The sequence below is a fragment of the Muntiacus reevesi genome, chromosome 22, assembly GCF_963930625.1.
Source record: "Muntiacus reevesi chromosome 22, mMunRee1.1, whole genome shotgun sequence".
Classification (NCBI taxonomy): Eukaryota; Metazoa; Chordata; class Mammalia; order Artiodactyla; family Cervidae; genus Muntiacus; species Muntiacus reevesi.
In genome coordinates, this window is record NC_089270.1 from 30,357,335 (window position 1) to 30,422,846 (window position 65,512).

Genomic DNA, 65,512 nt, shown 5'->3' on the forward strand with positions numbered 1-65,512 from the left:
GAATCATCAAGCAAAAAAGAAGAATCAAATCAGCATAATTATAAATGTAAAAGACTAAGTTACAACAGACAACGTGGAAATAAGAAGGATCATAAGAGACTGTTTTGAGCAACTATATGCCAATAAAATGGACAACCTGGAAGAAATGGAGGCAAAAATATGCAATGGGGAAAAGATAGTCTCTTTAATAAGCATCCTGGAAAAAATGGACAGCTACTTATGAAAAAATGAAATTAGAACACTTCTTAACATCATACACAAAGATAAATTCAAAATAGATTGAAGTCATAAATATTAGACCAGAAACTATAAAACTCTTAGAGGAAAACATAGGCAGAACACTCTATAACATAAATTACAGTAATGTCCTCTATGACCCACCTCCCAGAGTAATGGAAATAAAAACAAAAATAAACAAGAGGGACTTAATTAAGCTGAAAGCTTTTCATGGCAAAGGAAAGTATAAACAAGGAGAAAACAATACCTTGGGAGAATGGGAGAAAATAATAGCAAATGAAACAACTGAAAAAGGATTAATTTCCAACATATACAAGCAGCTCATGCAATCAAGGCCAGAAAAATAAACGACCCAATCAAAAAGTGGGCAAAAGACCTAAACAGACATTTCTCCAAAGAAGACATATAGATGGCTAATAAACAAATAAAAATAAGCTCAACATCGCTTGTTACTATATAAATGCAAATCAAAACTAAAATGAAATATCACCTCACACTGGTCAGAATGGACATCATCAAAAAAAATCTACAAACAGTAAATGCTAGTGAGGTTGTCGAGAAAAGAGAACCCTCTTGAACTATTGGTGGGAATGCAAATTGATACAGCCACTATGAAAGAACAATATGGAGATTCCTTAGAAAACTAAGACTAAAATTACCATATGACCCAAAAATCCAACTACTGGACATGTATTCTGAGAAAACTTTAATTGAAAAAAACATATATACCCCAGTGTTCACTGCAGCACTATTTACAGTAACTAGGACATGGAAGTAATCTATGTATCCATCGATGGATGAATAGAAAAACAAACTGTGGCACATATATACAATGGAATATTACTCAGCCGCAAAGAGGAACACATTTGAGTCAGCGCTAAAGATGTGGATGGACCTGGAGCCTATTATATAGCATGAAGTAAGTCAGAAAGAGAGAAACAAATACTGCATATTCACGAATGCATATATGGAATCTAGAAAGATGGTACTGCATCTCAGGGCTGCAGTGGAGATGCAGACATAGAGAACAGATTTATGAACACTGTGGGGAGGGAAGGGAAGGAGAGGGTGGGAAAGAGTAGCATAGAAACATATACACTCCATATGTGAAGTAGATAGCCAGTGGGACTTTCCTGTATGATTCAGGGAACTCAGACTGGGGCTCTATGACAACCTAGAAGGGTGGGGTGTAGTGGGAGTTGGAAGGGAGGCCCAAGAGGGAAGGGACTTAAGTATACCTATGGCTGATTCATGTTGATATGTGGCAGAAACCAACACAATATTGTAAAGCAATTATCCTTCAATTAAAAATAAATAAATTTAAAAAATGAGATTCAACAGAAGTATGATGATGAATGATAGGTCCAGATATTTTTAGTGCATTTCTGGAAAATGGGATTTTTAAATGTTCAGTTCTATTTCTTTCCCAGGCTTCCATTCCACTAAAGACCTTTGATCTGCTTGTCACTAAGCCAGCTGCTGCTCTTGCAGTCTACTGCTGAACACCCATAAAAACGCCCTTTGTATTTAGATCTCTCATTCTCTGTGTGTTAAAGGCCAGTTTTACTCTGTCAAATTTCTGTGTCGTAATAACTCAAGTTACTCAACTTCTTAGTTTCATTCTCTCTTTTCTCCATGATTTGATTGTGCATTAGGTATTTGTATAATCTGGGACAAAGATGACTTCCTCAAAAGATGTCCTGAGAAAAAATCTGAAGCTAATCCATGGCTGTCCCATCACCTATGCGTTCGCTAACAACTGGGAAAAAATTGAACAGTTCCAAAGCAGACCAGATGACATCGTGATAGACACTTATCCCAAATCAGGTGAGTTCTGTGACCTGACAAATGTAGGTCTAACATCAATTTCTGTTTCCTGAAAATCAGCTTCTGTACAAAATTGTTAATATCCTAAATAAAATTAGTACTCCTAACAGTCAGCCTAGCCACCTACCCTGATTATATGAAAATAGACATTTGGGGCATAGAAGGGGAAATTCTACAGAATTAATTTTCTAAGAGACTATATTAAGATGGCAGGCTTCCAACAGGGACCTTCCCCCACATTCAGGTGAAGGTTAAAAAAATGTTCTTTTGCCACAGGTACAACTTGGATCAGTGAAATTGTGGACATGGTTCTACATGATGGGGATATTGAAAAATGTAAGCGTGATGTTATAACTGCTAAAGTTCCAATGTTGGAACTGGCTCTTCCTGGACTAAGGACTTCAGGTAATTTTAAATGTCCTAGGAATTATAATTTTATAGTCACATATTAGTAACATATTAGTTACTGTATCTGTGATTTCCATTCAAGATAAATGGAGTGTATTTGGTAACATGAAATAGAAGCATGCAAGTAGAACAGTAACCAAGGCATACAGAGAAACTGTAGTTTAGTCCATCACATGCACGTCAAGGTATAATAACCAAAGATAAAAGAATTTTGTTATGGAAAATGACTAGAAATCTCACTGATGAAAAAGTTTCTTATCTTTTACTGAGTTCTGCTTTATAAAATTTATCAGATTAAATTTTCAATTTAGAATATTGCTATAATTAAATAAATGTGTGTGTATGCTCTGTCTCTTCAGGCATGTCTGACTCTTTGCGACCCCATGGACTGTAGCCCACCAGGCTCCTCTGTCCAGGGGATTCTCTAGGCAAGAATACTGGAGTGGGTTGCCATGACCTCCTCCAGGGGATCTTCCTGACCTAGGGGTCGAACCCACATTTCTTGGATCTCCTGCATTGCAGGTGGATTCTTTTACTGCTGATCCACTGAGGAAGCTCCAAATAAATAAGTACCAATGCTTTTTAAAATACAAAATTCATTATTAATAAATTTGGCAGTATATGAGTATCCTATATTTTATTGGTAGCCCTATAAGGCTGTTTATAATTTCTCCTATTTAGCCTGGCATTGTATTCCTAAAGCAGCTTAATTCTTTTTTCCTAATCACTGGATGTCTTGGTGGCCAACTGTAGTGTAAAACCTAACAGTTTGGATTTGTATTTTTCTTTTTCATAATCCAAGTGCCTGACATATGCTTTGATTGCCAATGAAGCATCAATTTCAAACAGGCATCTATTTTTAAAAAGGTGATCTCTAATAAATCTTGTTTTTTTTCTTTCTGTGGTTTAAATTTCTGCTTTTATGTTTAAAATTCACCATTAAAACCCTAGGCCTCCCATCCCAGAATAAAATAAAAGCAGAACCCAGGGCCCACTCACTCTCTCTCCACCAACGACCTTGCCGTGTTGCACCAGGTGTGCTATATAATTTCCAGGTCCTGTAAGTAACAACACTTTATTTTTTAAATAAATAAATTTGGTAGATTAATTTCTTAATTTAGGTCCTTGGTGTAATCAAATAAAGAAGTACAATTTCTTAAAATACAAAATTTATTTTTAATCTGATTCATTTTTTCATTGCACAAACATTTATTGAGTGTTTCTAAAGAATTATGCACTGATCTATGGGCTAGATATAAAACAATAAGTAAACTGGATTTTCTGTCCCCAATAAGCTTGCAATAATATTGTGACTTTCAATAAGTAAATAAACTAACAATATATGAATACTACTAGTTTAACACATCCAGAGTAGGGCTCTATGAAAGGGAACATGAGATTTTACTTTAGACTGGATATTTAGTGATCTTAGCTCTGAATGGAGACCTTAAACTTTGTACACAGCTAGAGAAGACATATTTCTGGGAGATGAAGGAGTAGATATGGTGGCCTAGATGCAGAAAAGAGCTGGGTGGCAGTCTGGGGACTAAAAAAACATCACCACCACCAAAAATCAGCAACAATGAAAGATTGAAAAAGTGAGATTTAAGACAATTGAAAACTAGACAGGGACAGATCATGCAGGGCTCATGATTCTTAGGAATATTCAGTGAACTAAGAATCAGCAGACAAGGTGTCCTGTAGGCAAGTGAGAAGGGTTCAAAAGCAAGGACTGGCTCTCGAATGCTGCTAGAAACATGGGATAAGAAGACACTATTATGGTGGTGAATGTATCTATCAGTGTAAAGAGAAGAATTCAGATTCTCTCCCCTACTAGAACTCATTACTTCTACAGTTAGACAAGGATCAACCGAAAAGGTGTGTTCCTCTGTGTGGTTGTCTGAAGTCAGCAAGGAAATGATAAAGCTTGCAACTCAAGGATCATTCTGGGACAAGTAACCCAAATGAGTGCAGAATGAGTTGAGATTCCAGAACCATAGAAAAATATTAAATGAAAAAGTGATAGAATCAAAGTAATAAGGGACAGGGGAATCGGGTAGGGTGGGGAGCCGGTCTGTGAAGCATCACCAGAGAGGGAGTAGGTGAGATCTAGCAGGTGAAGAAGAGTCAACTCACACTCAGATCTATTCTGGAGTCTGAATGTGCATACTTGAGATGTCATTACATATTCCCAACATTCATATTTATGTGTGTAGGAGGATCTTTTAAAGGTCCTTGCATGGCAAAATAATCACAAGACAGAAAAGGCAGAGAAATCTTTCAGTGAAGTTAGGAGACAGAATGAAGCAAGATTTCATTTAGTATATACACAGTGTGTGTGTGTATATATATATACACACATATACATATATATATATATGACTCATAAAGGAGATAATGAAAATGCAGATATAGCAGCTGATGTTCTACAAAGATATCATCTATACTATCAATACAATAGCTGTTGCAAAGCAAAAGTCAATATGAGGTATGATGAAACTCCAAATTGCTAAGGTTGGTATTATTACTCCTCATTTTGGAGGTGAAGAAAGTGAAGCCTTGAAACTCTGGGATACTTTCAGATGCTTTATGATGAATAAGTGAGAAAGTTAGGATTTGAACCCAAAGAGGCTAACAGAGAACCCAAGTTCTTATTCATTAGAAAATACTGGCTCTTAGAATCCACGTTAATGAGGCATGTGATTTGTTCAAAATTTAACAACATTATATACTGCTCAAAAGTATTTCAAAAGGTTGGTTGAGAAATTCAGAAAATGCAGGCTCGTTGGAGACTGTAGTACCTATGTAACCAAACTAAATTTCCTCAGGTTTAGAACAACTGGAGAAGAATCCATCACCCCGGGTTGTGAAAACACATCTGCCAATTGATCTCATTCCTAAATCTTTCTGGGAAAACAACTGCAAGGTATACTCTAAACAGCAAGTCCGTTTTTAACATGACTTTTAACTCTTTCTCACTCACATAGTAAAGTAATTGCTCAAATGCTTTGTTCACCTGTTACCATAAGAAGTGAGCTATATAAGAAAGTGTTTAAATTTTTAAAAACACAGTATGTTTTAGCTTAACATGCATACTCAAAATTTCCAAAATTATGTAGGAACAGAATCCTTATCTCAGCAGAATATTGCTACTACTATTTCCCAGCTGTCCTCAATAGTCTGACCTTCTCTGAAAACTCAACATAAAGTTGTCAATTCTCATTTGTTTGGTAAAATTCTTCAGTGAGACACCTGAGCCTGGGTGTTTGCTTTTGGAAAACTTTTAAATTGGAAACTTTTTTTTTTTTTTTTTCAATATTGTGAAGCTATTCAGATTATCTATCTGGCATTTACTAGCTTGTCACATGTTGGAATCTAAGTTGTTAAATTCTAAGTTGTTGAATTTTGTAATGAAAAGTTGTTTGGAGCAGGAGCTGCATGCCTGGCTGCCCAGGCGCCTGCAGGAGCTCACAGTGCACCGGGGCTGGAATTGGCTGGGCAGAGCGCACAGGCGCGGAGACCACAGACAAAACACCTGCTTGCTCCTGGGCTGCCGCACTCTCAGGCTCTGTCTTGGAGGAGCAAAGAGGCTCAGAAAGATCAAGTGGATTGCTCAAGGTGACACACCAGTGTCACAACGCAGTGCTTGGCTCAGAGCTCAAGTATTTCTGACAGTTGACCCCCTCCTGGCCATGCATTCTTGATTTCATGGAGATTTTCGACTTTGTTGTTAAACTTGGGAGAAATGGTTTGACTCCAGGGCCACAGGACTCAGAATGAGCACCTCGTGAAAGGCTGAGGTGGAGTCTCCTCTACGAAGAAGGACAAGCCTGGTCTCTGATGTCACAGTGGAGAGAAGTTAATTAAAGTAGCTCATTTTCAAATGAAGCCAACTGGACAGAAAAGACCAAGCCCTGAGCCTTTAGAGTGGGAGCACTGACTCCAAGACCATAGACTACCAGAATACTTACTTTAGGGAGTATCAAATAGTGAGAACTCACACAAAGGAAAGCACTTGAATACAAGACCCAGCATCACTCATCCACCAGTAGCACCCTGTGCAGGACACCTCATTTAAACAACAAAGAAAACAAAATTACAAACCCAGTCATCAGCAGACAGGATTACCACCTCATTCAGCCTTGCCCATCAGAGGAAAAACAAACAAAGAAAAACTCAGCAAAAATCTCTCCCTATAATAAGCTTACACAAACCACTGAACCAACCTTAAGAGGGCAGAAACCAAAAGGAAGAAAGAATTCAACCTTGAAGCCTGGGAAAAGGAGACCTCAAACACAATAAGTTAAAACAAAATATGAAAAGGCAGAGAAATACTACACAAATGAAGGAACAAACTAGAAACCAGAAGCCAAAAAGAAAAAAAGAAGAAGAAGAGGAAAAAGAGGAAATAGGCAATAGGAAAGAGAATTCAGAATAATGATAGTAAACATGATCCAAAACCTTGTAAACAAAATGGAGGAAATGCGAGAATCAATTAACAGAGACCTAGAAGAATTAAAGAATAAACATACAAACAACACAATTACTGAAATTAAAAATACTCTAGAAGGATTCAATAGAGGAATATCTGAAGCAGAAGAAGGAATCAGTGAGCTGGAGATAAAATGGTGGAAATAACTTCTGAAGAGCAGAATAAAGTAGAAGGAATAAAAAGAACTGAGGATAGTCTCAGAAACCTCTGGGACAATATCAAACACACCAACTTTCGAAATATAGGCGTCCCAGAAGAAGAAGAGAAAAAGAAAGGATATGAGAAAATGTTTGAAGAGATTATAGTTGAAAATGTCCCCAACATGGAAAAGGAAATAGTCAATCAAGTTCAACAGGTACAAAGAGCCTCATACAGGATAAACCCAAGGAGAAACATGCCAAGACACATACTAATCAAACTAACAAAGACTAAGCACAAAGAAAGAAAAAGATAGTGCTAAGTAATGTCTGACTCTTGTGATCCCACGAACAGTAGCCTGCCAGGCTCCTCTGTCCATGTAATTCTTCAGGCAAGAATACTAGAGTGGGTTGCCATTTCCTTCCCCAGGGGGACTTCCTGACCCAGGAATTGAACTCAAGTCTCCCACATTGCAGGCAGATGCTTTACCAACTAAGCTATGACACAAACACACACACACAAAGAATATTAAAAGCAGCAAGGGAAAAAGAACAAGTAACATACAAAGGAAACCCCAAACACTTAACAGCTGATCTTTTATCAGAAACTCTTCAGACCAGAAGGGAATGGCAGGATATATTCAAAGAACTGAAAGGGAAAAGTCTACAACCAAGATTACTGTACCCAGCGAGGATCTCATTCAAAACTGATGGATAAATAAAAAGCTTTTCAGGCAAGCAAAAGTTAAGAGAAGTCATTACCACCAAACCAGCTTTATAACAAATGTTAAAGGGACATATGTAGTCAAGAAATACAAAAGAAGAAAAACGATCTACAAAATCGACCCTAAACAATTAAGAAAATGGCAATAGGAACATATATATCAATAATTACTTTAAATGTAAATGGATTAAATGCTCCAACCAAAAGACATAGACTGATTGAATGGATACAAAAATAAGACCCATATATATGCTGTCTATAAGAAACCCACTTCAGACTTTGAGACACATATAGACTGAAAGTAAGAGGATGGAAAAATATATTCCATGCAAATGGGAAGCAAAAAGCAGCTGGAGTAGCAATCCTCATGTATGATGAAATAGACCTTAAAATAAAGAAGATTGCAAGAGGTAAGGAAGGACACTGCATAATGATCAAGGGATCAATCCAAGAGGAAGACATAATGATCATAAATATCTATGCACCCAAGAAAGGAGCACCTCAATACATAAGACAAACACTAGCAGACAAAAAAGGATAAATTGACAGTAGCACAGTAATAGTAGGATACTTTAACACTGTACTCACACCAGTGGACAGATCATCAAAACAGAAAATTAATAAGGAAACACAAGTGTTAAATAACACATTAGATGAGATGGATCTCATTTATACCTTCAGGACATTCCATCCAAATGCAGAAGAATACAACTTCTTCTCTAGTGCACATGGAACATTCTCCAGGATAGACCACATCTTGGGTCACAAATCAAACCTCAGTAAATTTAAGAAAATTGAAATTGTATCAAGTATCTTCTCTGACCACAATGCTATCAGGCTAGATATCAATTACAAGAAAAAAAAAACTGCAAAAAGCACAAACACATGGAGATTAAACAACATGTTTCTAAATAATCAATAGGTTACTAAAGAAATCAAAAGGGAAATAAAAAAATTTCTAGAAACAAATGACAATGAAAATACAATAACTCAAAACCTATGGGATGCAACAAAAGCAATTCTAAGAGGGATGTTTATAGCAATACAATTGTACCTCAAGAAACAAAAGAAACACCGAATAAAAATCTAACTTTGCACCTAAAACAACTGGAAAAAGAAGATGAAGAACAACAACAAAAATTAGTAGAAGGAAAGAAATCATGAGGATCAGAGTAGAAATAAGTGAAAAAGACAAAAAACAGTAGTAAAGATTAATAAAACCAAAAGCTAAAAAAGTAAAACCCTAAAAGCTGGTTCTTTGAGAAGATAAACAAAATTGACAAACCTTTAGCCAGACTCATCAAGACAAAAAGAGAGAAGAATCAAACCAACAAAATTAGAAATTAAAAAGGAGGTTTCAACAGACAATGCAGAAATACAAAGGATTATAAAAGACTTTTATGAACAACTATATGGCAATAAAATAGATAACCTGGAAGAAATGGACAGTTTCTTAGAAAAGTTCAATCTTCCAAGACTGAACCAGGAAGAAACAGAAGTATGAACAACCCAATTACAAGCACTGAATTTGAAGCTGTGATTAAAAAAAAAAAAAAATTCAAAAAACAAAAGCTCAGGACCAGATGGCATCACAAGAGAATTCTATCAAACATTTAGAGCAGAGCTAATGCCTATCCTTTTAAAATTCTTTCAGAAAATTGCAGAGAAATGAACACTTCCAAACTCTTCCTACAAGGCCACTATCACCCTGATACCAAAACCAGACAAAGACAACACAAAAAAGAAAATTACAGGCCAATATCACTGATGAACATAGATGTAAAACTTCTCAACAAAATTTTAGCAAACAGAATTCCACAGCATATCAAAAAGCTCATACACCATGATCAAACTGTGTTTATTCCAGGGATGCAAGGATTCTTCTATATATGCAATTCAATCAATGTGATATACCATATTAACAACTTCAAAGATAAAAATCATAATACAATCTCAATAGATGCAGAAAAAGCCTTTGACAAAATTCAGCACCCATTTATGATTAAAACTCTTCAAGAAATGGGCATAGAAAGAACCAATCTCAACAAATAAAGGCCATATATGATAAGCCTACAGCAAACATTATTCTAAATGGTGAAAAACTGAAAGCCTTCCCCCTAAGATCAGAAATAAGACAAGGGTGTTCACTTTTGCCACTATTATTCAACATAGTTCTGGAAGTCCTAGCTACAGCAATCAGAGAAGAAAAATAAATAAAAGGAATCCAGATCAGAAAAGAAGTAAAGCTCTCACTGTTTGCAGATGACATGATACTGTACATAGACAACACTAAAGACAGTATCAGAAAATTGCTAGAGCTAATCAGTGAATTTAACAGTGTTGCAGGATACAAAATCAATGCACAGAAATCACTTGCATTTCCATATACTAACAATGAAAAATCAGAAAGAGAAATTAAGGAATCAATCCCATTCACCATTGCAACAAAAAGAATTAAATATCTTGGAATAAACTTACCTAAGGAGACAAAAGAACTGTACACAGAAAATTATAAGACACTAATGAAAGAAATCAAAGATGACATAAACAGATGGAAGGATATTCCCTGTTCCTGGGTAGGAAGAATCAATATTGTGAAAATGACTATACTACCAAATACAACCTACAGATTCAATGTAATTCCTATCAAATTACCAATGGAATTTTTCACAGAACAAGAACAAAAAATTTCACAATTCATATGCAAACACAAAAGACCCTGAATAGCCAAAGCAGTCTTGAGAAAGAAAAATGGAGCTGGAGGACTCAACCTTCCTGACTTCAGTTTATACTGCAAAGCTACAGTCATCAAGACAGTATGGTACTGTCACAAAAACAGAAGTATAGACCAATGGAATAAGATAGAAAGCCCAGAAATAAACCCATGCACCTACGGGTACCTTATTTTTGACAAAGGAGGCAAGAATATACAATGGGGCAAAGACAGGCTCTCCAGTAAATGGTGCTGGGAAAACTAGACAGCTACATGTAAAAGAATGCAATTAGAATACTTCCTAACACCATACACAAAGCTAAACTCAAAATGGATTAAAGACCTAAAAATGTAAGACCAGAAACTATAAAACTCTTAGAGGAAAACATAGGCAGAACACTCGATGATGTAAATCAAAGCAGATCCTCTATGACCCACCTCCTAGAGTATTGGAAATAAAAATAAAAGTAAACAAATGGGGCCTGATTAAACTTAAAAGCTTTTGCACAGCAAAGGAAACTATAAGCGAGGTGAAAGATAACCCTCAGAGCTGGAGAAAATAACAGCAAATGAAAAAACTAACAAAGGATTAATTTCCAAAATATATAAGCAGTTCATACAACTCAATACCAGAAAAGCACACAACCCAATCAAAAAGTGGGAAAAAGACCTAAACAGAAATTTCTCCAAAGAAGACATACAGATGGCTAACAAACTCATGAAAAGATGCTCAACAACACTCATTATTAGATAATTACAAATCAAAACTATAATGAGATATCACTTCACACTGGTCAGAAAGGTCATCATCAAGAAGTCTACAAACAATAAATGGTGGAGAAAGTGTGGAGAGAAGGGAATGCTCTTGCACTGTTGGTGAGAATGTAAATTGATACAGTCACTATGGAAGACAGTATGGAGATTCCTTAAAAAACTAGGAATAGAACCACCATATGACTCAGCCGTCCCACTCCTAGGCATATACCCTGGGAAAACCAAAATTGAAAGAGACCCATGTATCCCATTGGTCATTGCAGCACTATTCACAATAGCTAAAACATGGAAATAACCTAGATGTCCATCGACAGATGAATGGGTAAAGAAATTGTGGTACATATACACAATGAAATATTATTACTCAGCCATAAAAAGTCAGTTCTAATGAGTTGGATGAACCTAGAACCTATTATACAGAGTGAAGTAAGTCAGAAAGAGAAAGATAAATATCATATTCTATTATACAGAGTGAAGTAAGTCAGAAAGAGAAAGATAAATATCATATTCTAACACATATATACCGAATCTAGAAAAATGGTACTGAAGAGTTTATTTACAGGACAACAATGGAGAAACAGACATAGAGAACAGACTTATGGACAATGGGGAGAGAGGAGGAGAGGGTGAGATATATGGAAAGAGTAACATGGAAACTTACATTACCATATGTAAAATAGATAGCCAACGGGAATTTGCCGTATGGCTCAGGAAACTCAAACAGGGGCTCTGTATCAACCTGGAGGCATGGGATGGGTAAGGAGGGAGGTTCAAACGGGAGGGGATGTATGTATACCTATGGCTGATTCTGGAGAAGGAAATGGCAACCCACTCCAGTATCCTTACCTGGAAAATCTCATGAATAGAGGAGCCTAGTGGGCTGCAGTACTTGGGGTTGCAAAGAGTCGGGCACGACTGAGCGACTAACACTTACTTATGGCTGACTCATGTTGAGGTTTGACAGAAAACAACAAAATTATGTAAAGAAATTATCCTTCAATAAAAAGTAAATTAAAAAAAAGAAAAGTAAAAATACTCCCTCATTCCTTAACAGACTTTATTTTCTACAGTAATTTTATTTTTAAAGAATTTTAGATTGATAGCAAAATTGAAAGGAAGTTAGAGATTTTCCACATATCTCTTGTACCTGCATATCCAAAGACTTCTTATTATCAGTAACTTATGTCCTCTCTATTTTGTCAGTCTTGGTAGATATTTATCAATTTTGTTGATTTTTTTTAAGAAAGATCCAACTTTTTCTTTTCTATTAATTTTCTTAATAGTTCGCTGTTTTTAATTTCATGGATTTAAAATATGTTTTTTTACATGCATACTGTATGTTACTTTTTTTCTTAAATAAAATATCATGCATTTGATTTTCTTCATCCTCCCCCTACAGATCATTTATCTGGCTCGAAATGCCAAGGATGTTGCTGTCTCATTTTACCACTTTGACTTAATGAATAATTTGCAGCCTCTTCCTGGAACCTGGGGAGAATATCTAGAGAAATTCTTGACTGGAAATGGTAGGATGGCCTTAGCTAAAAATTAATGTCATTAAAAAATATTTTTAATAATACTAACCATTATAAGTATGAATTTCCCTTTCAAAACACTTCTTTTTCCAAATCAGTAACAAGTATATTAAAAAATCATTTCAAATTAAAGCAAGTGCATTTAATATTTTGCTATGACATTCAATATATAACCTGGTATTAAACATCAGCTTAATGAAAATATTCTCAAACCTCTTTTCAGTCACTAAAACCCATTCTAAGTTCCTACTCACAACAGAAATTTATTTGCCCAAATCATTAGTTAGATCTTTTATACATATATTTACAGTAGTTAGATAAATAAGTGATATGAGTACTTCATAAAAGAATAGTTTTCTTCTGCATGTGGCCAAGTGTAACCTATTGGAGGTCAATGTGTTTCCTTTTGAAATGTTTCTTTTGTAATTAATATATTTAAAAATCTGAAATTTGTGCATCCATAAGTAGCTGATTATATATACTTGTTCACATAGACTTTATAGTTTTAGTTCCTTTATTACTAAATTCCACAAAATATTTGTATAATTTGACTTATTTTTCACAAACAAATCTTTAATTTGATAAATGTTTATGGAAATAAGCTGTTTTTCTTGTTTTAGTGGCCTATGGTTCCTGGTTTAATCATGTTAAAAGTTGGTGGAAGAAAAAGGAAGAACACCCAATACTTTTCTTATTCTATGAAGATATGAAAGAGGTAAAATAGTAGAAATACATTGTAGATAATTCCTCAACTACATCCTGGAGCAAAAGGATTAATAGTTTTATCAATTAATCTATGGAGTTCAAATGATATAACTGCTTTGCCTATTTTCCATGTCTGTTTACCCAGATCTTGCTAAGATTTTCAATAAATCTGTGAAATCAGTGACATTTTTATCCTCTTATCCTTTTTAATCATTGTGTTTCTCTTGAGCACCTTTCTTTTCAAATTTGTCTCCTTCATTAAATGGGTTATCATTCTGTTTGTCATGGTTTTCCTGTGAATCTCTATCATTTAGTCATCTTTTTTTTTGAACTCTTTGTTATGGATTGATGATCATATCTATGCCCACTGTTGCCAAAACTATGTGCTAATTACCCACCAAAAACTCCATTTTAACTTCTAACCTGAATTCAGATCCTTGTTTTTCTTAAGATGACCCTCAAATTTAACAAGCTGAAAATTAACTCATCTTGCTTCTCTCTCTCTCCAATAGGTAATCCTTTTCTTTTATTCTGTCTTTTGGTTAATGATGTTTGGTTGTTCATTCAGTGTTGAAAGTTTGAAAGTAAATTGTCCTCATTGACTTTCATGCAGTGAATATGGTTCCATTTTCTCCTGAACATCCCATTGGTTCACATGCCCTACCTATTATATCTTAAGTGTGCCCCTCTCTTTTACATTCTTCTTGTTAGTTCAGGGATTCATAAAGATTTTTCTAGTCTCCCACATGAACTAGTATTAGCCTAGAGACTATTGCAAAGTTCCAGGCCTATCCTCAGGCTATTTTATTTCATTAGGAAATACACACATGCACACACACACACACACACATACGCACACACACAAACATGGAAACCAAGCTTATCTAGTTGTAAAAGCCTGAACATGCAAATAAGGATATCTTGTAGAATTTCAGATTCTTGGTGGAAGGCATATCTATCTTTCTTGTAACTGCATCCACAGTACTTACAACACCTACCACTAGGTCACTTATTGTATGCATAAGTGATTACTTGAATGAATGAATGAGCAGTGGTTATAAACATTTGTGTGTGTGTGTGTGTGTTAGTTGCTTAGTCGTGCCCAACTCTCTGCAACCCCATAGCCTGCAGGCCACCAGGTCCCTCTCTCCACGGGATTCTCCAGGCAAGAACAATGGAGTGGGTTGCCATTTCCTTCTCCAAAAAGAACTATAGAAAGAAAGTGAAGTCGCTTAGTCGTGTCTGACACTTTGTGACCCCATAGACTGTAGCCTACCATCCATGGAATTTTTCAGGCAAGAGTACTGGAGTGGCTTACCATTTCCTTCTCCTTACAAATATCTGAGTAACATCAATAAAGAACCTGCCTGCAATGCGGAGACTCTATTTTAATCCTTGGATTGGGAAGATCCTCTGGAGAAGGGAATGGCAACCCACCCTGGTATTCTTGCCTAGAAAATTGCACAGACAGAGGAGACTGGTGGGCTACAGTCCACGGGGTCGCAAAGAGTTGGACAGGACTGAGTGAGGAACACTTTCACTTTTTTTGTTTTGATCCTACTCAGCACAGAAACCTTACCTTATGTAAAATCTCTCTTGTTGCATGTATTTCTGAGAAACTCTCAGGGCATTTCTCATGTCTTATCAGTAAGAGTCCTTTTCTACTCTGCCCAGGCTCTCACTCTCTATCACACTTACTTGTAGCTCATAGAGAATCTGTGATCTAAACATTACCATTGCCACTTTATGACAATTTGCTGGCAACACAATAGACAGCTGTAAAATTAGAGTGGTTTTAGGAAACCGCTTTTAAAAAGTGGTGCTCTCCGTTGAGTGTTTGGTTAATCAGAATTAAGTTATAAGTTCTTCATAAGACAGAAAACTCTCCTTCTGTGCCAACTATTTCTTTTTATTTTCTGGAGACCAAAGTAGAACTTATTTACTTTATGAAGAAAGCAAATTTAACTTCTGGATGTAGTTCTTTTTCTCCATAGGATAAACAAAATAATACATTTCCTAGGCTGAGCTGGTATCCAAATTCTGAGTCAGACATCATGCTGCTCCCCACATGACACACTTGTGTCAAATATTTCTCTCCTTATTCATTGAAAATGCCTTTTTCAGATCAGTTTATGCATATTGATTTGCAGTCTGGCCTAATCAGTTCTATAAGAATATCCTGGTATTTTGCATCTCACTCAAACTTACTATACATTAAACTTATTAGACAATATTTTTTCCTATCATAGTTATATTTTAGGCAATGTTATAGAAATGGTTTTCATATAAAAACACTAATAGGACAAAATTATAAGTATAGATCAAGAATAAAATTCAGAGAGAAGCCTAGTAATTTACATCAGGTTTATGAATGCATAAATTCTCAAACTCTCAATCAATGAGGTGAAAAAGAAGTAGAAGCCAGCACTCTCTGCTTTAACTTCTGCTTGTCTATAAATTAGCATCGTCACTGATACTTTGGCAGTTTCCAAATTATTCTTCAAACACTGTAAATATGTAACAGAAATTGCTCTATATTTGTTTGCCTGTCCATATGTTTTTTTCTGTTTTCACTAACTTTTCTCTTACTCTTTTCTCCACTATCATCATTTCTGACATTTAAGTCACATTAACCCCTGGCACCCCATTAATAGCCATCTCAGGGTTCTCTCATCAAGGTCTGATACATAAAATATTGTCAGAACTTCCATTATAGGAAACTCTTTACCAAAACATACACATGCAAACACATTCAACACACACACACACACACACACACACACACACACTCAACATACACAGAGTTAATAAGACACATTATTAAAGAGTTGTGCCCCTACTACATAACAGATACAATCCAAATCCTTCAGCAGGACATCCAACGATGTTCTAAATTTTATCCCAATTCATCTTTCCTGCCTCATAGCTTCTCTCAATCCTATGAACTCAACCCTAACTCCATTCACTTTTCTTTTTTCTCACTTGAACACAGTGAGTTGATGCTTCCAAGAGTTATATTTTCTTTACTGGAAATTTATTCTCCAACTGCTCAGGAGACTGCATCTTGGTAAACTCTGACACATCTTTCTAAATTAAGCTTAGATATTAATCCCTTCAAAATCTTTCTAGACATATCTATATAGATTTTTGCTTAGCTCCCTAAAAAGTTACAGATGTTAAGTTAATGCCATTAGAATTTGAAAAGTTATTTATTTTTCAGATTTTTTTTCTTCTTATTCTCAATGACTAGTGAGTAATTTGGGTCTTGCTATCTTTACAACTTCACTGGAATTTGTTTTTAATAATTTACATCCAAGCAAGATTTCATCAGTGTTTATAACTTTAAAAAATATCTGCAGTTTCCCCTGAATTTATTATAGTATTTTTATTAAATATTATTATAAACAAGAAACCAATTTGGAGGAGTAATAGAAAAATAAATTCAGAATAAAGATACTGGGTCCCTAAAACATTCAGTTTTCAAATTTAACTGCAAATGAGCTTAAAATTTTTGCTACAACCTGTTTTACTAAATGCTATTAATAATTATGTTAAGGTTTGTTATTATTGTACTTTGAATGAAAAATAAGACTTAGTATAAGCAAATATTTCTACTCTACCTTCACTAAACATAAATTATTGTTCTTTTGTCATTTTCATGATTTTTTTCACACTATTTTAATGATTTATTGTTTACCATTTTCTTGGGTGTATCTCTACCCTGTTGATAGAATCCAAAGCAAGAAATCAAGAAGGTTGTCCAATTTCTAGAGAAAAACCTGGATGATGAGATCTTGGATAAGATAATCCATCACACATCATTTGAAATGATGAAGGACAACCCTCTAGTGAATTATACACATCTACCAAGTGAAGTGATGGACCACAGCAAGTCCTCATTTATGCGCAAAGGTTACTATTTTCTGAGTTTATTTTTCCTTTTTGCTTTCTTATGAATTGCTCTGAAATGAGGGTTAGCTTTGTAATCTCTACCAAGTTACTTAGCCAGTTTGGGACTCAATTTTTTCATCTGTAAAATAAGGACACTAAAACTACCCACCATAAAAGTTGCTGAGTTAGATTAGAAATTATTAAAGAAAATAATGCATGTAGACCTGTTATTGGAATACCTTGAGTACCTAATAATCTTTCTCCCTTTCTTTACGACCCTGCAAAAAGGGAGTGGTTTTGTCACTTCTGATGTGAGTCATTCTGTAATTTTTTATTCTAAAAACTTAAATCTTTGTTTAAATTGGCACAGACCTCCTCCTTCTTCCCAGCAATAAATTAATGTCAGTCAGTGTAGTACCATCTCTATAGACTCATTATCATTAGAAAGCAGTGGTCATTTTGTTAAGAAGGATCCACAAAGAGAAAGGACATGTGGGAAGTTTTTTTTCCCTAAAAATGCTATCTGAATTATGTTAATGGTAAACATGGAATCTAAAGTTAACTTAAGATGACAATAGAGAAATATGACATTCATTGTCAAAATACAGCTCTATTTCAGTAAGTCAAGTATTATAAATTGTGGGTTATCATATGTGGTTTGGGTCAAAAATGCGTTATTATCTTAAATGTGAGAATTTATCCACCTAGTCATGTCACCCTATCTTTTCAATATTCTTTACTGAACTGGAGATAAAATTTCAGTTGTTGTGCCTGAAAGTAAACATAACCTGGGATATGAACATGTGGATTAAGACCCTCAATTCTGAAAGTATTATATGATTACAGATTTTTCTAACACATTTTTCTCTGTACCTTAGTGTACACCTAGTGTTTTCAAATTAAGTTTTTTTTTTTTTAAATTTTCAAAACAATACTTAAAAATTGAGCTCTAGTATAAGAGGTCAAGGCTAATTTTTCATTGTAAATGGTGTATTACAAGTTTGAACAAAGAAGATTGATACAACACAGCACACAACAACACACACATGTTTTCCTGGTGGAAGAAACAGAGGAAAAAACCACCAAAAACTTTATTAATTAAACAAGGCAAATTTTTGTTATACCAGATCATTGAATGTAACTTCCAAGAGAGCTTTCTCCCAGTAATGAAAATTGATGCCATTGGATGATATCTCATTAGGGTATAGAAATAACCTCAGTATCTGGATTCCACGGTTTCTACAACTTCAAAGGAAGAGAGTACATAAGAAAGACACTCTTTCCACCCCCCTGGGAGTAGTGAAGGACACAACTTTTGTGGTCAGATTGCTCTGGAGTTTATCCAGTCTATGCCATTCCTTGAATCTTTGACGTTGTATACACTAATAAATCTGCCAAAGTTCTGGTTACATCACTGATAAAATGGAGAAAAGAATAACATCTGAAGCACAAGCTTTGGGGGAAGATTTTCATAGAAGATATGTAAGCTTGCATTGTATTTTTTTCTGACCAAAAATTATATACACAAAAGTAGGAAGTTATATTATCTTGCAGTTTAGTATGTTCTTATCTAATATAACATCTATTCATTTATTTATTCATTCCTTCAATAACACTTAAAAGATATCTTTTATTTGCTAGTTAATATTTAAGAAAAGGTCTTCATGAACAACTATATGCATATCATATTCTCTAGAATGTAAATAACACATATATACTCAAGAAGCTCATATTGTAATGCTAGAGAATGGATATTGGAAAATTCTCAAAAGTGAAGTATGAACAAAGGGCTAAGAACAGTTTTGAAGGATTCCACTCTGGATAATCAAGGTCATAGTTTGGTCACACAATATTAATGATGATAGGGAGATGATAAAGTCCAATGTTTATGCTTATGTCCCAAACTGCAACAAAACAGAAAATCTTGGGATTTGGCCAGAATTTATTTTATAAAAAATTTTTTATGCTTCCTCACTCTTGTGAAGCAAATGTGTTTGTGTATATAATATTTATACTCAAAATAGAAGATTATAGAAGATTATTAGAATAATTTATATATGATTCTTTATTGTTTAAATATACACTTCCTCTTTTCAATGACATCTTTAGAGGTGTACTATCCCAAATATGAACTACCTTCACATACATTCCAAAGAACTATCAACATCTGGTGAAAATAGAATAAAGTATAATAACCAGGGAAACAATCTTGTGTATGGGGATGTCTCTTGTTAAAAATGATTTAAAATCTTCATGAAGCCATCATGGTTTAATAAGACTTGCAATTCAATGTGATTGTATTTATTTATTTTTAAATTTTACTTATTTTTGGTTGCACTGGGTCCTCATTGCTGCACATGGGCTTTCTCCAGTTTTGGCAACTGGGGGCCTCTCTCCAGTTGCGCAGTACAGGCTTCTCTTTGTGGTGGCTCCTCTTGTGCAGATGACAGGCTCTAGGTCATGTATGCTCAGTAGCTGTGGCATCCAAGCTCAGTAGTTGCAGCTCATGGGCTCTAGAGCATGAACTCAGTAGTTGTGGTGCATGGGCTTGGTTGCCCCATGGCATATGGGATCTTCCTGGATCAGGGTCAGAACCCATGTCCCCTTAATTTGCAGGCAGATTCTTAACCACTGGGCCACCAGGGAAGTTCAATTTAATGTTAAATAAAATGCAAAAGTAATGTTTTCCTCCAAACACATTAGCAGTACATTAAAAGTATATTTCTCAAATAAATAGTTTTAAGCATCCAAGAATAAAAGATTAAATGGAAATATATATCCCAACAGTTTCACTTCTATAAAAATTGTTCAGTGATTCTATATGTTTGATTTTAATGCTATTCTTCTCCTCTAAAATTAAAATAAGATGTATCTAGTGAGTTCAGGGAACACAAGAGTCATCCAAATATCCTAACACCTGCATTTATTATTTCTGGGAAATTATCAACTTTCTGTTTCACAGTTTGACTCTACTCATGGCCAGTTCTTTGTACAGTTTCCAAAAGCAACTCATGAAAGATTGTAAAATATTCCCTGATCATTGATTCAGTGACCAGTGGTAACCCCATCATCTGGGACAATTAGAAACACTAAAATAATCTCTTTAGGAAATTATTCTACAGCTGCAAATTTAGACAAGAAAACTAACCCTTTTTATAATGTTTCTTTAAACCAGAGTCTGCTTAATTATGAACATGTCAAAGTGTCAGTCACTCAGTTGTGTCCAACTCTTTGTGACTCCATGGACTGTAGTCCACCTCTGTCCATGGGATTCTCCAGGCAAGACTACTGGAGTGGGTGGCCATTCCCACTCCAGGGGATCTTCCTGACCCAGGGATCGAACCTGGGTCTCCTGCATTGCAGGCAGATTGTTTACCATCTGAGTCACCAGCGAAGACTATTGTTTATTTATATATAGATGGAGGTAATTACCAATAAAAGAAGAAATGAATTTTAAGGTATTCAAATACAAGGAAAGGCTTCCTTTAAGCTCTTTCAGTCTTTTCTTTTGGTATACAATGGCTTTTCCTTCATAAAGAAAATATTTTATTCATTCACGTGTTTTCTTATTTGTAATTTTTAGGGATTGCAGGTGACTGGAAGAATTATTTCACAGTGGCCCAAAATGAGAAATTTGATGCCATTTATAAGAAGGAAATGTCTGAGACTGAACTTCAGTTCCGTACAGAGATTTAAGGAACCTAAATTGAAAATCTGAAGAAAAAAGTCTGATCTGCAGTTTGGTGAAATAAGGACAGCTAGGGTTTAAATTGGGCAATTGAATGGTTTTATAAAGGAAAAAAAGATGTGCTTCTAAGCTTTGATTTTTCGGTGTGGTTAATCAGGTCCTCACTCACTCTGAGAGAGTCCCTAAAACAAGAACCAACTGTTACCTTTTCATAAACTGTTCCTGCCTTTTCCTTGTGGTTTAAAATGAAGTTCTACTCCCTACTAACATGGCTCAAGAAATGCTGCTTTAACACTGGTACTATGTCTCCTAGCTCTGCCCCAATTTCCCTTTCCTGAAAATTTGACCCAGGACACTTTGTGCCTTTACTGTCTGTCTTCGGGATTTCACATTGTTCCGTGAGTCTTAGCTCATCTGGCCTTGCCTCTCTTGCAATTATATGATTCATGTCTCAGATAGTATGGTTCAGGTTTAGGAAATGTTGTTTCTATACCTAATTTCTGTTTTTCCAAATTTCTAAATTCTGAGTATGTAATTTTCAAGTCTCCAAAGATGAAAGATCATCATTAGTCTCCCTACGGCTACTCCTTGGGAATAGGAGCTCTGCTCTGAGCACCTAAGCTGAGGGCTGGAACCTACTTCCTATGGAGAGTTCTTCCAGAATTCAACAGCTTCCTATGATTCCTGAGAATTTCCTATTGCCATGATATGGTTACATTTGGGAGCATCTTGGTTTCTTCATCTTGTATCTGAATAGATGTGAATCCCTTAATAATACTTTCAATATTTTAGATATAATCATATCTACCATTAAAACTTTCCCAATCTGGTGCCTGCAAAAGATTGTCTAGGCTGAATGTCCACCACACCTTCCCAATCCAATGTCTTTTCCACCCATTTTTCTACTCTTAGGTCTATCTGTTGGTCTCTTTGATGGATTTTTCCTTGGAATATAAGTCTTTTAGTAAATATGTGTAAGTTTTAAGGTAAACTTTTACAAGAGATGTCTCATTACAAGAGATCTCTTATATCTAAGAGATATATTAGCATTCTTTTATTTTTAATTGAACATAGCTGATTTACAATATTATGTTAGTTTCAGATATATAGCATTGTGAGTCAATTTTTTATAGACTGTACCCCATTTAAAGCTATTGCAAAATAAAGACTATATCTCTCTGTGCTGCAGAATACAACCTTGTTGCTTATTTATTTTACACATCGTAGTTTGTATAGTTTAAATACATACCACTATTTTGTCTGTCCATACTTCCCTCTCCTGGTAACCACCAGTTTGTTCTCTATATCTCTGAATCTGTTTCTGTTATGTTATAGTCTTTTGTTTTACTTTGTAGATTCCACTCACGAGGGATGACATAGAGTATGTGTCTTTCTCTGTCTAACTCATTTCACTAAGCATAATGCTCTCTAAGTGTATTTACACTATTGCAAATGTCAGAATTTCATTGCTTCTACGACTCAGTACTATTCCATTGCTTCTACTACTCAGTACTATTCGTACCACGCAGTACGACTGAGGCATATGACTCAGTGCTAATAAACATGGAATATTTATCCATTCATCATCTTATTTACACACTCATCAGTGGAAGAACACAGGTTGTGTCCACATCTCACGTATTATAAACGCTGCTACAAACATTGGGGTGTGTGTATCTTTCAAATTAGTGCTTTTGTTTTCTTTGGATTTATAACCAACAGTGGGATTCCTGGATCACATGGGCCTTCTATCTTTAGTTTTCTGAGTAACCTCTATACTGTTTTGCATAGAGTCTGTGCCAGTTTATTTTCCCACCAAAAGTGTATACTAAGGTTCCCCTTTCTCCTCATGCTCATCAAAACTTGTTATTTCTAGTCTTTTAAATGATAGCCTTTCTGACAAGTGTGAGATATCTTCTTGTGTTTTTTGTTTCTGATGATTAGCAATGTTGGACTTAAAAAAAAATCTTTTTATTATTTATTCGTTATTTTTTAAAATTTTGGCTGCTCTGGGTTTTAAATCTTGATTATTGTGCTTGGTTGTGCTTTTTGTTACAGCATACAGACAGCATACAACTTTCTCTAGGTGTGGTGAATAACTTGTACTAGAAAGCAGGTTCTTTGCCCCTGGACTACCAAGGACATACCTGTTGAGCTTTTTCTTTTCCTTTTCCTGTTGGAATTCAATATATCTTTTTTGGAAAAATGTCTGTTCAGGTCTTCTGCCATTTTTGATTCAGTTCTTCTTTTTTTTTTTGATACTGAGTTGTATCTGTGTGTATATTTTGGATATTAATCCCTTATTGGTCATAAAATTTGGAAATATTTTCTCCCATCCTCCCAGTAGGTTGTCTTGTCTTTTCATTTTATCTATGCTTTCCTTTGCTGTACAAAATTTTTTAAGTTTAATTAGGTCCCATTTACTTATTTTTGTTTCGACAGAACCAAACATATCAGTATATATATAACTTCTACAGATTCTGTCAGTGTTTTGCCTGTATTTTCTTCTAAGAGTTTTATGGTTTCAGGTCTTACATTTAAGTCTTTGGAAGGAAATCACAGTCTGTAGGTCACACTTAATAAGCAGGAAGTAACACTTTATTTACCTAAAAGTGAGGTATCTACAGAAATTAAAATCTATCTATGTGAGGGGTTTTTAAATTCTCAATCACTTATTAATGATTTATTCAAATCATTAAGGACTCCTATTATACTTTCGGTTATGTCACTAATACTATATTTCCTTGCTCAAATTGTTCCAGTTTGTTTGTTGGGAGCTCTTTTAGTTGGTTTCAGAATACTTTAGACATATTCCCATTATTGTAGAGATTTTTTTTTATTCATTTATTTGTTTTGAGCATTGTATTAATGTCTGGCACTGTGAAATGCTTCAGGGTCATCTTATGTATTCTGTGTCTTAATTGTAGAATCAGCCATTTCTCTAAGAAGCTCTAGTTCCCTTTTTTGGAGAATTAATAAAAATTAAGCTTTTGGTTCTAGATGTGTTTATTATTTATCTGTTGTCATTGACCCTAAGCCCTCTCAGCTAACAGAACAAAGAGTTTGATGTGTGTATACTGTGTATATTTATAAATGTTTCTATAGGTAGCTATCTGTATCATTATTAAGTAAAACAGAGTTCACACTGATGTCTCCAACAGTAATCCTTTAGGGATCATAATTATTATTATATATTATATTTTACTGCAATTTTTATTGATCATTTATTAAAAAAAATATATTGAAGTATAGTTGATTATGGAGAAGGAAATGGCAACCCACTCCAGTATTCTTGCCTGGGAAATTCCATTAACAGGAGTCTGGCAGGCTACAGTCCATGGGAGTCACAAAGGAGTTGGACATGACTGAGTGACTAAACAAGAGCAATAACATAGTTGATTCACAAAGTTGTATTAGTTTCAGGCATACAGCAAATTGAATCAGTTGTACATATACATGTATCCTTTTAAAAATTCTTTTTCCATTTAGGTTATTATAGAAAACTGAGTAGAATTCCTTATACTATACAGTAGATTCTTGTTGGTTATCTATTTTAAGTTTAGCAGTGTGTACATTTATTAAGTGTCAGACAATCTTGTAGAAGTATTAATATACTCATTTTGAGGGGAAGACACTGAAACTTTGAACTAAAATCCAAAGCTATGTTTGCTTGACTCTAAACATCATTCTTAATCACTATATGATACAACATAGAATTGCATAAAAATAATCTTCAGATATTACATACTTAACTACCTCTCAAAATATTCTCATAAATATAACTAGATAATGATGCCCAAGCTGACAAAATAAAGGCTCCATGCTTCATCCAGTCTCAGAATCCAGCCTTTGAAGGGACACTGACTGCAAACCTATAAGGTTAGATTTATGAATGTTTTTCCTCTATAAGCTATGTCATAATTGGTACTTGTTTGTTGTTTAAATAAAGATCCAGTAGCTTTTTTCAAGCTCATCTAGCTTAATGTACATTTCAAATAATAAAATTAAAAACAATGTCGTGAGTAAAATGCATACAGTCTAAATAAATGTGTAGTAGGTTTTGTAATGCTGCCTACTCATAAGATAAGGTCTGACTGCGCTCTGTTCTGTCCTTTCCTACACAGAAAGGAAGAGAACAAGCTGTCATAAATCTTATGGAGAAACTTCCCGTGCAACTTGAATGAACATGAGAGGAAAAGGAGCAGAAAGAACAAAATATTTCCTCACAGCTTGTATCTTCTGTACCTCCTCCCTTCTGCTGCTGCTAGTGGTACAAGCACCAAAATTCCAGAACTTATTCGAATTTTTGTAAAGAAAGGAAAGTTCTCGGGGTTCTCCCTGGAGATTGATAAGATAGACTGGACAAGGCCCCAGATTATGCAGTCTTCATAAATATCAAAGGAGATTTAATGGCTGTATTATCTATTATATTTTCATGTGATAAAGATTAGCTAGCTTTCTTTTTCAAGTAAGATAAATTAAATGGCTAGGTAAATAGGTAATGACATTCCTTTTGTACTGATTAAATTCATACTTGAAAATGCAAAAAAATAAATTAATAAAACTTAAACTCAGGGGTAAAATATAATTTGAAAAGAGGAAGGAAGTTAATCGAATTATACAACTCAGCACTGGGCCTTTAGCCAAATGTGCACTGTGTTTCAAAATAAAAGAAATGGATAACTTTTCAAGTACAGTTTGCTCAATGTGTGAACTATTCACTAACGTACACAATTGAGGTAGATTTAGTTTCACTGAGAACATTTTTGCTTATTTCCTGGATAATTATTCCTTCCATTGTGTAAGATCTAAATTTCTAAAAGCTTAGTATGTGTGAAAACTGTACTCTCATTGTTTGGCCTGAATTGTTCTTATTGGCATGCTTGGGGTTCTTAGGCTTAAAGCACATTGGGCCTCCTTAGGAAAGTAAACCAGAAAAAATAAAAAAAAATATAGAAACTAGATAAAAAGTAAAATCTTTTCATAGCAGCCTCTTGGTCAAGGCATAGTATTTGAGTGGTCCAAAAAACCTATCACAATATCTGAATTTTCCACCATCATTGCAGTTTAACTATTCTGTATAACAGACACACAGATACATTAAGTATTGAGATAAGTCTTCAAAGTAAACATATCTGGGTAACCACATCCATATCCCAAGACACAGAATAATATCAATGCAAAAGCTCTCCTCTCCCATGTACTCTCTTACCATTAATATTTCCCACAATGAAAACTGCAATTCTGATTTATAAAATTAAAGATTTGATTTCTGTTTTTTGATATTCCAATTAATGGACTAATGCAGACAGAGTCTTTAACTTTCTTTTTTACTTAACATTATAATTGGGGGATTTACCAATGTTGCATCAGTTCATGTTTTTATCTCTATATAGTGTTCCTTAGTGGAAATATACCAACATTTATTTGCTGTTGATGGGTATTTGAAGAGTTTCCTATTTGGTTTTAAACAAATATTTCTGCTATGAACAATCTTGGTCATATTTTTGGTAAGTATAAATAAATATTTTCAATGCATTTTCCTTGAGTTCAACCTAAGGATAAAATTGCTAGAAAATGTAAATCCACGGGTTTAAGACATACCGCCAAAATTTTTTCTAAATTAGTTGTGCTGATTAATAACTACAATAGCAGTGCACGAGAGATTTTGTTCCATACTCTCCATATCATTTAGTATTTTATATAATTTCATTGTAGTCATCTTGGTAAGTGTATATTATACTGTGATTCTAATATACTTTTCCTTGTAGACTAATGAAGTTAAGCAACTTTTCATGAAAATTGGTCATTTTAATATTCTTTTTGTGTGAAGTGTCTTTTCAAATTTTTTGCTTATTTTTCTATGTTCTGTCTTTTTTATTGATTTGAAAGATATATGTATCTTTGTGTGTGCATGTACATATGTATATGTATATCTATACATGTATGTATGTTTTATATTTATACTATTGGTTTTATTTCTCAAGATAACCCTGAAGTTTAATACGATATCTCAATATGTGAATCATTATAAACTAACTGGCACTTTAGAAAAGTTAAAACTATGAAGGTTTTTTTCTTTCCTCAAATGCCATCAAGTTAATGCTATAATCTTGATTAATATTAAGTATTGGGCTTCAGAAGCCCAAGTTTGCCTGGAATAACTGCTTTAGGGGATAGTTTCTTTTGTAACTGTAGTGGAGGTGGTGATTGCTTTCTGATGAAACCGTTTAACTCAGATTAGGACTTGAACCCATGGCCTTTTAACTGAGACAGTCAAAGCTGTGGTTTTTCCTGTAGTCACATATAAGTGTGAGAGTTGGACCATAAAGAAGGCAGAGTGCCAAAGAATTGATGCTTAGAATTGTGTTGCTAGAGAAGACTCTTGAGACCCCCTTGGACTGCAAGTGTTGGTCCTTTAATGGACCAGAACCTGGTGGTCCAGAGTCGACGATGAGAGAGTGAAAGAAGGAAAGAGGCTAATATTCCCTGGGTTACGCAGCCGGCTTTCGCGCTCCAGGGAATCAGCCAGAAATAGAGAAATAGAGAGAGAAAGAAGGACATGGGGACCAAAGCCCTGATGGAGCAAAGGTGTTTTAATCAACATGGTGTGGGCATATATACTCTCTTACAAGGTAGTTATTCTCAGCAAAGATAAAGATTAAAATTCCAGACTTACAAAACACAAGGCGATCCCTATTAAAGAGAGCAGAGGGTACTTATCACCATAATCAGAAACTAACAAAGGAAATGCCTGGATTCCTCAGCCCGGGGAAAGGCATGCCTCTCCTCTTAATTCCCGAATATTCAGGAATTAATAAGGAGCAAAGGATTTCCTGACAGATCCAAAAAAGCACACAGGAAGCCTCCTGTTAAACGCTTCTTGACAAGCAAGGAGACCAAACCAGTCAATCCCAAAGGAAATCAACCCTAAATATTCATTGGAAGGACTGATGCTGAAGCCCCAATACTTTGGCCACATGATGAGAAAAGCCAACTCATTGGGGAAAACCTGGATGCTGGGACAGATTGAAGGCAAAAGGAGAAGAGGGAGGCATCACGACTCAATGGATATGAATTTGAGCAAACTCCCGGAGATAGTGAAGGACAGGGGAGTCTGGGGTGCCGTAGTCCATGGGGTCTCAAAGAGTTGGACATGACTTAGTAACTGAACAACAACAACAATATACCTGGTTGCAGGACTTAATGAAGCTCAGGTTCTTGATGTCTCATTGAAGAAAGAATTCAGTGAGAGACAAAGTGACAGGTAAGAAGTAGATTTATTTAGAGAGAAACACACTCCACAGAGTGTGGGTCATTTCCAGAGGTGAGAGTGGCCTTGAAATATGGTGTGGTTAAATATTATGGGCTGGGTAATTTCATAGGTTAATACATAGGAGGGTTATTTCAACTATTTTGAGGAAAGGGAGATTTCCAGAAATTGGGCCACCCACCCACTTTTTGGTCTTTGATGATCAGCCTCAGAACTGTCATGGCACTGGTGGGTATGTCACTTAGCTTATTTACAATGAGCATACAATAAGGCTCAAGGTCCACTCGAAGTTGAATTTTCCACCATCTTGGACCTAGTTGATTCTAACCAATTTTTGTCATATTCTATGGCTATGCCATTTTTTTAAAGGCTGTGCCCTGCCCACTTCTCTCCTGAAATTCTTAATGTAATGTACATTACAGGTTTTCCTAGTGGCTTAGATGTTAAAAAATATGCTTACAATGCGGGAGACCTGGGTTTGATCCCTGGGTTGGGAAGATCTCCTGGAGAAGGAAATGGCTAACAACTCCTGAATTCTGTCCCAGAGAATCCCCATGGACAGAGGAGCCTGGCAGGCTACTGTCCATCGGGTTGCAAAGAATCAGACACAACTGAGCAACTAAACACACACAATGTACATTACAGGGTCTTAGATTTTCTGAGATCCTGAAGAACCAGTCTTGTTTAAATGATGACGATTTTAGGTTGTAATTGCTGAAGGCATTCGTGTCTCTAATAAATTACTAAGAACCCATCTGGCTATGACTGAGGAGATTTAGAAATTGAGAGAAATGCTTTGGAGTATGAACCTCTGTTTTTTTTCTTTATTTTTTATTAGTTGGAGGCTAATTACTTTACCATATTGTAGTGTTTTTTGCCATACATTGAAATGAATCAGCCATGGATTTACATGTGTTCACCATCCTGATCCCCCCTCCCACCTCTCTCCTCATCCCATCCCTCTGGGTCTTCCCACTGCACCAGCCCTGATCACTTGTCTCATGCATCCAACCTGGGCTGGTGATCTGTTTCACAATTGATAATATACATGTTTCAAAGCTATTCTCTCAGATCATCCCACTCTCGCCTTCTCCCACAGAGTCCAAAAGTCTGTTCTATACATCTGTGTCTCTTTTTCTGTCCTGCATATAGGGTTATCGTTACCATCTTTTTAAATTCCATATATATGCGTTACTGTACTGTATTGGTGTTTATCTTTCTGGCTTACTTCACTCTGTACAATAGGCTCCAGTTTCATCCATCTCATTAGAACTGATTCAAATGTATTCTTTTTAATGGCTGAGTAATATTCCATTGTGTATATATACCATAGCTTTCTTAACCATTCATCTGCTGATGGGCATCAAGGTTTCTTCCATGTCCTGTCTATTATAAACAGTGCTGCGATGAACATTGGGGTACATGTGTCTCTTTCAGTTCTGATTTCCTCTGTGTGTATGCCTAGAAGTGGTATTGCTGGGTCATATGGCAGTTCTATTTCCAGTTTTTAAAGGAATTTCCACACTGTTCTCCATAGTGGCTGTACTAGTTTGCATTCCCACCAACAGTGTAAGAGGGTTCCCTTTTCTCCACACCCTCTCCAGCATTTATTGCTTGTAGACTTTTGGATAGCAGCCATTCTGGCTGGCGTGTAATGTGAACCTCTATTTCTCAAGGGCAAGAAAATTTTATTTTGCTATTTTGTTTCTTTGGATTTGAAGTTGCAAAGGGATTTAACTTTTAACACTTACTTAGAAATTTAATAAAGGAAGTGAGACTGTGGTCAAATTTGCAATACCTTTATGTTATTACTGTTGTGCAGTTGCTCAGTCGTGCTTGACTTTTTGTGACCCCACGGACTGTAGCATGCCAGGCTCCTCTGTCCTCCACTATCTCCTGGAGTTTGCTCAAATTCACATCCCTTGAGTTGGTAATGCTATCTAAGCAGCTCATTCAGGGTTGATTTCCTTTAGGATTGACTTGTTTGATTTCCTTGAAGCCCAAGGGACTCCCAAATGTCTTCTCTAGCACCACAATTGGAAAGCATCAATTCTTTGGCACCCTGTCTTCTTTACAGCCCAACTCTCATATACATACATGACTAGAAAAACCATAGCTTTGATTAGGCAGAGCATTGTCAGCAAAGTGATATCTCTACTTTTTAATATGCTGTCTAGGTTTGTCATAGCTTTCCTTTTTTAGCATTTACTTATTAGAATTTTTTGCATTTTATCCTAATTATGTCATATAATTTCATTGCAGAATCTGTGATTAATCTATTTTATTCCATATGGCTGGACATAATTTGACTGATAAACAGAATAGGAGATGAACTGTAGAATGACCTTTCAGTTGACTTTATTGACATGTTTTTTTAAGTCATTTTCCTGTTTGTTTTTTTTTGTTTGTTTGTTTTGTTTTGCTTTTTTTTTTTTTTTCTTTATGGGCAAAATCTAACTACTCATAGTTCAGGAAGAATAAACTGATCTTGGAGAAATGACCTTGCAAATTTGGTGTCAAGACAGTCCTGGATTAAACTACTGACTTTATCCCTCAAGGGAAATAACCTTATCCTTCACTCATCACAGTTAAATGGTTAAACTCAGTGAATAAAGAGAACAAATACTGGAAGAGTATTAGAGAGAGGAAATCAGAGATTATATGGTAGCCTTGGGCTAGACCTGAAACATCCTGATGATTTCCAGAAAAAAATGCTGGAGAAATTTAAAGACAATTAAAATTTCTGTAGAGTTGCTGCTGTTCAGTCACTCAGTCATGTCCAACTCTCGTTGACCCCATAGAATGCAGCATACCAGGCTTCCCTGTTCTTCACCATCTCATGGAGCTTGTTCAAACTCATGTCCATTGAGTCAATGATGCCATCCAGCCATTTCATCCTCTGTCATCCCCTTCTCATCCTGCCTTCAATCTTTCCCAGTATCAGGGTCTTTTCTAATGAATTAACTTTTCACATCAGGTGGCCAAAGTATTGGAGCTTCAGCTTCAGCATTAGTCCTTCCAATGAATATTCAGGATTTATTTCCTTTAGGATTGACTGGTTTGTTCTCCTTGCAGTCCAAGGGACTCTCAAGAGTTTTATTTAAATAAAAATAACTACTAGTTTTGAATGATATGCAAAGTGGTAGGCCCCTCCTACATCACAAGAAATAATGAAGTTATTTTAAATGAACTGATTTTCCTCTCTCTACTTTGGAGATTGTATGTGTAAAATGTATGAAGTCAAGTGTTTGCTTGTTTTTGAATGATTAATGCAATAATTTACTTTTGAAAATAAGACACTGATTATTGTGTGCAATTAAGTGGCAAAGTAGAATTTTGCGACTGGAATTTGGCTTTTGAAGTGTTTTGTTTGGACAGCAGAATTTTCAGTGCTTTTACTGATGGGTTTTGTCTGTGTGATCTTCACTTTTTAAAGAATTAATATCTTTGGCTGGGACATGTAGTCTCCAGTTCCACATAAGCCCACCTACAGCCTCTTGTTGATTTATGCATTTATGTGATGTGGCTAAGGCCCTAAAAGCATTTTAGTTTTCACTTGTCCAGAAAAGTGTCATCTAGATTCTTCTTTAAGATACATGGTTTCCCTCAAAGCAATATTTTCTGTTTGCACAATTTGGTGTCAGAATTAATCTGGAATTTGAAGCTAAAATCTATGATTTTGTTAAGCTATCCAGTCTTCTCTGTTATTATTAAACACACACCCATACATATAAATATAAAACAAATAACAAATTGCAAAACAGCAAGATGCAAAAGTAAAAGGAATTTAATCTTTAGATAAAGAAACAACCCTAAGGTTAGCATCTGGATGTTCTCAGTTAATAACTACATGACCTTGGCCATCATGACTTATTGAGTGGAGCAGAATTTAAACTTAGTGAATTTAAATTAAATCTTTCTTACTTTACCTTTTCATAGCCCTGAAAGATCTGCTGTCCTACAGTGAAAACTGAAGATTTATGAAGACCTTACTTAATGATTAATGCCTATCTCCTGGGTGTTTTAAATAACATGGTTCTTTAGCTAATGGTTACCAGTGGGGAGAAGAAAGGGAGGAGGGGCAGTGTAGCCATGGGAGGAAGGTTTGTTAAGATATTATATGAAATCTTGTTTTGATGCTTTCAAACTGTGGTGTTGGAGAAGACTCTTGAGAGTCCCTTGGACTGCAAGGAGATCAAACCAGCCAATCCTAAAGGAAATCAATCCTGAATACTCACTGGAAGGACTGATGCTGAAGCTGAAGCTCTAATACTTCGGCCACATGATGCCAACAGCCAACTCATTGGAAAAGACACTGATGCTGGGAAGGATTGAAGGCAGAGTGAGAAGAGGGTGACATGGGATGAGATGATTGGATGGCATCACCAATTTAAAGGACATGAACTAGGGTAAGTCAGGGTATACATAAGGTATACATATACATATATTTTTTTCCTTATTTTTTAAAAATCCTTAGCACAAAATTATGTCCAAATTATTTATTTTTGAAAAAAATTGAATCAATGGGTGAAATAAACTGAGAATATTGTCTTATAATTGTTCTATAAAATTTATCTGTCATATATATATCAAGGAGTACAAAATTAAATATGATTAATCTGACATAAATACTTTAAACACACACAGAAAAGAAAGAAAAAACAGAGCAAACACAGACATGCCTAGAACTGGGAGGCAATTATGAACTACCTTAGATAGCACCTCACTTTGTAGCTGTGTTAATTCTGCCCCATTCAGCTACTACAGGTTTGTTTAGTTCAAAGCATTTACCCAGTGAAATTTCCCAGATAGTGAGAACATTCTGACGTGAGGTGATAATGACTTACTAGGTGACGTGGCTGCCAGGAAAACAACCCTGTTCAAGCCAACATTGACACTTACATGGATCCTGAAAAGGGTAATGGAAGTCAAAGAAATAAACAAAAGTCTTATTTTAAGCCAAAACAATGGCTTGTTTATTATGGATTAAATAATTCTTTGATCTTGAAAGCCAATAAGACAAGTTGGTTATTCTTTCTCCTGAAGTGAGCACAATCATATGCTCATATGAACACAATCATATGAAGTAAACATAATACAGTGTCTTTCAAGAGATATGAATGAATTTCAAACTAAATCCACACATATTTTTCATTTTGTCCTGATTTTTAAAGACCATGCAAAATTATTTACAAAGTTATCACACAGTTCAATAGATTTTTTGTAAAAATTCTAACATGAAAAATATTTCTTTTTTCTTCCTTTCCCTCTCAAATTTCCTTTCTCCCACAATAACAGAGTATTCATTTTCCTTCAATCTCATTATATATATGTTGGAAAAAATTCCAATAACTTTACTGTATGTCCAGATAATTTTGCAGTGCATGAAAATCCTACAGATGTGTTCTTTCCTGTGGTTTGGGGTTCCTCAAGGCATGGTGACTTCAATGAAGTTTGACTTATTCCCAGAAACTCAGGGCTCTAAGAACATTGTGTCCTAGAGAACAAGACTGTTATATTGTTTTATGATCTACCATTAGAAGTTAGAAAGTATCATTTCTCAAATATTCTTTTAATTAATGCACTCACAAGTTTATCCATACTCAAGGAGAGGTGACAAAGACTCCTTTCATTGACGGGGGCATTAAACATTTTACAACCATGTTTTTTTTACAAACACCACAATAGTGTTAATGATGAGTATTTAAACAAAATTTCCTATTAGAGTTGAAATCTTAATTGCCCTTAGTTTTATTCATTGGAATAAAATATATCATTTTATTTTAATTTTTACTATTTTTTTTCCTATTGGTTTGGTGGGTTAGTCGGTAAGTCATGTCCAACTTTGCAAACCCATGGACTGTAGCCCACCAGACTCTTCTGTCCATGGGATTCTCCAGGCGAGAATACCGGAGTGCTTGCCGCTTCCTTCTCCGTTGTCGCTATTGATTCTAAGTAAAAAAAGTACTGTGGGATCTCTACAAAGGGTACAGATTTCTCCTATGTTCCCTGTCCAGTATGCCATGATGTATGGTGTAAACTGTCCTAAGAGAGAGGTATTTACAAGTAGCTGTAAGACAGCTGAATTTTGCTGTCAATAAAGGAAGTGCAAAGTCCTGGTTAAAGTATCAGGTGTGCGGTGCAAACACAGGGACAAGAGAGCCCACCTGTTATAACCGATACGAGAAAAAACAAAAAAAATTAAGCAGCTAGAGAATGCCACAAAGTGAAAACCATCCTTAGCTGCTCAGTTCCACCCTCTACATTGTCTGCTAGCCTGGGTTTTCATGGTGCTACAATTTTTTATTTTTCATTCCTCATCTGTCCCCCAAGATCTCCTTTACTTTAGTTTACTTTAGTTACTTTAGTCTTACTTTAGTGGGAATAGATATATTCCTGGCTATTACCTGCTTATAAGCTTTAGAAAGCCATACTCTGGTCCTTGTCTATCTGTACCTCTCTATAGAATAAGGAGACCAGGGAGCCAGGGAATCTGTCCTTTCTTCTTGACCATATTTTCACAATTCCAAATCTTGGAGTGGGTTAGTGGGAGCCCTAATGTATTCCCATTTCTATGAAGTTTTCTTTCCAGGTCGTTCCTCCTCAGGGCAGACCTCTCTCTATTGCAGGCATGTGTAACCTTAGGCTTGAAAGATGGTCAAGTGGTGACTTTTTGTTTGGAAGAGGGGTGTGGACAGAACTTAAGATTGTGGCTTAGTTTGTCCAAATATATTTATTTGAGATCCTTTTGGGTGGTAAATGAAGCTAGGTTGAACTCAGGGCCAAGAATTTCATCTGTGCTCTTGTCCTGAACTTGCAAATGTTAGAAGTGGGCCAGTTCCAGCGTGTTTCTTATTCATTAAAAATGAAAAAAATAGTAACATAAAATGGTTCTCCTTCCTATTCTCTCTTAATACACACTGACATTTTGACTTATTTTCCTGAGACATGAGTCAGTAGATGTAAATGTCAATATATTTCAGCCTATATGTGTTATTTGTTTCAGCCTATTGTTATTTGTCTGAACAAAAGTTACAGGATGTAGAGTCATCAATAGGGGCCCTTACCTGATTTGAGACTACAAGTTGTAACACTGATTACACATTCCAGAGGGCTATTATTTACAGTGATTACAACATATAGGATATTTTCTCATGTACAATATTTTGTGAACCTAATTGTTTCTAGCAAAAGTTTTGTCTAGGCTGACTGAGAACAGGTCAAACTAAAGAACAGATAACACTGGAAAATATCTTCCAAAATATGTAATCTACAAACGAGTCTTTTTTAACTGCAATTAATTTAGAAATGGTCAATTACACTGAAATAGCAAGACAAGTGGATCCCTTAAAATTCTCCTGATTAAAACGGCACCATTCATTAAACAAAAAAAATTATTTATTTTTGTTTGTGCTGAATTTTCATTGCTGTGCGTGCTTTTCTCTAGTTGCAGTCAACAGAGACCACTCTAGCTATGGTAAAAGGGCTTCTCATTGTGGTGGCTGCTCCTGTTGTGGAACATGGGCTCTAGTCTAGGGTGCACTGGCTTTAGTAGTTGTGGTGCATGGGATTAGTTGCTTAGTTGCATGTGGGATCTTCCTGGGTCAGGGATTGAACCCATGTCTCCTGCACTGGCAGGCAGATTCTTTACCACTGAGGCACCAGGGAAGCCCAGTACTATTCATCATGAATTCATCCTTATAGAAAAACTTTTCAGAAGACTAGAGTATAAAAATGGAGAAAGAAATAATGATATTCAGGTTAAGCCAGCTCATTTAGGTTTGGTTTCTGAGATCTGTGGGAGTCCTTTATGAGAGTCAAAATATTAAGAACTGAATACTTAAAGCTTGTATAACTATTATTGTCATTGCTTAAGATAATAATCAGTTTTTACTAAATTGTTGACTTATCTTTGTGTCATCCTAAATCATACACTTCTTACAAAATGGCAGAGCTGGGTTTGAGTGATAAAAACCTGCTGATACAAGATAATGAAAGAAAGATAATGGATTTATGTTTAGGAAATTCCAGGGCAATGTTAAGTTGAAAAAAAAAGTACTTTCTCCTTATCTACACAGAAAGTAATGACAACAAATATCTACTTCCACTATTGTCACAGGGCATATGCTGTAACTTTTCACTTTTACAATTGGTTTTAACTGAATCTCTTTAGTACTCCAGAACTTATTCCAAGGCAATTGGACTTGATATCTACTTTCAACAGCCCCTTGAGAATCCTGAATAAACTTGGACATCTTTACCTGCTACCAGGATGATGAGTAAGAACCTTAACCATAATGTGTATGTCTGGTTTGGTCCCTTGATGGATAAGAAGTCTTAGTTCAGTTCAGTTCAGTTCAGTTCAGTTCAGTTCAGTTCAGTTTTGCAACCCCATGAATCGCAGCACGCCAGGCCTCCCTGTCCATCATCAACTCCCTGAGTCTACCCAAACTCATGTCCATCAAGTTGGTGATGCCATCCAGCCATCTCATCCTCTGTCGTCCCCTCCTCCTGCCCCTAATCCCCTCCCAGCATCAGGGTCTTTTCCAATGAGTCAACTCTTTGCATCAGGTGGCCAAAGTATTGGAGTTTCAGCTTCAGCATCAGTCCTTCCAATGAACACCCAGAACTGATCTCCTTTAGGATGGACTGGTTGGCTCTCCTTGCAGTCCAAGGGACTCTCAAGAGTCTTCTACAACACCACAGTTCAAAAGCATCAATTCTTCGGTGCTCAGCTTTCTTCACAGTCCAACTCTCACATCCATACATGACCACTGAAAAAATCATTACCTTGACCAGATGGACCTTTGTTGGCAAAGTAATGTCTCTGCTTTTCAGTATGCTATCCAGGTTGGTCATAACTTTCCTTCCAAGGAGTAAGCGTCTTTTAATTTCATGGCTGCAATCACCATCTGCAGTGATTTTGGAGTACCCCAAAATAAAGCCTGACACTGTTTCCACTGTTTCCCCATCTATTTCCCATGAAGTGATGGGAGCAGATGCCATGATCTTAGTTTTCTCAATGTTGAGCTTTAAGTCTTACTCAAAGTGCTGACAAATAGCACTAACATGTACAGTCATTTTAGATTATCATGAAGCTCTCACAAAATTACACCTGGGTAGACTACACATAAAAGCCATATAAATATACTAGACACATGTTTGAGTTGACTAAACTTATCAGTTAGTATATCTGAATAATTTGAATTGCAAGAATGCATTTTTAGTTGTGGTCAACTCTGCGACTCTATGGACTTTAGCTTGCCAGACTCCTTTGTCCATGAAATTTTCCAGGCAAGAATACTGGAGTGGGTTGCCATTTCCTCCTCCAGCGGGTCTTCCTGATCTAGGGATCAAACCCTCAGTCTCTTGTGTCTCCTAAATTGTCAGGGGAATTCTTTATCAATGCACCACCTGGGAATATTCTGAATAGTGTGGATTAAAACATTTTAACAAAAAGGAAGACCAGCAAGGGAAATTAAACAGTAAGAAAAAGAAAGCAGTATGAAATTATTTCATAGAAGAGAATAGTGACAGATAGGAAAATACAAAAAATATCTGGGCTCATAGACTTCAGTTTGAAGTGAGACCAGGTAGGTACCATGGTAGAGTGGTATTCTCTAGCCTTGTGTAGGCACAAAATAGATGGAATGTTGAATTTAACTATAGTTAGGATTTTGCAAAATAAGTAAGATGGGGGGTGAGAGAGGCAACAAAATTTAGTGAGTTAAAAAGGGGGTGATTAGAATGAAGTGTTTACTATGTAGGATATGGCTATTAAAAAAATCATAAATGAAATAACAACTAACATAGATTATTTTCTTTGTGCCAAGCAATGGGCTGATCTTCTATAATTTCGTTTAATTTTAAACACTTTCTTTTAAATAGTTACCATTGTTAGCTCCATTTTGTAAGTGGAGAGACTAAGCCATTAAATACTCTAAATCAGATAACTCACTCATTTAGCTATTAAATAAAACAGTTATAAAACCTACAGGAAATAGAGCTAGGATAAAATCAAGACTAGGTAAAGTTTTAAAATAAATAAATAAGTACAATACATGAGGATTGGAAAGACATAAGAAAATATTTAGAATACAATTTTTGGAACTAATCAATGTTTAGTTAGAGAATTTGAATTAAATAGGCAGCCTGATCATCTTGAGTAAGTTGATCCAAAAGAACACTTTTGGATATTTACTCTATTCATAAAGGAAGGTGTAGGGAAAGAGCAAATTAGCCAAGATGGTGTGGTCAAGCTCTCTCACTCCATGGCCTCTTACTCTTTCCCCACGTTTTGTAAATGATTATTTTGTAACAGCTGAGATCACTTATAGCCACTGCACATGCATGTCATGAGGTACTCACTAGGTCACAGGTTGTGAGCTGTATGCATATGTGAGCTCCACCTAGACAGCAGTGGCATTTTACTGCTGCGTCATGACTGTGTCCATTGGGTCAGCCACAGCATGTCTGCTGCTCGGGATGCTATGTCAGCCAGGAGAGAATACTGCTATGGCTGCTGGACCACCCAGGAGAGAATAAATGTGCCTGCAGTTCAAACGGCTCCTGCAGTATCCTTCCAGCCACATAGCTTGCACCTTGTGAACCCCGGGTTCAGCAAACAGGGAGGACACTGAGAACAGCAAGACAATTGGCATCACGAACAGCATGATCAGTGATACAGAAGGTCACATGAATGTTCAGTTCAGTTCAGTTGAGTCACTCAGTTGTGTCCAGCTCTTTGCGATCCCATGGACTACAGCATGCTAGGCCTCCCTGTCCATCACCAACTTCCAGAGCCTACTGAAACTCAAGTTCATCATGTAGATGATGCCATCCAACCATCTCATCCTCTGTCGTCCCCTTCTCCTGCTGTTGGGGTCCTTTAATGTACTGGAACCTGGTGGTATGGAGTCGACGATAAAAAAGTAAAAGAGAGAAAGAGGGTGAAATTCCCTGGTTTACACAGAGGACCAATAAAGCCCTGGACACAAGACTTGCATCACTCACGAAGGCACCAGGCGCCCTCTCAAGGGGATGAAGGCACAAAGTGCCTTCTCGAGAGGATCTTAGAAGCCCGGGCAGGAAAGTGAGCACGACGGGTCTCCACGCTCCAGAGAATCAGTCAGAAAAAGAGAGAGAGAGAGAAACAAAAAAAGACCCGGGGACCTAAGCTCTGATGGAGCAAAGTTGCTTTAATGATTTTTCTATGAGTATATATAGGCTGTGGTATGAGAAACTTCTTTCAGGAATGATAGAGATCAGAAAACCAAATGTACAGCAACCGTTACCAAGGGAACAAGGGGTAATGTTAGTCACAAGGTCAGGAGACAATCCATATCTCAAGAAAGGGGAGAAAGACTAAGCAGTTTTGTCCTAAAGAGAATGTTTACTAAAGGAGACCCAAGCCTGCCTCACACAATGACCTCAGTCCCTGGGAGCAGCATGCTGTTTCGCTTGAAGAGGGACAAAGGACTCATGTGAGACAGCACGTAGGGATCCTCCCGTCAAACATTCCCTGACACCCTGCCTTCAATCTTTCCCAGCATTGGGGTCTTTTCCAACAAGTCAGTTCTTCGCATCAGGTGGTCAAAATATTGGAGCTTCAGCCTCAACTTCAGTCCTTCCAATGAATATTCAGGACTGATTTCCATTAGGATTGACAGGTTGGATCTCCTTGCAGTCCAAGGGGCTCTTAAGAGTCTTCTCCAACACCAGAGTTCAAAAACATTAATTCTCTGGTGCTCAGCTTTCTTCATAGTCCAACTCTCACATCCATACATGACTACTGGAAAAACCATAGCTTTGAGTAGACGGACCTTTGATGGTAAAGTAATGTCTCTGCTTTTTAATATGCTGTCTACACTGGTCATAGCTTTTCTTCCAAGGAGAAAATGTCTTTTAATTTCAAGGCTGCAGTCACCATCTACAGTGATTTTGGAGCCCCCCAAAATAAAGTTTCTCACTGTTTCCATTATTTCCCCAACTATTTGCCATGAAGTGATGGAACAAGATGCCATGATCTTAGTTTTCTGAATGTTGAGTATTAAGCCAAATCTTTCACTCTCCTCTTTCATTTTCATCAAGAGGCTCTTTAGTTCTTCTTCACTTTTGCCATAAGGGTGGTGTCATCTGCATATCTGAGGTTACTGATATTTCTCCCAATCTTGATTCCAGCTTGTGCTTCCTCCAGCCCAGCATTTCTCATGATGTACTCTGCATATAAGTTAAATAAGCAGAGTGACAATATACAGCCTTGACATACTCCTTTTCCTATTTGGAACCAGTCTGTTGTTCCATGTCCAGTTCTAACTGTTACTTCTTGACCTGCATACAGATTCCTTAGGAAGCAGGTCAGGTGTTCTGGTATTCCCATCTCTTGAAGAATTTTCCACAGTTTATTGTGTTCCCCACAGTCAAAGGCTTTGGCATAGTCAATAAAGCAAAAGTAGATGCTTTTCTGGAACTCTCTTGCTTTTTTGATGATCCAGCAAATGTTGGCAATTTGATCTCTGGTTCCTCTGCCTTTTCTAAATCTAGCTTGAACATCTGGAAGGTCACATTAAGTACACCAACATGCTCAGTTGTGTTGGACTCTTAGTGGCCCCATGGATTGTTGCCCACCAAACTCCTCTGTCCATGGAATTTTTCTAGGCACTAAAATTGGAGTAGGGTGACATTTTCTCTTTCAAGTGATCTTCCAGATCCAAAGACTCAACCCATGTCTTTCATGTCTTCTGCATTGACAGGTAGATTCTTTACCATTTGAACCACCTGGGAAGCCCAAAATACACCAACAAAAAGATCTTATTTACATAATACTAAGAGAAAAAACAAAATAGGAAAGTCCTACTTAAGAGAATTAATGAAAAAAAGGTAAATTTTAAAACAACATTTAAAAATTCTTAGAACTGTAACAAAGAATAATTTTAAGAAATCATACTTTCCAAATTAAAATATTCAGTGAAAATGAAAGTGGAAATTGTTCAGTTGTGTCTGACTCTTTGCAACCCCATGAACTATACAGTCCAGGGACTTCTCTAGGCCAGAATACTGGAACGGGTAGCTCTTTCCTTTTCTGGGGGAATCTTCCCAACCCAGTGATTGAACCCAGGTCTCCCACGTTGCAGGAAGATTCTTTATCAGTTGAGTCACAAATAGTGAAGCAGAAATAAATATTCGTGAAACTGACTTATGTTGAAGGTTAAACAAAAGAACCGTTTTATAAAGAAAAATACCAAAAATGGAAAAATGTGTCAAGGTAAGGTATTAGAGAAGTGCCAGACACATCAGAGCACTCTGTAAAGGACAATAAGAGATTCAGAAAAACAGAAGAAAATGAGAAAATGAAACCAATAATCAAAAATTGATTAAAAATGCTTCATTGTGATGAATCAATTGAAATTGATGAAAAATGTGCAATAAATTCAAAGTAAGATTTGAGAAACAAAATGCTCACTCTTGAAAGATTTCAGATTTTGAAGAGAAAAACTTTATGTTCTGTCAGATAGAATAAATTGGATGATTTTATTTCAAAGGGAGAACAATCACATGGCTACTGATTTCCTCATCTTTAACACTGGAAACTATAATGTCTACAGTGTTTTAGAGAAATAAATGCTTGTACCTTAAAAATCATATCTACTGTCAAAATATTATTCATGTAGTAAGATCAAAGTGAAATGTCTGGGGAACATTTAGCAGTTCAAATAGTATTTAGTATTCCATTCATTTACATCTTTGAAAAAATTATTAGAAGTGTTTACAAACAAAATAATCAATATAAAGTTCTAGAAATAACATGAAATGAGCCTGAAACAATGCTGAGCAGAAACTAATGAAAAAGTAGTAAAATATACACAATGTTAATATGCCTGAAAAATGCCTGCATAGTATTCTTAAAATGGGAAAGGTAAATATAGTGCGTTAGTAAAAATACTTGTAACACATATGAAAGACAAGATACACTTACTCAAAATACAAAAATTGAAAAGACAATCTTCTTAAAAATATGTGAAGATTGTGAGTAGAAATTTTTTCAGAAGGACATATCAGAATGATCATTTAACTCATTATTTCTGGTATTACAATTCCAACAATGTTTCAACACATGGGGATAAACAATCCATTGATTTTGCCACTCACCACTGTCACTCACTTTCTTTTATATCCTTATTTACCTCTTCACCCAGCAGAGATTTTGTGATACACTACATGAATCATGCTTCTGTATCAATCATACATTCATTGGCTCCTCTACCCCATCCTCATGATTGTCTGAGCAAAGCGCAGTCATGGCAGTGAAGATTGACTGGAGAAATTCACACAATCATGCTGAATAGTATCATTTACATTCACAATCATGCTTATGTTGACACAGCATTCTGGTTTCCTTTACTCTTCCATTCTTCTGGAAAACTACACCCATCATTCTTTCTCTGCTATTCTCCAAATCCCAATGCATGTGTCCTAAGTCACTTCAGTTGTATCCGATTCTTTGCGACCCCTTGGACTGTAGCCCACCAGGCTCCTCTGTCCATGGGATTCTCCAGACAATAATACTGAAGTGGGTTGCCATGCCCTCCTCCAGGAGATCTTCCTGACCCAGGGATTGAACCCACATCTCTTACATCTCCTGCATTGACAGGTGAGTTCTTTACCACTAACGCCACCTCGGAAGCCCAAGCTCCCAATATCAACCCCCATCTCTGACGAGGTCAATCAGTAAAAAACATCCAAGTTTGGGCATACCAGCTTGTGTGCACCTGATCCCTTATGCTCTCCCACTTTCTCTGTGGATATACTGTCCACATTGTCATACAATGCCAACCCTTCCGGGACGGCAGTAGATCCCATGCCCATGTCATCTCTAGATTCTACAATATCACTCCACAAGTATTTCCCTTTTTCTTGCACAATCATTCCTTCATCTCATAAAATGTTATTTATTACATGTTAAAAATGAATACAAAAATCTCTTTGCCGTACATTAGCTTCCAGTGGTCACTTCATTCCTCTACTCCTTTTACAGCAAATTCTTAGAAAGTATTGAGTATATTCACAATCTCCAGAGTCTCTCCTCAAATCTACTCTAGTGCATCCCTCACCTCCACCACCTCACCCATCTGCTCTTGCCAAGTTCACTGAAAACCTCCATATTACTAAACTGTATGGCAAATCATAATTGACTTATTAGCAACTTTTATAATTCTATGGGATACAGCCCACCAGGGTCCCCTGTTCATAGAATTCCCCAAGTAAGGATACTGGAGTGAGTAGGCATTCCCTTCTCCAGTAGATTTTCTTGATCCAGGGGTCAAACCTGGATGTCCCTCATTGCAAACAGATTCTTTACCATATGGGCCACCAGGGAAGCTCTTATCAGCGCTGGACACAGTTAATTATTTTTGGCTTAACTGACATTTGGCTTTTAGGACATTACTCCCAAGTAGTTCTCTTACCACACTGGCTATCCTTCCTCCATCTCCCTTGCTACTTTCCTCTCATATTGACAACCTCTACAAATTGGAAGCTTCTAGGACTTTGCTTTAGGATATCTTCTCTAGCCACATTAAACCACAGTTGAGCTCATCAAGTCTCACTACTTTAAAAATTATCTGCAAGTTGATGACTTTCAAGTTTATATTTCTATTCTGGACTATTCATCTGAGCTCAAAACTTCTGTCACTAAAAGTGTACTTAATATTTGTACCTGGATTCTAACAAGCATTTCAGATATGATGGGTCCCAAATTGAGCTCTTTATTTCAACCTCCAAAACTGTTCCCACCACCACATCCTTCCTCATTTCAGTAAATGTCAACTCTATCATGTCAACATAATCTTAAAATCATTTCCAGCTTCCTTTTCTCTGAGATTTGCATGAACAATATGCTGGTTCCAAATTGGAAAAGGAGTACATGAAGGCTGTATATTGTCACCTTGCTTATTTAACTTATATTCAGAGTACATCATGTGAAATGCCAGGCTGGATGAAGCACAAGCTGGAATCAAGATTGCCGGGAGAAATATCAATAACCTCAGATATGCAGAACACTACCCTTATGGCATAAAGTGAAGAGATACTAAAGAGCCTCTTGATGAAAGTGAAAGAGGAGAGTGAAAAATCTGGCTTAAAACTCAACATTCAAAATACTGAGATCATGGCATCTGGTTCAATCACTTCATGGCAAATAGATGGGGAAACAATGAAAACAGTGAGAAACTTTATTTTCTTGGACTCCCAAATCACTGCAGATGGGGACTGCAGCCATGAAATTAAAAGACATTTGCTCCTTGGAAGAAAAGCTATGACCAGCCTAGACAGCACATTAAAAAACAGAGACATTACTTAGCCAACAAATTCTGTCTGGTCAAAGCTATGATTTTTTCCAGTAGTCATGTATGGATGTGAGGGTTGGACCATAAAGAAAGTTGAGCACCAAAGAATTGATGCTTTTGAACTGTGGTGTTGGAGAAGACTCTTGAGAGTCCCTTGAATTGCAAGGAGATCCAACCTGTCAATCCTAATGGAAATCAGTCCTGAATATTCATTGGAAGGACTGATGCTGAAGCTGAAGCTCCAATATTTTGGCCACCTGATGCAAAGAACTGCCTCATTGGAAAAGACCCTGATGCTGGGAAAGATGGAAGGCAGGATGAGAAGGGGACGACAGGATGAGATGGTTGGATAGCATCATCGACTCAATGAACATGAGTTTGAGCAAGCTCTGGGAGGTGGTGATGGACAGGGAAACCTGGCATTCTGCAGCCCATGGGGTTGCAAAGAGCTGGACGTGACTGAGCAACTAAACTGGCCTCCAAAATATATCCAAAATCAACCTCTTCTCACCACATCTTCCACTATTACCTTTTCCCAAATTTCGGGTACCTATTACTTAGATAATTGCCATAGTTTCTCCTCAATGATTTTGCATGCTTTGGCCCTTGTCCTCTTCAGTCAATGAACTTCTTGAGACTTCTCTGACCACCCTACAGAATCTAATAGTCCCCAATCCCTTCCCTCTTAACTATCTTTTATTTTTCTCCACATTATTTATCACCATCTATCATGCTGCTGCTGCTGCTGCTAAGTCGCTTCAGTCGTGTCCGACTCTGTGCGACCCCATAGACGGCAGCCCACCAGGATTCCCCTTCCCTGGGATTCTCCAGGCAAGAACGCTGGAGTGGGTTGCTATTTCCTTCTCCAATGCATGAAAGTGAAAAGTGAAAGTGAAGTCGCTCAGTCGTGTCCAACTCTCAGCGACCCCATAGACGGCAGCCCACCAGGCTCCTCCATCCATGGGATTTTCCAGGCAAGAACACTGGAGTGCGTTGCCATTGCCTTCTCCACACAGTGAAGCTGTCAGTGGCTGCAGCTAGACCAGGGCACAGCCATCTATCATATCATATATTAATTTTATTGTTTTCTTAGAGACTGTGTTTATCCAAACAATGTAAACTCCATGAGGGAAGGAGCTTGATCTGCTTGTACAACACTATGCTTCCAGCATCTAGAATGATAAGTAGCAATACTCAATAATATGCACAAAATGAATGAATGGACACCAAAGATGTTCAGCTACACTAATTGAAGACTGCCTACTAAGATAGTAAATGTCATCTATTAAAATGACAAGAAAAATTATTAAAGCATATGCTGCTGGTGGTGGAAATATAACAAACTTTTCAGAAATTGTTATTATAATTGAAATACTGTATTTTTAACCCACTAATCTTATTTTTTTGAAATCTCTGCTAATGAAATAGAAGCAGTGGTTTTTATTTACAGTGATAACAGAGGATGCATTTTTATTGTACAGCTGTATGAATTTGGTGGTAAATCTATACTACAGAATAGGTCAATTGTATCAACCTTGACGATGCTTATGATATATAGTAAATTTAAAAACAAACTGTATGATGTCACCTATATGTGGAAAATAGGAAAAAAAAAAAGATAAAAATGGATTTTTTTACAAAACAAAAATTAGACTCACAGACATAGAAAACAAATTTATGGTCACCAAAATGGAAGGGAGGACAGGGATAAATTGGGAGTTTGGGATTAAAATACACAAGCTACTATATATAAAATGGATAACCAGGGCTTCCACAGTGGCTCAGTGGTAAATAATCTGCCCTTCAATGCAGGGGACATGGGTTTGATCTCTGGTCCAGGATGATCCCACATGCTTTGGAGCAACTAAGTCTGTTTGCCACAACTATTAAGCCTGTGTTCTCGAGCCTGGAAACCCATGTGCTGCAACTGCTGAGGCCCACACGTCCTAGAGCCCAAGCTCTACACAAGAGAAGCTGCCAGAATGAGAAGCCAGTGCACCACAACGAAGAATACTCCCCAATCTCTGCAGCCAGAGAAAAGGCCGTGCAACAACAAAGACCCAGCACAGCCATAAATAAGTACATAACTTTTAAAAATATTAACCAACAAGGACCTACTATATAACAAAAAGAACTATACTCAGTATCTTGGAGAACCCAATAAAGGAAGAGAATATAAAAATAGATACACATATGTATGTATATTTATATGTGTGTGTGTATAACTGAATCAGTGTATTGCATACCTGAAACTAACACACTGTAAATCAACTATACCCCAATAATTTTTTTTTAAAAAAGCAAGCTATAGTGTGCTAAAGGCCACCTGTCAGAAAAGTTAGATTTATCACTTACTGAATCAAGAGAGTATTTGAACTTGTTTTATGTGATTTGGGGAAGGGTTCAAGGATGCTGGGATTTGTCCAATATTGGACCAACCAGAAAATGGGGACAATTTCATGACAAATATCTTAATATATTAACTAGAAGGTGGGAGGGATAGAGTGAGGCTAAAACTGTCATTAGGAAAGAAATATGAGTCACTCATATTAGCAGAGAGAAGGATGTTTAATTATTTTTGTGGTTTCACAGTGTTCTTGTTTTTGTCTGAGCTTAGACATAATTACAGAGTGACCTTGCTGTTGTCTCACTTATCTGGTTATGGAGTGATTCCATCTGATACTGGGGTTCTGTGAAATCTTTTGTATTAAGCAAGAAACGTGGTCAAAGTGATAATGCTAAGCCAGCTGTTAACCGTCAGGGCTACTTTTTCCTTTCTCAAGATTAAAATGCATAATGTAATATACTTTTATTTAAAACATTACAGAGAAAGTCAATAAATCATAGCTATATTGTATATATTTCTGTATATATATATATATACACACACATACATACCTGTACACACATACATGGGCTTCCCTGGAGACTTAGCAGTGAAGAATTCGTCTGCCAATGCAGGAGATTTGGGTTCAATCCCTGGATCAGGAAGATCCTCTGGAGAAGGAAATGGCAACCCATTCCAGTATTCTTGCTTGGGAAATATCATGGACAGAGGAGCCTGGCAAGCTGCAGTCCACGGAGTCATAAAGAGTTGGGCACGAGTTAGACACTAAACAACAAGAACACATATTAAAGTATATCTTGGTACATATGTGTAGGAGTGTAGAATTAGGAAAGGTATACAATAAGTGATTAACGTTAGCTGGGGGAAGGGAGAATAACAACATTTAAGAAGAGAAAAAGAAAAATTACCAAATTTTTCAGTAAATAATTTTCATGTCCTTAATGGTTGCCATGATCATGTATGTGCAACATTTTAAATCTGAATAAGAAGGCTGATCAAATTTAAAGGAAAAAGGAAAAGAACAATTTTATAGGCCTAAGGAACAATTTACATATAACCTAGGACCAGGAATCCCCATGTTTTCCAATGAAACCCAGGAGTTGGCAGAGGGGTTGAAAGCGGGAAGGAAAAATTCTCAGGAGCAGAAGTGACTCAAGTCTGGTACTTCTGGTGTAGCAGGCTCTGCAAAGTCACTGGTGTGCCCAGGCAATGAATTTAGGTGAGAAATAAAGCCACAACACTTGTTTTTGTATCTTTTAACTGGGACAGGAAACCATTTATTAATGGGGATAAGGAATGGCAAAGTGCAAGCCACAGATTTCCCCCTTTAGCTGAGACGGTAGCTGCTGATTAAAAGAGAAATCAGAATATAATTAGTAGAAGGGCAGTGTGGTATGAAGCAAAGATCACAGAGCTTTCAGTCAGGAGCTTGAAGTCTCAGCCAGTTTTACCACCTTCCCTTGCTGTTTGCAGCAAGGTTTTAAGTACATCAATTATCATGCCATAGTTTTAAACTTCCCATTGTTATTGAGAAAACTAGAAAAAGGGTGTTGATTTTCCAACAACATGCAATTCTCTAGCATCAACTGAATGCCCTACAATTCAATTCATTTCTTCAATGATTTACCCTCATAGAGGTAATTCAGGAGTTAGATGACCTCACAGGTTAAGGACTCAGTCCCACAAACCTACCCTCATTTCAAATGCCAGCCACAAATGGGGTCCCCAGGCTACTTGCATTTCAGCCCATATAACTGTAAATTCAGGGGGTCTCCACAATCCCATAATACATCCCCCAGGTTTAAAAATTTGCTACAATAACTTGTAACACTCAGAAAAGTACTCTACTGACAATTACAGTTTCATTATAAAGTCTACAGCCCAGGGACAACCAAATGGAACTGACCCATAGAACAAGGAATTGGGGATGAGGGTGAGGGTGTGCAGAGCTTCCATGTTCTTACTGAGCACACACCCTCCCAGAATGTCAGTGTGATTAGCAACCCGGAAGTTCCCCTAGCCTTGTTGCTTCAGTTTTTATCAAAGTTCTACCACACAGACATGAGTAATTAAATCACTAGTCATCAGTGATTAAACTCAGTATTCAGCTTTTTTTCTCCTCCAGAGAAGGTGAGGTGGAACCAAAAATTAAAATCCTCTAATCAGGTGGTTGTTATTTTTTCTGGCAACCAGATCTATAATGAAGTTATCTAAGTGTGCTGCCCCCACCCCCACCACCAAGAATCACCTCGTAAATTACAAACTCATGTGTGGTCCAAAGAGGTTCATTAAGAATAAGAAGATATTCTTATCACTCTGAGAATTCCAAGCGTTATTTGGAGATATGTGTCAGCAACCAAGGACAAAGTCCAAATATATACTTTTTATTAAATCAAAAAGGGCAATAAACTAGATTATTTTGAAGTCTCCTTCTGGTTCTAAATGTTCTCCTAAAACTTCAGTTTCTAAAGTCAGGTTCGGGGAAAAAAAAAAAAAAAGAAGTCAGATTCGGTTCTGTTGAACACAAAACCACATAGCTATAGATGTGTGAGGACTATATGAATCCTTACCACCATCATAAAAGACAAGATTCTCAATGCTAACAAAATGTTTCAAGATTAACTAGAAATAAGTATAAATAGAAACAAAAACAACAATTTGGGGTTGGGGTGGAGAAAGGAAACAAGTTCAAGCAACAAATCTCATTAATTCTGACTTCTCCGTGGATTTTACTGTATCTTAGACCCCAAATAGGGCTTCCCTGGTGGCTCAGCAGTAAGAAGCCACCTGCAAAGCAGGAGATGCAGGTTGAATCCCTGGGTCAGGGAGATCCCCTGGGGAAGGAGATGGCAGCACAGTCCAGATTTCTTGCCTGGGAGAAGCCCACGGACAGAGGAGCATGGGGACAGAGGAACCGCATGTCTACAGTCCATGGGGTCATAAAGTGCAGCACATAACTTAGGGACTGCACAGCAAGACTCTAAATAATAGAAAATGTTTTATCCTGCAGATAATTCAAATAATTAGAACAAATGTATTTTCTGAGAGGGCTGTGCTGTGCTGTCACTTCAGTCTTGTCTGACTCTTTGTGGTCTCATGAACTGTAGCTTGCCAGGCTCCTTTGTCCATGGGATTTTTCAGGCAAGAATCCTGGAGTGGGTAGTCATGCCCTCCATCAGGGAATCTTCCTGACCCAGGGATCGAACCGTCATCTCCTACCTCTCCCACATTACAGGTGAACTCTTACCCCTGAGCCGTGGGGAAGCACTTTGAGAGAGCTACTTAAAATGTATTTAAGATAATTAAACAATCAGATTTATATACACAATCATCAACAAAAATATAGATAATGATATACTATGCATAAAATTTAGCCATTAAAACACAAATTTTTAAAGTTCTATGTTAATCTGTATTTTTACGAAGTTAACACATATTGGGATTCCCTGATGATTCAGATGGTAAAGAATAGTTTCTATAGATTTCATCATTTCTTTTAAATTATAAAATTCCAAATTGTAAAAAGAAAACAAAAAATAGAAGAGAAAACAAATGGGCCTGAGTCCTGATGAATCAATCACAATGATTCAACATGGTCTCATGTTTTTGCTACACTATCATGTTTATGGGAATTGTTATTAATTTGTTGCTTCAATATGTACAGGAAACTAAGAAGGATTTTATTCCTGGCTCTGAGAGCAAAATAGATGTATTTTTCTCTAGATCACTTCCTGTACACTTGTTCTCATGAGAAATAACACGTGATCAGAAAGCCACTGACAAAGGCTCTAGTGTGAACTGGCAAGTTACCGCAAAACAGGGCTTGGCTAAACTTCAAGTTATTTCAAAATGCACCAAATACATCTTATCAATTAATTAATGCAATTTATAGCACCATCTTGTGAAAAAATAAGGAACTGACATGAAAGTAGGAAGCAAAAACAAATCCTTCCAAGCTCTTTACAGGAAATGATTTAAAAATTAATTTCATTTTAGTTGTCTATTTGTTCTGTCACTATATATATAATTTTATATATGTCTATATTATTCAGGACTTTCCTGGTGTCTCAGACAGTAAAGAATCTACCTGCAATGCGGGAGACAAGAGCTCGATCCCTGGGTTGGGGACATCCCGTGGAGAAGGGCATGGCAACCCACTCCAGTACTCTTGCCTGGAGAATTCCCATGGACAGAGGAGCCTGGTGGGCTACAGTCCATGGGGTCACAAAGAGTCAGACACAACTGAGCAACTAAGCACTGCACAGCACACAAATATTATTCATACACATAAAATTTCTACTTATTTTCATGTTTTCTCTAAGTATAGTTAAATCATTTCCATATTAATCACTATACTGCATGAAATATTATTACACTTAAAAATATGATTTTATATTCAGGCAAAATATGTATTCCCTTCCTGTCTCTCAGTATTCTCTTTTAACCTCTTCTCTTACTCCTTCAGAGACACAAGCATACACGTTTTGAAAGTGAATGAAAAAAAATAGAAGTCAAGGAATTCGTTTCCAAAGTTGTTCATAGCAAGACATAAATTCAGTTCAGTTCAGCTCAGTTCAGTTGCTCAGTCATGTCTGACTCTTTGCTTCCCCATGAATTGCAGCACGTCAGGCCTCCCTGTCCATCACCAACTCCCGGAGTTTACTCAAACTCATGTCCATCGAGTCGGTGGTGCCATCCAACCATTTCATCCTCTGTTGTCCCCTTATCCACCTGCCCCCAATCCCTCCCAGCATCAGGGTCTTTTCCAATGAGTCAACTCTTTGCATAAGGTGGCCAAAGTACTGGAGTTTCAGCTTCAGTATATGTTCTTCCAATGAACACCCAGGACTGATCTCTTTAGGATGGACTGGTTGGATCTTCTTGCAGTCCAAGGGACTCTCCAGAGTCTTCTCCAACACCACAGTTCAAAAGCATCAATTCTGTGCTCAGCTTTCTTCGCAGTCCCACTCTCACATCCACACATGACCACTGGAAAAACCATAGCCTTGACTAGATGATCAAAATAAATTGTAAGCCTAATTTTCAATATTCCAATAAATACTTGTTCTCCAAATTAAAAGTGAAAATTTTTGGTTATGTTTCTTATTATGAAGTTTGTTTTCTGAATTTTAGGAATAAGAATCAGTGCTTTCCTCATCAAATTCTATAAAATGCTACTTCTTTTTCTAATTATTTGCTATGTGTACCTAGCTCAGTGATTTTTCAGACTTTAGTATGCATAAGAAACATCTAGAGAAAAAAGGGCAATGACACCTTGGAATTTCTTTCTTTCTTTCTTTTTTTAATAATTGTCTGTAAATCTAAATTTCCCCTACAAACTGCTTTCTGTATAGGTTGCACCTCTAACTAATGACAAAGGACTTGAGAAAAATCTACAGAAGTTTTGGACATGATTTTCTCAGTATTAATTTGTAGCCAAAATATAGTGGAATAAAGAAATATGTAGCTGTTGGAAATGAGATGTAATTCCAACTTTCAATTGTCCGGAAATTCTCAACTACTCTTGAAAGTAGATAGTCATCAGTCAGATCTCTTAAACTATAACTTGCTTAGTAAATAATATGCTGTGACCTGCTTGCTCTGACCCAGCTTGCTTTAATTGTTCTTAAAAATTGTATAACCTGCAAGCTTCACATAGTTTGGACAATATATTACAAGATTCCTTTAATGCTTCTTCTAGTAATAAATAAAACCTCTGATGCATGGGTCACTATAGCGACTGTCTTTCACGTTGTTTTTCTGGAACATGGAATCAGTCTTGCCCAATTCGAGCTGGTTGAGACCATTGACAATTCATTTGGGCCCACGTGAGTGTCTGATGATCTTTTGATGTTAAAGGGTCAAAAACTCCACCCGAGGACATGCTGATTCTATCGTTTTCTGATCAAGCCTCCGGTGAAGAAGCATGTAACTCAGATAAGTCTGTGCAGAGCAGCTATTACCTTACCTTTTTCCTGCCTCTGATCACCTTCCCCTGCACCTCCAAACACCATGCTCTCTGTCCCATAAAAATCCTGAGAGTCTAGCCTTGGAGGAGGCTCATTTGAGATTTGCTCTACCGTCTTCTCGAATGACAGCCTCAAGAATAAAGTCATTTCTCTGCTGCGTACTTCTGTGTCTGAGCATTTGGCTTGCTGGATGTTGCACAAACAAACCTAGTTCAGTAACAATCTGATGTTTTCTTCACTTATAAAATAAATGTCTCAGAACTTTTGTACGGATTTAACAACAAACTCGTGTGCTGTGAGTATGGATGTGAGAGTTGAACTGTGAAGAAAGCTGAGTGCAGAAGAATTGATGCTTTTGAACTGTGGTATTAGAGAGACTCTTGAGAGTCCCTTGAAATGCAAGGGGACCCAATCAGTCCATCCTACTGCAGATGGTGATTGCAGTCATGAAATTAAAAGACACTTACTCCTTGGAAGGAAAGTTATGACCAACCTAGATAGCATATTAAAAAGCAGAGACATTACTTTGCCAACAAAGGTCCATCTAGTCAAGCCTATGGTTTTTCCAGTAGTCATGTATGGATGTGAGAATTGGATGGTTAAGAAAGCTGAGTGCCAAAGAATTGATGCTTTTGAACTGTGGTGTTGGAGAAGATTCTTGAGAGTCTCTTGGACTGCAAGGAGATCTAACCAGTCCATCCTAAAGGAGATCAGTCCTGGGTGTTCATTGCAAGGACGGATGTTGAAGCTGAAACTCCAATACTTTGGCCACCTCATGCGAAGAGTTGACTCATTGGAAAAGACCCCAATGCTGGGAAGGATTGGGGACAAGCAGAGAAGGGGACGACAGAGGATGAGATGGCTGGATGGCATCACCGACTCAATGGACACGGGTTTGGGTAGACTCTAGGAGTTGGTGATAGACAGAGGCCTGGCGTGCTGTGATTCATGGGGTCGCAAAGAGTCAGACACGACTCAGCGACTGAACTGAGCTGAACTGAAAGGAAATCAGTTCTGAATATTCATTGGAAGCACTGATGCTGAAGCTGAAACTCCAATGCTTTGGCCACCTGTTGCAAAGAACGGACTCATTGGAAAAGACCCTGATGCTAGGAAAGATTGAAGGCGGGAAGAGAAGGAGACGACAGAGGATGAGATGGTTGGATGGCATCCCCGACTCTATAGATGAATTTGAGTAAGCTCTGAGAATTGGTGATGGACAGGAAAGCCTGGCATACTGCAGTCCATGGGGTCCTAAGAAGTCAGACATGACTGAGTGACTGAACTGAACAACTAACTTTTTACAAAAGTGCAATCAAAACTATAGTATACAAATGTACAGTATTAGAAAGATGAATGTTGAGACAAGTTAAAGCCAAATCTCATGTACCGCTTCTTTTCCAAGTAGTTTATCTAACTTTAGGTTATGCTGCCCCCAAGTGGATGGTAGCTCATAACACATGATGATTACAGATTACTAGGTTTTTCATAATTTTGTTGATGTAATAAAAATTAAGTTCATTTAGATGTAATTGCGGCTTTCCTAGTGCCTAAGATGCTAAAGAAGTCGCCTGCAATGCAGGAGATTCAGGTTCGATCCCTGGGTTGGAAAGACCTCCTGGAGAAGGGAATGGCAACATCTCCAGTATTCTTGCCTGGAGAATTCTATAGACAGAGGAGACTGGTGGGCTACAGTCCATAGGGTTGCAAAGAGCTGGACATGTCAGAGAGACTAATATTTTCACTTTTCAGATGTATTAGTGTATATTAGATACATTGCATTTATATAAATATATAACATAAATATACAGGTATATAATACAATATATAAAACAAATGATGTGTATACATTTATTCATAGACATACAAAACCAATATAAAAGCATATATTTAATAGAAAACATAATGTTTATTCTCTAGTAACTAGTTTCCTTGATACCAATCAATAAATGTCTTTCAGGTTGGGACTATTGTAATTTAAAAGATAATACCTTACATTAAATATTTAACCATACGTTGTTAACAACCTAGAGGATAAGTTGACATGTTATCTAAAATAATTTGAGACAGGAATGATACAAATTGTTACTTATTTTTGGTTATTAATGCTTCTAAAAATACACTACAATTTAATGTCTAAGATTATGTAATATCATTTTTAAGACCATTGGAATAAAACATAACTGGGTTTCAAAAATAGGTGAAGAATAGTTTTTTCACCAACAAAATTTCACTCCCTGGTTCCATGAGAAATTAACAAAACCAAAAATAATTATGACAAAACTCAATGATCAAAAAGATATCATTATCCTAATGGTACTGTGTTTTAATTTGCTTTTTGGAAACCATTCACATTTGCAATATATCAATAATAACAGAAAAAATTTTCCAGGTCTTGGGAATTTGTCATTTCAGAACTGTTCAATTAGAAGTCTAAATAGACTTGAATTGTAGAAAAACTGAATTGGATGTATTACATAAAAATTTGACATATATTTCATGTTATATTCACAATTCTATAAGAAAAAATATTATTTCACATGTAAGAAAACTAACATAAAACAACAGACTGGTTCAAAAAACTGGGAAAGGAGTATGTTGAGGCTGTATATTATCAACACTTGTTTAACTTATATGCAGAGTACATTACATGAAATGCCAAGCTGGGATGAAACACAAGCTGGAATCAAAATTTCTCTGAGAAATATTAAGTCTAGATATACAGATGATACCACTCTAATGGTAGAAAGGGAGGAGGAACTAAAGAGCCTCTTAATAAGAGGAGAATGAAAACCATGGTTTAAGACTAACTATTCAGAAAACTAAGATCATGGATATGGTCCCATAACTTCATGGCAAATAGAAGGGGGAAAAGTGGGAACAGTGACAGATTTTATTTTTGGGGGGATCCAAAATCACTGCAGATAGTGATTGCAGCCGTGAAATTAAAACATGCTTGCTCAACTCCTGCACCTCAATTCCAGAAAAATAAATAGCCCAATCAAAAAATGGGCCAAAGATCTAAACAGACATTTCTCCAAAGACATACAGATGGCTAACAAACACATGAAAAGGTGCTCAACATCACTCATTATCAGAGAAATGCAAATCAAAACCACAATGAGGTACCATTACACGCCAGTCAGGATGGCTGCTATCCAAAAGTCTACAAGCACTAAATGCTGGCGAGGGTGTGGAGGAAAGCGAACCCTCTTACACTGTTGGTGGGAATGCAAACTAGTACAGCCACTATGGAAAACAGTGTGGAGTTTCCTTAAAAAACTGGAAATAGAACTACCATATGACCCAGCAATCCCACTCCTGAGCATACACACCGAGGAAACCAGATCTGAAAGAGACACGTGCACCCCAATGTTCATCGAAGCACTGTTTATAATAGCCAGGACATGGAAGCAGCCTAGATGCCCATCAGCAGACGAATGGATAAGGAAGCTGTGGTACATATACACCATGGACTATTACTCAGCCATTAAAAAAATACATTTGAATCAGTTCTAATGAGATGGGTGAAACTGGAGCCCATTATACAGTGAAGTAAGCCAGAAAGATAAACACCAATACAGTATAGTAACGCATATATATGGAATTTAAAAAGATGGTAATGATAACCCTATATGCAAAACAGAAAAAGAGACACAGAAGTACAGAACAGACTTTTGGACTCTATAGGAGAAGTCGAGGGTGGGATGATCTGAGAGAATAGCATTGAAACATGTATATTATCAAGTGTGAAACAGATCACCAGCCCAGGTTGGATGCCTGAGACAAGTGCTCAGGGCTGGTGCACTGGGAAGACCCAGAGAGAGGGATGGGGTGGGGAGGGAGGAGGGAGGGGAGATCAGGATGGGGAACACATGTAAATCCATGGCTGATTCATTTCAATGTATGACAAAAACCACTACAATATTGTAAAGTGATTAGCCTCCAACTAATAAAAATAAATGGAAAAGAAATAAATGCTTGCTCCTTGGAAGGGAAGCTATGACAAACCTAGACAGTGTATTAAAAAGCAGAGACATCACTGCTGAGAAAGGTCCATCTAGTCAAAGCTATGGTTTTTCCAGTAGTCACATATGGATGTGAGAGTTGGATCATTAAGAAGGCCGAGTGCCAAAGAACTGATGCTTTTGAATTTTGAGGCCAGAGAAGACTCTCAGGAGTCCCTTGGACTACAAGAAGATCAAATCAGTCCATTTTAAAGGAAATCAACCCTGAATGTTCACTGGAAGGACTGTTGTTGAAGCTGAAACTCCCATACTCTGGCCACCTGATGCAAAGAGCTGACTTATTGGAAAAGACCCTGTTGCTCGGAAAGTTTAAGGACAGGAGGAGAAGAGGGCAACAGAAGATGAAATGGTTGGATAGAATCAAGGACTTGATGGGAACGAGTTTGAGCAAATTCTGGGAGATAGTGAAGGACAGGGAAGCCTAGTGAGTTGCAGTCCATGTGATCACAGAGTCAGACATGACTCGGAGATTAAACAATGAACAACAACAAGAATACCAAAGTTCACATGTTAAGACCTCATCCAAGGATGTGTGTGTGTGTGTGTGTGTGTGTGCATGTGTGTGTGTGTGTGTTGCAAGGGAGGGTAGTAAAGGTAAAATTACAGCATTTATAAGCCAACTACAACACTTTTAAATTAAAGGCAAGATTCTCTCTTCATACTGAACAGCTACATAGATAGAGAAATGGGCATAGGAAGAAATGTGTGTGTATACATGTGCATGTCCTACCAAGGGTGTGCATTGAATTTAAATTTGATGAGAGTGTTACAGTTCCTTTTAAAAGATATTTGAGTCATAAAAACTAAATAGAGCTAGGAACTCTAATTAATCAATCTTACAGGAGATTCCACTATAAAAGCAGGCAAAAAGAATCGCCACAAGAGAACAGACTTTAAAAGAGCAAAACTTCTCCAACATTTTAAATAATTATGAAGTATACATGCATGTAACCATTCCTTTATTTAGAACTAGAACACACCAAGAAATTTAGAAGATCCCTTCATCACCAGTTACTTCCCCCCTTCTTTTCTTTCTGAAGTGACTACTATCCTAATTTTTTTATAATGAATCTTTTAGGCTTTTTTTTTTTTTCATTTTACCAGATAAGTATACATCACTAAACAATGTAGTTAAATGTTTGTTTTTATACCTATAAGAGGTTATTTTTATAAATTTTTTTATCAATACCCTTTATCAGGTTAAGAAGTCCTGTATTCTACACTTTTGAAAAATCATGAAAGATGTTGAATTACATTAAAGACTTTTTCTGTGAGTAATAAAATTATAATATAATTTTTCTACTTTAATCTGTTAATATTATAGATCATATTAACTGATAACCAATGTTAGACCTGAAACCCCTGGATAATTCTGACTCTACTTAAAGTTTATTACACATTACTGAAAAAGTTTTGCATTACTGAAAAAGCTTTGCTAATATTTTATTATTTGCCTGGAGAAATACTAATAACTGATTTTTCTCTAATTTCCCTTTCTGTGCCTTCTGATGGAGGAGGAAATGGCAACCCACTCCCATATCTTTCCTGGAAAATCCCATGGACAGAGGAGACAAATGGGTTACAGTCCATGGGGTCGCAAAGAGTCGGACACAACTGAAATGACTAAACATGCATACATATGCCTTCTAAATCATGATTACCTACCCCCTTAAGAGAGCCAAAGATGGAGAAGCTTTATACAGTCAGCAAATAAGACCAGGATCTGACTGTGGTTCAGATCATGAACTCCTTATTGCTAAATTCAGACTTAAATTGAAGAAAGTGGGGGAAAACCACTAGACCATTCAGGTATGACGTAAATCAAATCCTTTATGATTAAACAGTGGAAGTGAGAAATAGATTTAGGGGACTAGAACTGATAGAGTGCCTGATGAACTATGGATGGAGGTTCGTGACATTGTACAGGAGACAAGGATCAAGACCATCGACAAGAAAAAGAAATACAAAAAAGCAAAATGGCTGTCTGAGGAGGCCTTACAAATAGCTGAGCAAAGAATACAAGGAAAGATATACCCATTTGAATGCAGAGTTCCAAAGAATAGCAAGGGGAGATAAGAAAGCGTTCCTCAGTGAACAATGCAAAGAAATAGAGGAAAACAATAGAATGAGAAAGTCTAGAGATCTCTTCAAGAAAATTAGGGATATCAAGGGAACATTTTATGCAAAGTTGGCCTCAATAAAGGACAGAAATGGTATGGACCTAACAGAAGCAGAAGATATTACGAAGAGGTGGCAAGAATACACAGAAAAACTCTACAAAAAAGATCTCACAGATAGTCAGATAGTCACAGATAGTCACAACACTGTGATCACTCACCTAGAGCCAGACATCCTGGAATGTGAAGTCAGTGGGCCTTAGGAAGCATCACAATGAACAAAGCTAGTGGAGGTGATGGAATTCCAGTTAAGCTATTTCAAATGCTGAAAGATGATACTGTGAAAGTGCTGCACTCACTATGTCAGCAAATTTGGAAAACTTAGCAGTGGGCACAGGAATCCAATCCCAAAGAAAGGCAATGCCAAAGAATGCTCAAGCTCCCAGACAATTTCAAAGTTTAATTAAGTGCACAATTAATCATCTCACACGCTAGTAAAGTAATGCTCAAAATTCTCCAAGCCAAACTTCAGCAATACGTGAACCATGAACTTCCAGATGTTCAAGATGGATTTAGAAAAGGCAGAGGAACCAGAGATCAAATTGCCAATATCCACTGGATCATTGAAAAAGCAAGAGAGTTCCAGAAAAACATCTGCTTCTGCTTTATTGACAATGCCAAAGTCTTTGACTGTGGAATCACAATAAACTGTGGAAAATTCTTCAAGAGATGGGAATACCAGGCCACCTGATCTGTCTCCTGAGAAACCTGTATGCAGGTCAGGAAGCAACAATTAGAACTGGACATAGAACAACAGACTGGTTCCAAATCAGGAAAGGAGTATGTCAAGGCTGTATGTTGTCACCCTGCTTATTTAAATTATATGCAGAGTACGTCATGAGAAACGCTGGGCTGGAAGAAACACAAGCTGGAATCAAGATTGTTGGGAGAAATACCAATAATCTCAGATATGCAGATGACGCCACCCAAATGGCAGAAAGTGAAGAAGAGCTAAAGTGTGTTTTGAAGAAAGTGAAAGAAGAGACTGAAAAAGTTGGCTTAAAGCTCAACATTCAGAAAACTAAGATCATGGTATCTGGTCCTGTCACTCCATGGCAAATAGATGGGGAAACAGTGGAAACTGAGGCTGACTTTATTTTTGGGGGCTCCAAAATCACTGTAGATGGTGATTGCAGCCATGAAATTAAAAGACGTTTATTCCTTGGAAGGAAAGTTATGACCAACCTAGACAACATATTAAAAACCAGAGACCTTACTTTGCCAACAAAGGTCCATCTAGTCAAGGCTATGGTTTTTCCAGTAGTAATGTATGGATGTGAGAGTTGAACTATAAAGAAAGCTGAGTGCCGAAAAATTGATGATTTTGAACTGTGGTGTTGGAGATGACTCTTGAGAGTCCCTTGGACTGCAAGGAGATCCAACCAGTCCTGGGTATTCATTGGAAGGACTGATGCTGAAGCTGAAACACCAATACTTTGGCCACCTGATAGGAAGAACTGACTCATTTGAGAAGACCCTGGGAAGATGCTGGGAAAGATTGAAGTCAGGAGGAGCAGGGGATGACAGAGGATGTAGTGGTTGGATGGCACCACTGACTCTATGGACATGAGTTTGAATAAGCTCCAGGAGTTATTGATGGACAGGGGAGCCTTGCGTTCTGTAGTCCATGGAGTTGCAAAGAGTCAGACACAGCTGAGGGACTGAAGTATACTAAACCCCATTAGGAGAATATTTTAAATCACTTGTTCTTTGAATATTTGACAAAAGTTTCCCAGGAATCCATCTGGTCTGGACCTGGAGTGCTTTTTTGGAAATTTACTTAGAAATTGATTCAATTTTTCATATGGATACAGGGACAAATAGATTTACTATTCAGTTTTGGTAACATTTTCCCATGTCTTATTTAATTTTATTATTTAACTTATAAATGTTTAAAATTGATCAGTATTTTAACACATCTCATGGAGACTAAGTTATTCTGTGGTACTTTAATTCCACTTACCCCTTCATGACTTTACATGCTCTTATTATCAAAATTTTTGTTTCCTTCTCTTTTATGCTTTTTTAAATTTATGAGTTTTTGCTGTTGTATTTAATTAATGAAGAGATTTAAAACACATTAACCAGTTTCTTTGCTCTCTCTATAAAATATGATGATCTACAAAAGATTAATTCTCTTGACTCTTATAGCTATGGAGAAAAGTTTTAGCCTTTGGTTTTAAAATTGCATTCATGGATTACATAATTTTCTGGATATGTATATAACTAGAAGAATTTTCTTTTAATACTATATAGATGTCACTGTACTGTTTTCTAACTTGTACAGCTTTTAATGAGAAGTCTGTTCTTATTTTTTAATTTGTTTCTTTGTTACTAATGTGCTTTAAAAACTTTCCATCTCTTTTTAAGATTTTCTCTTTTTCACTGATATTCAACATATTGATTATAACATGCTAGAGGGAACTTTGTTTGTTTGTTCTTCTTTTATTTTTTAACTTGGTTAATTAAGCTTCTTAGATCTATATGTATGTGGAATTCATTACATTTGGAAATAGTTTAGCTATTATGTCTCTCAGTACTTGATTCTACCTATAGTCCTTCCATCAAGGACTCTAATTACCTGTGTGGTAGGCTGCTTGTTCATTTTCTTTTTCTTTTTAAGGGGAAGGTGTGTTAATTTCTCTATGTTTCATTTTGTGTAGCTTCTATTACTGTATCTTCAAGTTCATCAGTTTCTTTTTCTATGCTATGCCTAGTTTTCTGTTAATCTTATCAATATATTTTTAATCTTAGATGATAGCCTTCATACCTCAAAGTTTTCTATGGATCTCTTTCTTATTTCTCCCCTCATGTACTTATGTTTTCTTCTATTTTTTGATGATCAGCTATTTTTAATAGCTTTCTAAGTCCTTGTCAACTAATTTTATTCTTCGTGTCATTATTGTGGCTCTATGAATGAGATATATATCTTGTTAAAGCTCAGATATTTGTAGTTTTCTTAATGTCTCTTAACTTTTTATTGTTAGTTTACCTTGGTGAGTGCTGAGATTTTTGTACTCTTTTAAATATTTGGGGATTTTGTTCTCCTAGATATAAATTTTGAATTTGATACAGTAGACAATTGCTATTAAGTTGATTCCCTGGAGAAGGAAATGGCAACCTATTCTGGTATTGTCCTGGGAAACCTTGTGGACAGAGGAGCCTAGTTGGCTACAGTCCATGGGGTCACAAAAGTGTCAGACACTCCTTAGCGACTAAAGAACAGTAAAGCATCTATTGCTTATTTAATGTCACATGTTTCAATACAGTTTCACTCTTTCTCCAGGGCTGTCATTTCTTAGAGTTATGTAATATAGGACAAAACAAGAGTTTTGTTTTGTTTTGTTTTTTAAATAGGATGTATAGCTGAGGAAACATGTTTTTAATGTCACAAAAGGGAGGAAATTAAATATATTGTGCTGGCAGATGTATATGCTTACATTTAAGGGTGCTATCTGAAGGCCATAGAAAAGCAAAACAGGTGGTTCATTATATGAAAACAGTGAATTAAAGAAAGAATTTTGTCTGCTGAGTGTTAATATTTTCAATCCTCTGCATTTTAAATCCATTATTTCAATTTTCCATTGACTATTTTTATTATTCCACTCTCCAAATCTCAAGCAATATTAATCAGTTCTATTAAATGGGCAATGATCTCTTTTTATTCAATATTTAGTACTTATGTACTCAGAGTCAGAGTCTGAAAATGGAAAAGAAAGGAGACTCTGAATTTGAAGAAGATGTAAAATGCCACTCAAAACTAAAATGAGGTATCACCTCACACCTGTTACAATGGCTATAATAAAAAAATCTTACAAGCTAACAACAACAAATGATAATGAGTGTTGACAAGGCTGTGGAGAAAAGGGATCTCTTGTACACCATTGCTAGTAATGCAAATTGTTGCAGCAGCTATGGAAAATAGTGTGGAGAGTCCTCAAAAACTAAAAACAGAGCTATCTGTGATTCAGCAACATCACTCCTAGGTATACACCCCAAAGAATTAAAATTAGAATATCAAAGATATTTGTACTCCCATGTTTATTGCAAGAGTATTCACAACAGTCAAAATATGGAAGCAACCCAAGTGTTTATCAACAGATGAATGGATAAAGATAATGTAGTATATACATACAAAATTTCCTCATAAATTAAGCTGCTGGTTTATGAGCCATGTTAAAAAAATATTAATTAATTTCTCTTTTACTAAACATATTCTTTGTAAGTCAGAATTAAGTTTCACATTTCATCAAGTGCTTTTTTTTGTCGAGAGACAGTTATATAAATTTCTCCTTAGTTCCAGTACTAGACACATAGTATTAATGTGTTTCTTTTCAGTGGATCTTTTGAGCTACAAACCTGACTTAACTGTAATGTATTGTTTCAAATGTTTTTAGAATATATTACTAACATATTACTTAATATATTTTTATTAGCAATTCACATTTCCATTATTTATCAGCAACAGATAGATGTCATCTCATTCTGGCAATAAAAACAATATTTATTGCTGCTCTCAAATTTAACAAGGCATAAAAAAGACAAATATCTTTTGTCTCTGTTTTTGAAAATTACCCTTTAATCACATTATGATTAAGCACTTAGTTTCTGTAGTCAGATGGCCTACATTCAAATCCTGGCTGTGTTATTACATCTCTGAATGATAGTGAGCAAAATAACATACTTTCCTATGCCTTGGATTTTTCATCTGAAAACAGATAATAACATTACCTTCATCAAAAGACTGTAAGAATTAAATGAGAGAAGGTATGTAAAGTACTTAGAATGACACATGGCATACTGGAAATGCTCAATAAATGTTAAATTATTTGCATCAAATCTAATAAAAGTATATTTTTATAAAAAATGCTGATTGTAGCTTGATTAAAAAATGGGAAGAAGAACTGAATAGACATATTTCCAAAGTGGAGATGCAGATGGCCAACGGGCACATGAAAATACACTCAACATCACTAATTTTAAAGAAATGTAAATCCAAATCACAATGAGATATTAATTATCTTACACCTGAAAGAAGGCTATCACCAAAAAACACAAATAACAAATGTTGACAAGGAAGGGGGTGAAAGGAAACCCTTGTAAATGTAAATTGACACAGCAACTAGAGAAAATAATATGGAGGTTTCTCAAAACACTAAAAATAAAATTATCATATAAACCAGCAATTCTACTTCTAGGCATATATCTCCAAAAAACCAAAAACACTGATTTCAAAAGATATGCACACTCCAAAGTTCATAGCAGCATTATTTAAAATTGCAAAGATATGAAATCAACCTAAGTGTCTAACTCAGATGAATGAATAAAGATGTGACCTATACAGACAATGGAATACTATTTGGGCTTACAAAATGAAGAAGGAAATGGCAACCCACTCCAGTATTCATGCTTGGAGAATCAGGCTACCCATCATGGGATCATAAAGAGTCAGACAAGACTGAAATGACAGCACACATGCAGGAAAAAAATGAAGTTTTGCAATTTGCAGCAACATACATCAAGTTGGAGGACAGAATGTCAAGTGCAGTAAGTCAGGCAGAGAAAGACAAATGCTGGATGATCTCCTTTATATGCGGAACCTAAAAAATACAACAAACTTGTGAATGAAACAAAAAAGAAGCAGACGTAGAAAACAAACTAGTGGTTACCAGCAGCAAGAGAAAAGGAGAAGGGCAATATAGGGGTCGAAAAGTTAAAAAAAAAAAGAAAAAAAAAAACAAACAAAAACACATGGTTTCCAGGGGACCAAGGAAAGAATACACATTTAACAAAAGGTTAATTTGCTTTAGAAAGTAATGGGTGGGGAATGCAAAGAGTAAAATGATCTGTATAATCTTTTCTTCACTTAAGATCGTAATTCTCACATTTGTGCTTACCCAACTAGCATTTATCGATTCAACTTCTTCCTAATCAAATGAGTGGTTTTAACGTTCTGGTTGGAAACTTCAGGTAAGAAATTTTTAAATCTTACAATAAGCAGTACATAAGCAATGCAAAATGTATACCTGGACTTTGTATTTTCTTCTAAAAAGTATCAGTCATTACTAGGTTGGTAGTTAACTTCTCATTTGCTTTATTACTTCTCTTAAAAAAAAATGTTCAGGTTTTTTTGAGATAACTTGAGTTCCTCCCCACCTTGACTTCAGTGTTACACTTCACTATAACTTTAGATATTGAGGGAATTGTATGATAGAGCAACAATTTATAAGTTTTATCTAAATGT

At 36.5% G+C, this 65,512-nt stretch overlaps 1 protein-coding gene across 1 annotated transcript; it reads left to right on the forward strand.

Annotated features, from left to right (window-relative positions):
• The first annotated feature begins 1,916 nt into the window (after positions 1 to 1,916).
• On the forward strand, positions 1,917 to 22,091 carry SULT1B1 (sulfotransferase family 1B member 1). The gene is made up of 7 exons (XM_065914320.1): positions 1,917 to 2,064; positions 2,341 to 2,469; positions 5,301 to 5,398; positions 12,712 to 12,838; positions 13,468 to 13,562; positions 17,284 to 17,464; positions 21,027 to 22,091. Exons 1-7 carry the CDS (start codon positions 1,917 to 1,919, stop codon positions 21,137 to 21,139), a joined length of 891 nt encoding a protein of 296 aa, XP_065770392.1. The 3' UTR covers positions 21,140 to 22,091.
• Positions 22,092 to 65,512: the final 43,421 nt, after the last annotated feature.

Excerpts from the sequence above, each read along its gene's own strand:
- SULT1B1 (XM_065914320.1), top strand. The coding sequence starts at position 1,917 with ATGACTTCCTCAAAAGATGTCCTGAGAAAAAATCTGAAGCTAATCCAT. Across the intron at positions 2,065-2,340 it reads AGACACTTATCCCAAATCAG|GTACAACTTGGATCAGTGAA; the intron begins GTGAGTTCTGTG and ends CTTTTGCCACAG. Across the intron at positions 2,470-5,300 it reads TCCTGGACTAAGGACTTCAG|GTTTAGAACAACTGGAGAAG; the intron begins GTAATTTTAAAT and ends AAATTTCCTCAG.